This window comes from Dipodomys merriami, unplaced genomic scaffold, assembly GCF_024711535.1.
Source record: "Dipodomys merriami isolate MVZ:Mamm:240054 unplaced genomic scaffold, mDipMer1.0.p SCAF_106, whole genome shotgun sequence".
NCBI lineage: Eukaryota > Metazoa > Chordata > Mammalia > Rodentia > Heteromyidae > Dipodomys > Dipodomys merriami.
In genome coordinates, this window is record NW_027202338.1 from 4274339 (window position 1) to 4346154 (window position 71816).

General features: G+C 43.4%; 1 protein-coding gene, 1 long non-coding RNA gene and 4 pseudogenes across 2 annotated transcripts; 3 read left to right on the forward strand and 3 right to left on the reverse strand.

Moving 5' to 3' along the window:
* LOC138814547 (sulfotransferase 2A1-like) overlaps positions 1–1803 on the reverse strand; it is a 7417-nt pseudogene extending 5614 nt beyond the window's left edge.
* Positions 1804–5772: 3969 nt separating this feature from the next.
* On the forward strand, positions 5773–7072 carry LOC138812025 (GRAM domain-containing protein 2B pseudogene; annotated as a pseudogene).
* A 6057-nt stretch (positions 7073–13129) lies between these two features.
* On the reverse strand, positions 13130–19698 carry LOC138812034 (sulfotransferase 2A1-like). Its single transcript, XM_069999980.1, has 6 exons — positions 19566–19698; positions 17773–17987; positions 16376–16502; positions 14629–14723; positions 14046–14223; positions 13130–13188 (listed from the first exon to the last, which is right to left on the reverse strand). Exons 1-6 carry the CDS (start codon positions 19696–19698, stop codon positions 13130–13132), a joined length of 807 nt encoding a protein of 268 aa, XP_069856081.1.
* A 23400-nt stretch (positions 19699–43098) lies between these two features.
* LOC138812042 (obg-like ATPase 1 pseudogene) lies at positions 43099–43971 on the forward strand (annotated as a pseudogene).
* Positions 43972–60924: 16953 nt separating this feature from the next.
* On the reverse strand, positions 60925–64396 carry LOC138812047 (uncharacterized). Its single transcript, XR_011367546.1, has 3 exons — positions 64365–64396; positions 62476–62998; positions 60925–61176 (listed from the first exon to the last, which is right to left on the reverse strand). It is a non-coding gene; the product is annotated as an uncharacterized lncRNA (long non-coding RNA).
* Positions 64397–70806: 6410 nt separating this feature from the next.
* Positions 70807–71633, forward strand: LOC138812055 (obg-like ATPase 1 pseudogene; annotated as a pseudogene).
* The last annotated feature ends 183 nt before the right edge of the window (positions 71634–71816 follow it).

Here is a 71816-nt window from a genome sequence, read left to right on the forward strand (position 1 = left end):
ACATCTTGGAATCTGGTTTGGTCTGAGGACCTTCAATTCATGAAGGAGAGTCTGGGATCCTCCATGAAGTACAGAAGGAGAATGCCAGACCTGCTGGCTATGTGCATTTTTAAGAGGAAAAGGCCTTGATGGAACAGTTATTGGGCACTGATCACTGACCTTGGCCTTGGAAGTGAAGAAAGACTTGGGGAAGAGTTGGATGGGGAGGTGGGAGGTGATGAGGGGGGGACCCTCCTTCCTCTCCTCTTTGAATTCATATCCACTTGTAGTCTCGATCCATGGGGAACGAACATATGTGGGTACAGATCGAACCCAGTTGGGATCCCCCTTGGTGTGAATCAGAGAGAGAACCTCAATCAACCAATGGGTTGATACACACACACACACACACACACACACACACACACTTATACATACATGCACACCCACACATATATAATGGTAAAGCATATGTAACATAGACCTTACAGATATAAACTTTCTCAGGTATGCAATCTGATATGGATAAGTAGTGTTTAGTGTATTTTAATCATAGCTCACTCAGTGCCAGTATTTTGTCATCTAATAAGTCTACACTGTCCATGACACTGAATAGTGATTTACTTGCCACCTGCCCCATCATTCTCTTATCACACCAGGACTTTGGCAGTTTGGGCCTTGTATGTAAGTGCAATAGTACACAGTTTGTTTGGTTTTTTTTTGCACTATGGCCTTGAATCATGGGGTTTCAAATGGCAAAATGTCCTGATAATAGTAGAGCATGGGTCTAAGTAGGAAGCATTATGCTCACCTTGGTCCTCAGCTGCACCCATTTCTGAGCTGCTCCCTGTCCTGGAGATCTTGCCATAGAGCTGGCCCCTCCCTCTCTCCACCCAGACCCACCTGAGCTCCCACCTACCTCACTTCCTACTCCCAGCCCCTGCTGCTGCTAGATAGTGGAGGTGGTCATGAGCTCTCTCTCTGCGGGAGAAATGGCTCCTCTAATAAACCTTGTAACCATCTTTCTGCTGTGCCTGCCTGCCTCTGCATGGTCCCCTGGGAAGCATGTGATGGATCCTTTCCTGAGCTGTCTGCATTTTCAACAGTGTATAATATTCCACTTTGATCTCTCAACTTGCTTGGGATTGTGCAGCCATTTCTCTGTGGATATTTGGGTTTAATGCAGCTGTTAGCTGTTGCTGAAATCCTGCAGTGCCCCCACTGGCTGTGGTTTTCAGCACATTTCCCTTGCAGTGTGCCCTCAGAGCTCCCTCCCCACTCCCCGTGCCCCTTCACACAGGCTCCCTGGCCTGCCAGTGCCTTGTGTTTACCCCAAGTTTTCCAGGTCCTAACTATGGCCCATCATGATTCTTCTATTTGAGATCATGCTTTTTCTCCAGGTAACATCAAAATTATCCTTTTCATATAATGAACTATGGAGCACCTTAAAAACACCTATTTAAAAAAAATCTGCTGCCAACCCTGGAGCTTGAAGAGGGCCTAGGCGCTGTCCATGAGCTGTTGCGCTCAAGCCTGGCACAATACCACAGGGCCACAAGTCTTCAATAATCAGCTACTACACTATTCCTACCTGGGACACAGTTGGGAGTGAGGTCACAGCTCTGGCTTTTCCCACCCAGCCACAGCTCCCTCTGCTCACCTGATTTGGGTTAGGTCACCGTGATGATGTCTTCGTCCTTCAGCACCAGCTCCTCATGGACTGCTTTTGTGACTTCAGGGTTGAAATCCACAACAGGGAAAGGAATGCCCTGGTACCACACGTAGTCCTGAGCCATGGCAGAGTCCTCGGTGCCTGGCTCTTGGTCCCAGGCCACTGCCACTGCCACTGTGGAAGTGGTGACAGAGTCTGGATGGTGAAGACAATCATTAACTAAGATTAATTGATGATAAAAAACCCTGTGATTGTCCCCAGGGATTTTTATTGGGCAACTGTGAAATCATGCATAGGGTGAACTGTGCTCATCTGTTCCTCAGTTCAAGGCAGAAAACTAGAAATACAAGAGGAAATAGGCTAGGGTATAAGATTACCTAATATTTTTTAATGCACTAATTCATTATTTTGAGAAGAGGTGTAGATATCAGAAAAAATCGTGGAGAGGGAAGTGCCGGACTTCTGGATCAACACCCCAAGTTCAATCTACTAATATCACTCCAAGATCTTTGCCAAGATTCCTCAATGCATTGTCCTTCCAATTTCCTCTGTTTCCCCTAGGATCTCTCTCCACTCCAGGATGTCAGCCATGATCCCTCAGGTCATGGGTCTCCAAGATTCCTTAGGCCCCTGGATGCAGGGACAGTTTCTCAGACTTTTTTTCTTTATCCTGACCTTGCAGATTTGAGAAACAACAAATAATTCTGTAACTTTATGGGGATGGTGTGTGTGTGTGTTTGTACATACCACAGAAACTGATTTCTCTCCTTCCTTCCTTCCTTCCTTGTTTCCCTTTTTTTTGTAGTTGTTCAAGGGGGTTGAACTGACCCTGGGTCTCTCAGTTTTTTAGCTCAAGGCAAGCGCTCTACCACTTGATCCACAGCACCACTTCCTGCCCTTTCTGTTTATGTGGTGCTAAGGAAGCGAACCCAGGGTCTCATCAATGTGAGGCAAATGCTCTACCACTGCGCCACCTTCCCAACCCCCAGGAACCCATGTCTATGATGTTCAGGAGCGATGAAATCTAGGTAGCATTGCACTGGGAACTCTTTGGGGTTGGCCTGGTGTAGGCTGTACCTGGGAATTGGGTTGTTCTCTCTGGAGGATGAATCCATTTTTTTTTTCCTGTGGCTTGAACTCAGGTCCTGAGCACTGTCCCTGTGTTTTTGTGCTTAAGATTAGTGCTCTACCATTTTAGCCACAGCTCCACTTTTTGTCTTGTTGTAGATGAGTCTCTTGGGCTTTGCTGCCTGGGCTGGCTTCCAACTTTGATCCTTACTTCCGAATTAGCTGGGATTACAGGTGTGTGTCACTGGGGCCTGGCTTTTTTTTTTCTCTTCAAGTCCTGGGCTTGAACTCTGGGTCAAGGTGCTAATCCTGAGCTTCTTTTGCTAAAGGCTAGCACTCTACCACTTGAGTCATAGGACCACGGCCGGCTTTTTCTGTTTATGTGATGCCAAGGATTTGAATCCAGGGCCTCACTCATATGAGGCAAGCACTCTACCACTGAGCCAACTACCCAGTGCCAATTTATTTTAATTTAATTTTATTGTAAAGATACTGGACAGGGAGGTTACAGTTACATGAGTAAGGTAATGTTCAGGTTTTTGTTAATGCCAGTCTTGTGTTATGTGCTTGCCATGGGTCTGAATTGTCTGCATTTTCAACACTGAGTAATATTCTATTTTGATCTCTTAACCTGGTTTGGATGATGTAGCCATTTCTCTGTGGATATTTGGGTTTAATTTCTTGGTGCTCTACCGTGTTAAGCACAGGTCTTCAATAACGGAGCTACTTTTTGGTCCCTATTTTGTAGACAGCAGGAGGGAATGGGGGCTACAGGCCCGGAGGTTCCAAGGCAGAGGACTGGAAGTGGAGCTCTGGTCGGGTGGTAGAGTGTGAGCCTTGAGCGAAAAACTGAGGGACAGTGCCCAGGCCCTGAGTTCAAGTCTCAGGACCAGCAAACATTTGAATAACATAGGGTTTGATGCATTCCCATACTTAAATTTCTCTGACATTTTTGTGCCAGACCCAGTAGTCAGGAACCCACAGGACATGAATGAATCGCAGGGCATTACGGGGATGGTGTTCACTCACATATCCACCCAATGCCTGGGCTGTGACCTCGTGAGACCTAGGCTGTGATGTCATCGCACCCTCTCAGGTGTGATGGGGTCCCCTGAGAGGCAATCTCTCTTCCACTCCTGACTGGTCAAACGTCACCAAAGCCTGCCTAAAGCCCAGTCAATAGCTACAATTTGAAATGTAGTGAGTGAGGAAGCTCATCTCCAGGCTTTGAAAAATCAACACGTCCCCACGATTGACAAAAAGAACAACAAACACACAAACAAAAAAACCACCATAGACATTCTTGGGGCTGGGAAGGTGGCTTAGTGGTAGGGTGCTTGCCTTGTATGCATGAGGCCCTGGGTTCAATTCCTCAGGATCACATAAGCAGAAAAAGTCAGAAGCGGCGCTGTGGCTCAAGTGTTAGAGCGCTAGCCTTGAGTTGAAGATATAAGGGACAGTGCCTTGGCCCAGAGTTCAAGCCCCAGGACTGACCAAAAAAAAAAAAAAATCAACATGTCTACTCTACCATTGTAATTGAGGAGGACAAGCTTACCAGATGGGGAGTGGTCCTACAGGTACTGGGCCAAAATGAAGTGATTGATCAGGTATCAGAACAGGGAAGATGTAACCCAGCCAGGATAAATAGCTATCACCTCTGTACATAGCAGGCAAGGAGGCCTGGAACCTTTGGTTGATTTCAGAGCCCGGTTAAAGATAATCTTCATAAAACTGTAACTGCAAACTGAGTTAAGAGACTAACTTCTCCTAATATATACCATTGAAGGATGCTAACTTAGTGTCCAGAGGCTTTACACTCCATCAAGGCTGCAAACAGCGATGTTACAAATCATATTGAAGTCTGTAATGACATTGGCCTCTCAGCTGCAGCCATAATGGCACCCACCATGAAACATCTTAAAATGTTTTAGATGAGGGCTGGGAAGGTGGCTCAATGGTAGAGCGCTTGCCTTGCATGCCTGAGGCCCTGGGTTCGATTCCTCAGCACCATATAAGCAAAAAGAAAAAAAAAGCCGGAAGTGGTGCTGTGGCTCAAGTGATAGAGCGCTAGCCTTGAGCTGAAGAGCTGAGGACAGCACCCAGGCCCAGAGTTCAGGCCCCATGACCGGACCCAAAAAAAAAAAATGTTTTAGATGTGAAAAAAATGGGATACATAAAAAGAAATTGTTCAAAGATCCATTTGTATACTAATATGCCATGCTAACAAAGTTGTCTAAACATTTTCTGCTCTTTGTCATCTAGTTCTCAAATAGCTGTGAAAAATGTTGTTTGTTGTGTTTGTATTTTGCCTCATAGTTTGCTTTGTGCTGTTTGTCTAAGACTGACCACACAGTTTTATCATATTGGACAAAATAATGTCACTTTGCCATTGGAATTCCAAAAGAATTTTGGGACTGAGCATTGACCCTTAGCTCTTCAGCTCACGGCTAGCCACTGTGTCACTTCCAGTTTCCTGGTTTTTAATTGGAGATAAGCGGCTCATGGACTTTCCTGCCTGGGCTGGCTTTGAACCTGGATCTTCAGTGTCAGCCTCCTGAGTATATAGGATTACAGGTGTGAGCCCCAGGCACATGGCCAACTTTCTTTTTTTTTAATTTTAATTTTTATATTTTGTTAACATACTGTACAGCGCGGTTACAATTACATGGGCAGGATAATGCATTCATTTCTTATCAAGCATTGCAGCCTCCTCCTTTGTTTATCCTTCACATCCCTTCCCAGCCTACGCCCCACCCCCCCACCCAATCTTCCCCCCCAATCCTCCCCCCTCGCCCCCCACACCTAACGTTGTAAAGCTCGTTTTTGACGTGACAACTTGTACTTCTCATTGCCAACTTTCATTTTTATAATCTAATTGAGCATTAAAACTCCTGTACAGCGTGCGCGGGGGCGGCCGGCGATGGTGCGCGTGGAGGGCGCTGCGGGGGCGCGGCAAGGCCAGGCGAGGTGCGGGGCAGCCAGGTGCCTGAGCCCTGGAGGCTGGCAGCCCACCGACGAGGACTCTAGGTGTGCAGACGCGGCCCTGATCCCTGATGACTGAACTACAGCAAGAAGTGGACAACATGAAGCCTGCGAAGGTGCTCGGGAAGAGGGAGAGCAAAGCCTCACTCCGAGGCTGAGAATGGTATGGAGGACAGAAAGAAAGTGTGCAGGTCCCCACAGTCCAGTCGCCTGCCTCATCCACGGAAGCTGAATCTCCAGACCAGAAAAAGAGCATCTGCCTGCGGTCAAAATCCAGTTTTGAGGGTGCATCTGTGTCAGGTGACAAGAACGGATGCAAAACAGAAAGCAGAAATGTCCCGAAGACTGAAAGGAAAAAATCTTCATCTTCCAACCAGTACAAGGCAAACATGCAGTTTCACAAGTTGTTCCTTGAAGTCCCAACCGAGGAGCCTCTGAGACACAGTGTTACATGCGCTCTACAGAAAGAAATACTGTGCCAAGGAAAGCTCTTTGTATCAGAGAACTGGATTTGTTTTCATTCCAAGGTCTTTGGAAAAGACACTAAGGTCACTATTCCAGCTTTTTCAGTACCCTAATAAAGAAAACCAAAACTGCTCTTCTGGTGCCAAATGCTCTGATCATAACAACAGTCACAGACAGGTACATATTCATCTGTTACTCTCCAGAGATTCCACATACAAACTGCTCAGATCTGTGTGTGGACACTTAGACAATTCGAGTGTTGGTAACAGTCCCAATCCATCTTCTCCTGAAAACAGCTTCCGGGAAGACCGCCCTTCATCTTTGCCTCTGGACTTCAATGATGAATTCTCAGACCTCAATGGAGTGGTTGAACAAAGAAGGCAGGACACGGAAGGATACAGCAGTTCAGGTTCTCAGACTCTGTAATCAGAGAACTCCCGAGACTTCCACGTGACACAATCCCAGACAGTTCTGAATGCCACCAAAGTGGAGGCAAAACCACCTCGGGCCGACACCCATTTGAACAGAGTGCCTGATGGTAAAGCCAAGAACCTTCCCACACATGGTCAGTTAGAAACATTTGGAATCTCACCTAATGTCAAGTCTGAGAAATGTCCAGGTGTTCAGCATATTCTTATATTCTATGCAATTGTTGTGTGTGCATTTATCATCTCCACTTTCTACATGAGATACAGAATTAACACTCTGGAGGAGCAGCTGGGGTCCCTGACATCCACTGTGGACACCCACAGTACTGAACAGACGGTCTCATTGGGCCTGGGGTCTGAAGTACAGTTAAACGTGGAGGTCCTCTGCCAAGAGCTCACAGCCAACACAGTGAAACCAGAAAAGATTCAAAACAACTTTCAAAAGCTGCTAGAGAATGGTGACTGACCAACCAGACCCGCTGGGGCAACGTAATACCTCAGTTTCCCCTGAAGAAGGTGCTGGCGAGGGGTTCTTATTGAGCGCCCGTACTGGTCGGAGGCACAAGCGGATGAGAATCAGCTTGTTTGTGTTTGCCCTTGAAGAGCTCCAGCTCAGGAAAAGGGAGAAGGGGAATCGTTTGCTGTTCCTGTTGCTGCTGCTGTGTAAGAAAACAGACCCATCTCGGGAGGCCTCAGGAGGGGCCAGGAGGACACTGTGGAATGCCTGTAGTTCCAGATTATCTTGACTGTCAATGAACACTCCACTTCACACCTTTTTAACCCTTCCTCTCCTCCTCTCTCCCTCCATCTCTAAATCACCAGCCTTCAGACTAAGGGATATATGTTGACCCACAAGGCCCATGTGGAGACTATTGGGCAATATGCCAGCATACAGAACTCAGTGCTGCTTATACATTTTCACTTTCATCTCAGGAGACCCATTTCTGATACCCACCATTCTGGACTGAATGGCTAGAAGTTGGATAACCAAGTTCACCAGCAATAAAATCCTAGGCCGAGGCAGCCTCCAAGAACAAGTCTTCCCGGCCCCAGTGAGAATCAAGCCACAGTGACCATTTCAGATGCCCTCTAGCCAACAGTCAGTTTCCCTGAGTGAGTCCCTTGATCTCACATCTACATTGTCAACCAACCTAGCACTGCTATGAATGAGCCAGCTTTTTTTTTTTTTAAGGTAGCCTCAACCTTCCTATTCCCAAAAAGGCTTCCTGAATTTATGAATATGAAAGTCAAAAGAAATTTACAATATGTGCCAAATGTGACCTGTGTTACAGTCCCAGGGGAAGTGCTCAGGGGCCTTGTGTGACTCCTGAGGCCTGGACAAGAACACAATCATGGACAGAAGTGAGGCTCACCTCTCCATTCTCAACTGACAAACCAAGGATGTAACACTGAGTTATTTTTCTACACAGAATTTTAGCAAAACCTTTTTAAAAATCATTTCATACCTAATGAGCTGATTGTCTCTTTCCTCTTTGAAAAATAACAGTGCATAATGTATATGAATTTAAGCCCTAATTAAAATCGCATTTTCTCTCAGAAACAAAAACAAACAAACAAACAAACAAACAAAAAAGGCCCATGTGGTTCTTTACAAATTAGCCATGAGTCTCCAGAAATGCAATGAACTTCTAACTAGACATGCTTGCTTCAAACAGAACTGACATTTCTCTTTTTCTCTCTCTTTCTCAATCTTTTGCTGTTATTTATGTTCTGATGTAAATCATATCTGTATTATAATTTCTCAATGCAGTTTTAGTAAGAATGTTAAATAGAGTGGATTACACTATTAAAAAAAAAACTCCTGTACATAGGGGCTGGGAAGGTGGCTCTGTGGTAGAAGACTTGCCTTGCATGCCTGAGGCATATAAGTAAAAAGAAGAAACCGGAAGTGGCGGTGTTGCTCAAGTGGTAGAGCACTAAACTTGAGCTGAAGAGCTGAGGGACAGCGCCCAGGCCCAGAGTTCAGAATCCATGACCCAACCCAAAAAAACAAAGAAAAACAAAAAAAACAAAAAAAAAACAAAAAAATTCTTGTACATAAGTATGAGTGTAAGTGTATGTGAAACTGTTCAAAATAATCTAGTATTTTAATGCTTAAAATCTGTCATGATGGTGTAAAAAAAACAACAGGTCTGGGAAGGTGCTAGAGTGCTCGCCTTGCATGCATGAGATCCTGGGTTCAATTCCTCCGCACCATATAAGCAGAAAAAGCCAGAAGTGGTGCTGTGGCTCAAGTGGTAGAGTACTAACCTTGAGCTGAAGAGCTCAGGGACAGCACTTAGGCCCAGAGTTCAGGCCCCATGACCGACAAAAACAAACAAATACAAAACCAAAAACCAAAACAAGTTTCCTTGAGCTGAGAAAAGGATTTGGGAGGTAAGACTTGTCTTATATGTTCGTTTCAAAATATAGAAATGAATAAGACTAACCACTTAAGGTTCAAGTAAATGTCTGATGGTATGAGTATGTCTTAAATCTATAAGATAAAAAACTTATTAGTAAAGTTGATATGTAGCTACATTGGCTGTGATTTAAATAAGGTTAAAAGTAATGTAGTATGGAAGTGGCACTGTGGCTCAAGTGGTAGAGCGCTCGCCTTGAGCTGAAGAGCTGAGGGACAGTGCCCAGGCCCAGAGTTCAAGCCTCACGACCGACAAAAAAAAAAAAAGAAGTAATGTAGTATAATACCAATATTTCATACTTTATGCCAATTTCATATAGATGCTTCTGTCTTTCCCTTTCAGACAGACACTAAAAACTAATAGTAATATAGGCAATGTGATTAGTATTCCTAAAAACTACCTCTTGGTATGTATTAAAGATGAAAACCTTTAAAAGGAGAATTAAAAAGAAAAAAGGGTTAATCTGTATAATGTAATTTGGTTTCAATGCTATTCTGCAATTAGATACAAATTGGGAAGAACAAGCTTGTTCTGAGATCCTTAGTTTATTAAGTCTGGGTTCTTGGTACAGTGATTCCTATATGTAAAGAAAAACTATGCTATTTGAGTTTAAAGGTGTTCTAAGAGATAACTCAGACTAAAGAAAAAAAAAGTGTCAGCTTTAAATTCCAGATGCAAGGAGAGAATTGGGTGCTGCCCAGTGATTCTAGGTTCCAAAAGTGTGAACTTAAATGCAAATTAACAATGGGAGTGGCCTTAAAATGAGGACTTGGAAAGAAACGTTATGCAAAGTATTTGTTTCAAAGTGGAAAAGGGAAAATTAGGACTACTTAACATTCACTTCAAGTGAGGCGCTGGTGGTTCACACCTGTAATCCTAGCTACTCAAGAAGCTGAGATCTGAGGATAGCAGTTTAAAGCCAGCCTTGAACAGGAAAGTCCATGAGAGTCTTTTTTTTTTTTTTTTTTTTTTGGGTCCGGTCGTGGGGTCTGAACTCTGGGCCTGGGCACTGTCCCTCAGCTCTTCAGCTCAAGGCTAGTGCTCTACCACTTGAGCTACAGCGCCACTTCCGGCTTTTTTCTTTTTGCTTATGTGGTGCTAAGGAATCGAACCCAGGGCCTCGAGCATGCAAGGCATGCGTTCTACCACTGAGCCACCTTCCCAGCCCCTCCATGAGAGTCTTATCCTCAATAAACTACTCAGAAAAAGCTGAAAGTGGCGCTGTGTCTGAAGTGATAGAGTGCTAAATTTGAGCTGAAGAGCACAGGTCAGTGCCCAGGCCCTGAGTTTAGGCCCCAGGACTGAAAAAAAAGGGCAGGGGAGGAGATAGGTGTAGGTCACTAGAACCCCCAAGAACAGATAGCAATGGCATTCTATACCCTTAACTTTGAAAAATTAAAATTTTCCCATCCAAAACTTCAACAGCAGAAAAACTGGAAAGACCTGAAAAAATTGCTTCTTCACCTCAACCCATACGCCGAAAGCATGACATTGGTAATAACTAGAGACCCGGAACTGTCAAAGTATGGGGTGGTGGTTAGTCCTGTGGGTGCACAGGTTCAGCGGACATCTTTCTACCTACCCTGAAATGAAAACCCAGAAATAAAGAGAAAATGCATCCAACCTCCAGGAACCTCTAGAGAAAACCTTCAAGAAGATGAGGATAACTAAAGGCTCCGGGAGAAAGAGAAAGAGCGACCTTTCCCACCTGGGGTCCAGTGAAGAAGCTTTCTCTAGAAGCTGAGAGATGCCAAAAGGACAAGGGCCCGGAAATGAATGCATCATCGTTGTTTATAATGATGTTGATGCTTATTCAGAGTGCTGGTGCCTCCTGCTCAGTATAAGCCTCTGTTTGGGGGGTTCTTATGCTGGGTGAACTGTTGCACTTAATTTGTACTGTGATATGTAACAACTCAGAAATGGGACCTGTCCAGTGATATAAAGATGGAGTTAAAATATTTAGTCAGGTTGGGTGCCAGTGGTTCATGCCTGTCATCCTTGCTACTCAGGAGGCTGAGATCTGAGGATCGCAGTTCAAAGCCAGCCCAGGAGGAGAGTGGTGAAAACCGGAAGCGGTGCTGTGGCTCAAGTCATAGAGTGCTAGCTTTGAGCTAAATAGCTCAGGGACAGTGCCCAGCCCCAAATTTCAAGGCCTATGATAAACCAAAAAAAAAAAAAAGACCATGAATGAAACTTCCTTTTGTATCAAAGAAGGCTCTTCTGTGCAAAATGTTCTAACACAAAGTTTAGTAGGACATGCTGTCAGTTTAAAAGAGGTAAAAATATATCTCAGTATGAAATTGGTGGTCAAGAAGATGAGATTTTAGAGAATGAATTAACTTTGGACCTTGAATTTATAGTTCATTGTGAGTGTTCATGCTTCAGCTGTGGAAATGACCTTAGCAACTGCTCATCACTGACAAGACTCTGTTTGCCTCAAGGAAAAAGAGTGGGCATTGGCTGGTCTTTCTTTTTTGGAGGAAAGGCAGGTGGCGCTCTAAAGAAAAATTATCAGGGACTGTTATGTTAGGAGTATGGTGCCTGTCTGTCTTAGTAATTTGACCCATCAGAATAAGAGATGCATAAGATAAGATCTTACATGAAATTGTGATAACTTAATACTGTTAAGTACATAGGGCTGTAGCTGCAGCTTTATTCTGCCTGTCCCTAGACTTGAAGAAGGTGTCCAGAAAGAGTGAAGCAGCCAACCTTGTATTTTCAACCAAGTGACAGATAAATCAATCAAGAAATCAATCAACAAATCAATCAATCAATCAATCAATGAAAAAGGAAGAACAATAATTTGACACATTGGAACCACCACAGATTCTTTGCTGTTGAAAAACCATTTAGGATGTGAACTGTTTGAAGGACTGAGCTGCTTTAAGATAAATGGCAATTCTCAAAGGATTCAGAACCAGCTAGAGCAGCTCAAACAGGAGCTGAAAAGTTAAAACTCAGTGATAACTGGGGACTTCCAGAATAGATTTCCTGTTTTTTTTTTTTTTTTTGCCTTTTCTGGGTCCAAGATCCTCTATTTTATGGATTATCCGGCTAGCCTCCTGTCTATTTCAATATTTATCTTCTAGCATGCAGCATATGCTAGCTCAAACAAAAATGAGAATTATGCTTTCTGAAATCATAGGAAAAGGGGGGATTGTGAGAGCCTCCAAAAGCTGGGCTGTGAGAGCTGAAAGGATTGGGAAGATGGAAGGCCTCCTCTGAACATGAACTCTTAGAATCCTGAGAGCTTCCTGAAAAGGCCAATCCCTGCTGGATTGATAGGACTTCAGATTTCTTTCTTGGGTGTAGGCTAATTCCACATCAGACCTTCTGGGATCTTTGGGATAGACAAAAATCTATGTGAACTCTAAGTCATTTGCCACTTATACCTGCTGCTTAAGATGAAGGAGATATTTATCACTCGAGGGAGATGATACCACACAATGGGTGCTTGTGATTAAGATTGTATTGTAGTATTGGTGCTTGTGATGTCAGGGAAATGGTGATCTCACTTTGTACATGTACACCCCTGTGCCCTTCTCAATAAATACTTTGTCCAATGGACACAGGGCACCGGAAGCTGGCAAAAGGCTTTAGGCTCCTGGTGCCCCAAACCTCAATTCCAGGACCTGTTGTCTGTTCCGGCTCCATCCCAGGTTGTCCCAAGTTGGGACAGAGTTCCACTCAAGATCAATGGGGGGGGCGGGAAATCCCTTCACCAGAACATCCAGCAAACCATCAGGCAGCCTACTGCCATGGGGAGCCCACTGTCCCCGCCCAAAGGAACTTCAGCCTTTCACACACTAAGCCTTGTTTGTCAGCCCTCGATGCCTTGGCCCCATTTATTTCAGCAAGGACACACACGGGTCCCTTTGTGTTCCTCACCTGCATGTGGCTGCCACCCGTCCTAGTGAGTGCACCAAAGATGAGACAGGCAAAGTCAGACCTCCTGATTGGAGTGACAGACTAATGCTATGATCTCCGCCCAGTCCTGTCACCTCCATAAGATGGGTACTCAGGTCTGGATCCCAACAGACAAGGAGCTAAATCTGGGCTTAGTCCCAGGAGAACAGCTCCAGAGGAAGTCCCGACATCTTCTCCCGGAAAGTTTATTCGAAGGCTTGGGTCTGGGCTGGGGTGAAGTGGTTTTTCCAGTCCCCCGTGATACCTAGGCCGTGGAAAAACAATGACACCAGACTGGGTCAGGGCAGGAAGGCACTGTCCCCTTCTGTCCCTGCTGCCCTCTTCCTGCCCCGAGGGTGAGGCCATAGATCTCCCTGGGAGATGGACTCCACAGCAACCACGCTCCATGTCCAGTGCTCTCCTCTCAAGTTCTGCCCCCTGCCACCAGAGGAGCACATCCTCCCCAGATGTGTGGGAGTCAGGAAGCTCAGGATGTGGTCTCATAGTCACACAATAGCATTTTTATTTAATAGGAAGTTGAATAGAGATTTTATATAATAGAGTTAAATGTGTGTACATGTGTGCATGTGTGTGCAAGTGTGTGTCTATACAAGAGTTTGAACTAAGGGCCTAGGTGCTGTTTGGGAGTTATTTTCTGCTCAAGCCTCATGCTCTACTACTTGAGCCACAACTCCATTTTCTGTTTTTTGTTAGTTAACTGGAGAGAAGGAATCTCCTGGACTATGCTACTCCATCTGGATTTGAACTCTGATGCTCAGATCTCAGGTTCCTGGGCAGCTAGGATTACAGGCCTGAGCCATGGACACCCAGCTGGTACTTACACTTTGTTTTCTTTTCAGATCCACTTACTATCACATTACTTGTTTGTCTGTTGTAGGACTTATACTCTGGGCCTGCTCAGTGATCATGAGTTTCTTTTGCTGAAGGCTTGGTACTGTACCATGTGAGCCCCAGCTCCACTTCCAGTTTACTTTGTTTTAACACAAGCTGGATGTGAACAGCCAGCCTGTTTCTGGCTGATCCCTGGCCTGGAATGTGTGGTTGGAGACCAGACTTCTTTCCCTGGCTTCCAGCACCTCCTTCCCTGGGACATTTCCATACCTTTCCTGGTGATTTTGTAACCGGGGGTAACAAGCTCCTCTGGAACATTACTGAAGTTAGACATCTTGTTCTCCTTCATCGCCTGGAAGGAACTGTTCTCCAGGACCAAGTCCAGCTCTCCGGGTTCCAGCGCCTTCCCCAGGAACCCACAGATCCTCTCTACCATGCTCCTTGTGTCCTAAGGAGAGATAAACAGGGCTCGGGTATGAGAGGGGACAACACAGAGCAGAAGTGAGGAGGAGGGAGCAGGAGAAGAGAGAAACAGCAGAAGGCACTGGCAGGAGAGAGGATGGGTGGCCTGTGGAGTTGGGGGTGTGACTCAGTGGGTAGAGCACCAGCCAAAAAACAGAACATCAGGTACTGAGTTCAAGACTCCATCTTGAAACAAAAATAAAAAAGAAAGAAAAGGAGGATGAGAGGAATGCAGGAAGGAATAACACACAACAGGATGTAGAAAGATAACATAGAAGATGGTATGGAGACTGGGGGGAGGATACTGGAGAAGAAGATACTGGAGAAACATGGGAGATGGGAGAAGGGGTGGAGAGGGCCGTGGTGGGGTGCATGGAAAATCAGTTGTTACCTTTTTCATCTGCTCATAACTGAGGACCAGGACATTCTCCTTTTCCCTCATGGACATCCAGCCCCGGACGTGATCAAACCATGACCCGTAAGGAACTGCATGGATAACAGTGGGGCAGTGTGAAAAGTCTGCACATTCCCGATCTGCATGGTGGTCTCAGCACTGATTGCTCTGGTCGCTGTCACCTTCACCAGGGTGTAACCGACAAATAAGTCCTGTCCCTTTATAGCCTCAAAGAGAGAGCACTACTGAGTACTGGTAGCTCATGCCTGTCATCCTAGCTATTTAGGATTCTGAGATTTGAAGATCACTGTTCAAACCAGCCTGGGCAAGAAAGTCCATGAGACTCTTATTGCCAATGAACCACCAAAAAACCAGAAGTGGCGCTGTGGCTCAAGTGGTAGAGGGCTAGCCTTGAGCTGAAGATCTGAGGGATAGTCCCCAGGCCCAGTATTCAGGCCCCACGATCACAGCCCCACCCCAAAAAGAACTGGGGAGTAGCACCCAAGGCCCAGAGTTCAAGCCCCATGACTGAGAGAGAAATGGAGTGGAGGCAGAGAGAGAAAGGGGGAAGGAGAGAGAGAGGAAAAGACAGATGGAGAGGGAAAGAGAGCAAACACAAGCACTGTGGAGCCAGGACATGGATTTATAAGCAATTTTTACCTGTAGCACAACCTTTGCCCCATCTGAAGCAGGTCACCAAAGGCCACACGAAAACATCTGACCGGGACAAAGATCTCCGCAGGCCCTGACAGAACTCAGGCTGAGTGCTTTCCAATATAAGTTGGCCCAATCCATCACTTGCACAACTGAGCACAAGTTCGAGTGCAAGGTCTGAGCTGTGACACATGCACATGAGGCACCTCCCATGCCTGCCCATGGCTCCCAGCAGGTCAGTCTGCAGAGGCCTTGGTGTGCTTTATTCTACTTGAAACATCTTTGCTTGAAATCAGGGCCAGAGCACTGTCCCTCGGTTTCTACACTCCTCTCTACCACTTGAGCCACACCTTCAGTCCCTGCATCATGATGATTGAGTGGGTATGAGATCCTCAAGGGCTTTCTGCCTGGGTTGGCTTCCAACTCTGACTCTCAGCTCTCAGCTCCTGAGTAGCTGAGATTGTAGGCATGATCCACCATCCCTGACTATAGATCCAAGTGGTAAGAGATGTTGAATCAGGGGAGAAACAGCTCATCAAGCACTTCTACTGGTTGTGAAGCTAAACCCAGAGGGCCTGAGACACCAGATGATTAGGTACATAGAGCACAGATGTGGGGTCCCCCACCCTTCATACCCACCTCAGGCCATGGACCCCTGACAGAACCATGGAGAAGTAACAAAATTACAAGCATGAGGAATGACCCAGTACTTTTGCATGACTAGACACAGAGTGATCCTAACTTCAAGTGAGAAACTCTGACACGGACAGCAAAACAATTTTAAAACATAAATATATGTATGGAAGGTAGAGTTGGGTTGTGTGGGAAGCCAGTGAGAAGCTGTGAGCCAACATCTGGGAGAAGAGCACCCAGGAGGGGGCGGGTCCTCCATGGCTACGGAAGCTCCAGGGGCTCAAAACACCTTGGGGCCTTCCTTCATGGGAGAAGTCTGGTGCTGCCTTTAGCCAATGTGAGTTCTGGGATGAGGAAACATTGGACCCACAGATGGTGAGATTTAAAGCAGACCTTGGAGGGAGGGGACACTCAAAGAGGTTTAAATCCTTCTCCATTCTCTTCATTGTTTACTCACCATATCCTTGCAAGAACCATTCAAAAAATTGTTCCAGTGACTCTGGTTTCTTAGACAGATTTGTAAAACGCTGGAAATAATAACTAGATATAAGGACATCCTTAGGATTTCTGATGACATAGATCATCTTCAAGGGAGAAAGGAGAGAATTAAACAATATTCCCATCATTTTTTGTACTCTTGGCGTTTAGAGAAATTCTAGCCATTTTCGCTCCAACATTGAAGTATGTGTTGATCTTTTAGTTGTGCATTAATTTGTGAAATACTTTTCAGAGTTCCTACAATCCAATCACTTTGCCAGAAATAAAACAATGGTGGGACAATGCATTTCCTAAACGTATCTGGGATATTTAAGTAGAAAGCACAGGAGAACAGATGCTGGTTAGCCTTTGCTGGCTGCAGATTTATGAATTGTTCTGTAAACATCATTGAAACATCTGGGCATGGGTGGCTCTCACCTGTCACCACAGCTACTCAGGTAGCTCAGATCTGAGGATCATAGTTTGAAGCTAGCCCAGGCAGAACAGCTCATGAGACACCCATCTCCAATTAACTACCTGAAAACCTCAACGGGAGCTAATGCGCAAACCGATAGAATAACAGCTTTGAGTACAAAAGCTCAGGGACAGCTGTGAGTTCAAGTCCCATGAATGGCACAAAAACAAAACAACAAGAATCCATTGAAGGAGGGAGCTGAAATGATACAACAACAGAGATTTCACAGCACAGGCGCCCATTTCTATGGTGTTCAGGAACAAATCTAGGTAGCATTTCACCAGGGAAGATTGTGCATCGTGTCTGGTTTGGCCTAGGTTCGTGAAGCGGGACAAAGGCTCCTGGTGTGATCTATTCACTGCACAGCCTTCAGAGTCAGATGATTGATACCAGGTCACATGACATTGAAACAACACAACCTGAACTTTCTTTTTCTTTTCTTTTCTTTCCTTTTTGTCATGGCTGGTGGTTGTACTCAGGGCCTAGGTGCTGTCCCTGTGTTTTTGTGCTCAGGCTGGTGCTTTACCACTTGAGCTGCTGCTCTATTTCTGCCTTTGTTTTTGATAGCTCATCAGAGATAAGAATCACCTGGCCTTTACTACTTGGGCTGTTTTCCTTAGATCTCAGCCTCCATTTTAGCTGGGACAACTGCATGAGGCCTGGGTATCCACTTAAAACACAGTTTGGTTAGTCTTTCAGTTAGTCATCCAGTTCATCTGTCAGGGATTACACAGCCATGGTCCACATCTTGGATTCTGGTTTGGTCTGAGGACCCTGAATTCATGAAGGAGAGTCTGGGGTCCTCCATTAACTACAGAGGGAGAATGCCAGACCTGCTGGCTATGTGCATTTTTAAGAGGAAAAGGCCTTGATGGAACAGTTATTGGGCACTGAGCACTGACCTTGGCCTTGGAAGTGAAGAAAGACTTGGGGAAGAGTTGGATGGGGAGGTGGGAGGTGATGAGGGGGGGACCCTCCTTCCTCTCCACTGTGCATTTGTATCCACTTTCATTCTCAATCCATGGGGAACGAATGTGTATGGGCACAGATCGAACCCAGTTGGGATCCCCCTTGGTGTGAATCAGAGAGAGAATCTCAATCAACCAATGGGTTCCTGGGGCAGAAAGAAAAGCAGAGGTCACACAATTCTATGTGAATACACAATATTACACATACAAATATATATATACATACACATATATAAATACATGCACCACACACATATATAATGTTAAAGCATATGTAACATAGACCTTAGGGATATAAACTTTTTCAGGCATGCAATCTGATATGGATAAGTAGGGTTTAGAGTATTTTATTCATTTATTTATTTAGTTATTTGTTTGTTTGTTTATTTAAGTACTTATTTTTGCATCCTGTCCTGGGTCCTGAACTCTGGTCCTGGGTGCTCTCCCTCAGCTTGTAGCTCAAGGCTAGCACTGTACCACTTGAGCCATAACGCCACTTCTGGCTTTTTTCTTTTTACTTATGTGGTGCTGAGGAATGTAATCCAGGGCCTTAGGCATGCAAGGCAAGCACTCTAACAACTGAGCCACCTTCCTAGCCCCTGTTTAGTGTATTTTAATCATAGCTCACTCAATGCCAGTATTTTGTCCTCTAATAAGTCTACACTGTCCATGTCAACTGAATACTGATATTCTTGCCACCTGCCTTGACCCCCATCATTGTATTATTACACCAGGACTTTGGCAGTTCTGGCCCTTGTATCTGAGTGCAATAGTACACAGTTTTTTTTTTCCTATGGCCTTGACTCATGTGGTTTCAAATGGCAAAATATTCTGATAATAGTAGAGCATGGGTCTAAGTAGGAAGCATTATGCTCACCTTTGGTCCTCAGTTCCACCCATTTCTGAGCTGCTCCCTGCCCTGGAATTCCTGCCTTACAGCTGGCCCCTCCCTGTCTCTACCCAACCCACCTGAGCTCCCACCTACCTCACTTCCGACCCCCAGCCCCTGCTGCTGCTAGATAGTGGAGGTGGTCATGAGCTCTCTCTCTGGGGGAGAAATGGCTCCTCTAATAAACCTTGTAACCATCTTTCTGCTGTGCCTGCCTGCCTCTGCATGGTCCCCTGGGAAGGATGTGATGGATCCTTCCCTGAGCTGTCTGCATTTTCAACAGTGTATAATATTCCACTTTGATCTCTCAACTTGTTTGGGATTGTGCAGCCATTTCTCTGTGGATATTTGGGTTTAATGCAGCTGTCAGCTGTTGCTGAAATCCTGCAGTGCCCCCACTGGCTGTGGTTTTCAGCACATTTCCCTTGCAGTGTGCCCTCAGAGCTCCCTCCCCACTCCCCGTGCCCCTTCACACAGGCTCCCTGGCCTGCCAGTGCCTTGTGTTTACCCCAAGTTTTCCAGGTCCTAACTATGGCCCATCATGATTCTTCTATTTGAGATCATGCTTTTTCTCCAGGTAATCTCAAAATCATCCTTTTCATTTTATGAACTATGAAGCACCTCCAAAAAGACTATTTAAAAACTGTCCTGCCAACCCTGGAGATTGAACAGGGCCTGGGCGCTGTTTGCGAGCTGTTGCACTCAAGACTGTCACAATACCACAGGGCCACAGGTCTTCAATAATGAGCTACTACACCATTCCTATGTGGAACACAGTTGGGAGGATGGCCACAGCTCTGGCCTTTCCCACGCAATCACAGCCCCCTCTGCTCTCCTAATTTGGGGTAGGTCATTGTGATGATGTCTTCGTCCTTCTGCACCAGCTCCTCGTGGACTGCTTTTATGCGTTCAGGGTTGAAATCCACAACAGGGAAAGGAATGCCCTGGTACCACATGTAGTCCTGAGCCATGGCAGAGTCTTGGGTGTCTGGCTCTTGGTCCCAGGCCAGTGGCACTGCTACCCTGGAAGTTGTGGCTGAGTCTGGATGGTGAAGACTATCATCAACTAAGGTGAGTTGGTAATAAATAAACCCCTGTACTTGTCCCCAGGGCTTTTTATTGGGCAAATGTTAAATCATGCAAAGGGTGAACTGTGCTCACCTGATGTACAGTTCATGGCAGAAAACCAGAAATACAAGAGGAAATAGGCTAGGGTATACGATTAACAAATATTTTTTTAATACACCAATCCTTTATTTTGTGAAGAGGTGTAGGATATGAGAAAAAATCGCTGGGAGGGAAGGGCTGGACTTCTGGATCAACACCCTAAGTTCAATCTACTAATATCACTCCAAGATCTTTGCCAAGATTCCTCTTTCGTTTGTCCTTCCAATTTCCTCTGTTTCCCCTAGGACTCTCTCCACTCCAGGATGGCAGCCATGATCCCTCAAGTCATGGGTCTCCATGATTCCTCAAGCCCCTGGATGCAGGGACAGTTTCTCAGACTTCTTTCCCTTATCCTGAACTTGCAGATTTGACAAACAACAAATACTTCTGTAACTTTATGGGGATGGAGTGAGTGTGTGTGTGTGTGTGTGTGTGTGTGTGTGTGTGTGTGTGTGTGTTCACTCCACAGAGACTGATATCTCTCCTTCCTTCCTTCCTTTCTCTCTTTCCTTCCTTCCTTCCTTCCTTTCTTTCTTCCTTCCTTCCTTCCTTTTTTTCCTTCCTTCTTTCCTTCTTTCCTTCCTTCCTTCCTTCCTTTATTCCTTTCTTTCTTCCTTCCTTCCTTTTATCCTCTCTTTTGTAGTTGTTCAAGGGGGTTGAACTGGCCCTGGGTCTCTCAGTTCTTTAGCTCAAGTGTTGTTGATCCACAGCACCACTTCCGGACTTTTCTGTTTATGTGGTGCTGAGGAATCGAACCAAGGACCTCATAAATGTGAGGCAAATGCTCTACCACTCTGTCACCATCCCAACCCCCAGGAACCCATGTCTATGATGTTCAAGAGAGAGCAAATCTAGATAGCATTGCACTGGGAACTGTTTGGGGTTGTGCTTGGTGTAGGCTGTACCCCGGAAGTGGGATATTCTCTCTGGAGGATAAATCCATTTTTTTTGCCTTCCTGGAACTAGAACTCAGGGCCTGGGCACTGTCTCTGTGTTTTTGTGCTTAATATTAGTGCTCAACCTCTTTAGCCACAGCTCCACTTCTTGTTCCGTAGGAGATAAGAGTCTCTTGGCCTTTGCTTCTTAGGCTGGCTTCCAACTTTGATCCTCACTTCCTGATTGGCTGGGATTACAGGTGTGTGCCACTGGTGCTTGGCTTTTTTTTTTCTCTTCCAGTCCTGGGCTCGAACTCTGGGTCAAGGTGCTATTCCTGAGCTTCTTTTGCTCAAGGCTAGCATGCTACCACTTGAGACATAGTGCCACTTCTGGCTTTTTCTGTGTATGCGATGGTAAGGAATTGAATCCGGGGCCTCACTCATATGAGGCAAGCACTCTACCACTGAGCCAACTTCCCAGTGCTAATTTTCTTAAATTTAATTTTATTGTAAAGATACTGGACAGAGAGGTTACAGTTACATGAGAAAGGTAAGGGTCAGGTTTTTGTTAATGCCAGTCTTTTGTTATGTGCTTCCCATGGGTCTGAGTTGTCTGCATTTTCAACACTGAGCAATATTCCATTTTGATCTCTTAACCTGGTTTGGATGATGTAGCCATTTCTCTGTGGATACTTGGGTTTAATTGCCTGGCGCACTACTGTGTTAGCCACAGGTCTTCAATAACAGAGCTACTATATGGTCCCTATGTTGTAGACAGCAGGAGGGAATGGGGGTGCAGGCCTGGAGGTTCCAAGGCAGAGCACTGGAAGTGGAGCTCTGGCTCGGGTGGTAGAGTGTGAGCCTTGAGCGAAAAACTGAGGGATAGTGCCCAGGCCCTGAGTTCAAGTCTCAGGACTAGCAAACACTTTTATAACATGGTGCTTGATGCATTCCCATACTTACATTTCTTAATGACATTTTTGTGCCAGACCTAGCAGTCCGGATCCCACAGGATATGAATGTCTCACAGGGCATTATGTGGGTGTCCAACCACATATACACCCAGGGCCTGGGCTGTGACCCCATGAGTCCTAGGCTGTGATGTCATCGCACCCTCTCAGGTGTGATGGGGTCCTCTGAGAGGCGATCTCTCTTCCACTCTTGACTGGGAAATCTTGACCAAAGCCTGCCTAAAGCCGAGTCAATAGCTACAATTTGAAATGTGGTGAGTGAGGAAGCTCATCTACAGGCTTTGAAAAATCAACACATCCCCATGACCGACAAAAACTACAACAAACACACAAACAAAAAAAAACCACCATAGACATTCTTGGGGCTGGGAAAGTGGCTCAGTGGTAAGGTGCCTGCCTTGCATACATGAGGCCCTGCGTTTAATTCCTCAGGACCGTATAAGCAGAAAAAGCCAGAAGCACCGCTGTGGCTGAAGTGGTAGAGCACTAGCCTTGAGTTGAAGATCTAAGGGACAGTGCCAAGTCCCAGAGTTCAAGCCCCAGGACTGACCAAAAAAAAAAAAATCAACGTTTCTACCCTCCCACAGTAACTGAGGAGGACCAGCTTACCAGACTGGGAGTAGTCCTACAGGTACTTGTCAAAAATGAAGTGATTGATCAGGAATCAGAACAGGGAAGATGTAACCCAGCCAGGATAAACAGCTATAACCTGTGTACTTAGTAGGCAAGGAGGCCTGGAACCTTTGGTTGATTTCAGAGCCCAGTTAAAGATAATCTTCATAAAAGTGTAAGTGCAAACTGAGTTAAGAGACTAACTTCTCCAAATATATACCATTTAAGAATGCTAATTTGGTGTCCAAATATTTACACTCCATCAAGGCTGCAAACGGCAATATTACAAATCATGTTGAAGTCTGTAATGATATTGGCTCCTCTGCTGCAGCCATAATGGGGCCCACCATAATACGTCTTAAAATGTGTTAGATGTGCAAAAAATGGGATAAAAAGAAATTGTTGAAAAGGTAAGAACTTCTAACAAATTCAGAGCCTTGTACAAGTTAAATAACCGTCTTGTGTTAGGATGGGGGTTGCCAGACCCTTCTATAAACTTCTCTTACATGTATAAATTGATTTAGGAAGAGTTCCCTCTTTTTGCCCGATTTCTTTACAGACCCTGAAGACTAGAAGCCTCAGACATGGTCAAGGATCCATTTGTATACTAATATGCCTTGCTAACAAAATTGTCTAAACATTTTCTTTTCTTTGTCATCTTTTTCTAAAATAGCTGTGAAAAATGTTATTCATTGTGTTTGTATTTTGCCTCATAGTTGGCTTTGTGTTGTGTGTCTAATACTGACCCCACAGTTTTATCATATTGGATAAAATAATATCACTTTGCCATTGCAATTACAAAAGAATCTATGGCCCGTCCATTTGTTGCCTTCAGGAGACCCACCTCTCAGCCAAACATACAAACAAACTCAGAGTGAAGGGGTGGAAAAGGATCTACCAATCAAATGACCCCAGTAAGAAAGCAGGTGTAGCTATCCTGATATCTGACAAAATAAAGTTTTCTTTAAAATCAGTACAAAAAGACAAGGATGGACACTACATATTAATAAAGGGAACAATCCAAGAGGAGGATATTGTCATCATCAACTTATATGCCCCAAATATTGGTGCACCCAGATATGTTAAAAAAAACACTCTCAAACTTTCAGAATAAAATAGATCCCAATACGATAATACTAGGAGACTTTTTAACACACCACTCTCACCAAAGGACAGGTCTACCAACCAGAGGATTGGCAAAGAAGCTACCGAATTAAGTGAGGCCATACTTCAAGCGGAATTAACTGATTTCTACCGAGTATTTCACCCTAAAACAACACAGTACACATTCTTCTCAGTAGCTCATGGATCTTTCTCCAAAATAGACCATATCATAGTTCATGCAAGGAACTTACGCAAATACAAAGGGATCGACATAATCCCCTGTATCCTATCTGACCACAGTGGAATCAAGCTAGCTCTCAATAACAAAGCATACTGTAGAAATTTCTCTAATACATGGAAATTGAACAGCACACTCCTTACCAATGCCTGGGTAACAGAAGAGATCAGAGAAGAAATAAAGCATTTTCTACAACTCAATGAAAATGAAAACACCTCACAAAGAAACTTGTGGGACACAGCAAAAGCAGTCCTGAGGGGCAAATTTATTGCCCTCAGTGCCCACATCAAGAGAATGGAGACAGACCAAGTAAATAATCTCCTGTTGCAATTAAAACAGCTAGAAAAACAAGAAAAAATTGGACCTAAATCTACTAGACGAAGCCAGATAACCAAATTAAGAGCAGAGATTAACCAATTAGAAAATCAGAAAACCATAACCAAAATAAACCAAACAAAAAGCTGGTTCTTTGAAAAATTAAACAAAATTGATGGCCCGTTGGCTAGATTAATTAAAAAAAGAAGAGAGGAAACCCATATTAACAGGATTAGGGATGCCATGGGAAATATCACAACATGTACCCAAAATATCCAAACAATTCTACCAGACTACTTTCAAAATTTATACTCTCTAAAGGAAGAAAATCTGGCAGAAATGGATGCAGTTTTAGAGAAATACAAGTTGCCCAAACTGAGCAAAGAAGAAGTAAACCAATTAAATTAGCCAATATCCTATAACGAGATACAGGAAGGTATTAAAAGTCTTCCAACAACAACAACAAAAAAATCCAGGACCGGATGGATTCACAGCAGAATTCTATAAGACCTTTAAACAAGAACTAATACCCATACTCCTCAAGCTCTTCAGAGAAACAGAGAAGGAGGGAGCTATACCAAACTCATTCTACGAAGCCAATATCACACTCATCCCCAAACCATGCAAAGACCCAACCAAAAAGAGAATTACAGGCCAATTTCCTTGATGAGCACAGATGCAAAGATCCTTAACCAAATTCTAGCTAACAGAATCCAGAAACACATTAAAATATTATATACTATGACCAGGTATGCTTCATCCCAGAGATGCAGGGATGGTTTAACATATGTAAGTCAATAAATGTAATCCAACACATCAACAGAGCCAAGGTCAACAATCACATGATTATCGCCACAGATGCAGAAAAAGCCTTTGATAAAATTCAACATTCATTCATGCTAAAAGCTCTGGAGAAAATAGGAATAGAAGGAACATTTCTAAAAACAATAAAAGCCATTTATGACAGACCAATAGCCTATATTATACTTAATGGGGAAAAGCTACAACCAATTCTCCTAAAATCAGGAACCAGGCAAGGTTGCCCACTGTCTCCACTCTGAAAGACCCTAGCCCCCTAGGATACTTTCGTCAACGGGAGGGCGCCCCAGAAAACTCAGACTCCAGGCCGGGAGATGCAATAAGCAAGAGGAGTTTATTTGACGTTTGCGCAAACGGACTCTCTGTGTTGGTCAGTCAGAGAGCCCTGAGCAACGGTTACAAGACTTTTTAAAGGCAAAACCCACAAGATTAACGCATAACACAAAGCATCTCGTGATTGGTCCATTTAAAGGTCACCATATACACCAACAATCACTTTGCCATGCGGGAAATTTTGTAACCCTCTTTGTAAAATGACTGGCCCATGGTTGGTTTAAGGGGGGTTTACATGGTTACAGGCCTATGCTTGGTTGACATTTGGCTTAGCTTGTGGTCTTGCCAGGTGGTCGTTCTCTCAAGGTCCTGTCTGGGGAATTTCTAAATGGGAACTGAGGAACAGGTACTGCCTGTTTTTTTTTTTTTTGTCGGTTGTGGGGCTTGAACTCTGGGCCCGGGCGCTGTCCCTCAGCTCTTCAGCTCAAGGCGACCGCTCTACCATTTGAGCTACAGAGCCACTTCCGGTTTTCTGGTGGTTTATGGGAGATAGGAGTCTCACAGTATTTCCTGCCCGGGCTGGCTTTGAACCGCGATCCTCAGATCTCACCCTCCTGAGTAGCTATGATTACAGGCGTGAGCCACCAGCGCCCGGCCTGTCTGTTTTTTATCTACGACCACTGACCTTGTCCTGGGGCCAGCATCTGGTCCCTCAAACTTCTTAACTCATTTCTGGGAAGGGAAGGGTCAGTGCTAGCATAAGCAAGTTTACAGAAGCACAATCAGAAGTTAGCAAATTAGCCAATTGTAAAATGGACGCAGCCCTAATTTTTCTAATTCTTCACACTCCTCTTCAATATAGTCCTAGAACCCTTCGCCAGGGCAATAAGGCAAGAAAAAGACATTAAAGGGATCCGCATAGGGAAAGAAGAAGTTAAACTATCCCTTTTTGCAGACGATATGATACTACACCTTCACGATCCCCAAAACTCCATCCCCTGCCATGCCTACTCCGGTGGAGTCTGCTTAGCATGGGAAACCTGCTTTCAGACCTGAGAATGGGGCTTCACCGAGACCTATCTCTGAGAATGGGACTTTGCCGAAGTCTACCTCAGAGAATGGGGCTTCAAAGAGGCCTACCTCCTGGAAAGGCTGGCAAGCCCCTGGGAAAGATGTGTTTCTGTTCCTGTTTTTCTTTTCTTCACTGTATAGGAGTGCCTATTAATCTTTTACTGTTCTTGCTGCTCATTGTACTTACTCATGCTCAACGTTCCCTTATTCAAGGCTCTTTCTTAAGAGTGTTGATGACTCTAACATCTGATGAGTGTCTTAAAAATATGACTAACTCACCAGAGTTAAGTGATACCCTGAAAGCCCCTCTTATAGAGGCTAGTAGACAAGTCATAAGTAAATATAAAAGTATTGGGGGTTTCATGACGTCCCTTCAGCAGAAGGAATTGTTTGTAAGAGATTTACAAGAAGCTGTAGGCGCAGCTAGAGCAGAAAGAGGGTATGGCTACTGGGGACTTTCCTTTAATCCTAAAAACATATACAATAGATTCACATAGATATCCTGTAGATAAGAAAGATGTAGAGGGATATTTAGACCAAAAGCTAAATACGATTCCTAAAAGGTTGGTAGATAAAAGATGACAATGGCTTATCAGAGGAAAATGGTGGGATCCTCCCTTATCTAGAGGACCCCAGAGACTTCCCCTAAATCGATAGCCTTTTACAGGTGTGTATGATAAGGCAGGCAATTGCTGGGAAAACTACTTAGGAGAAAGAATTTCCTGTTACTCTCTTTCATTTACTGAGAGACTTGCTAGATCTAGGCCTCCTTGGTGCTTACTATTAAAGAAGGAACAAGAAAGATCTTATGGGACAGTTAAGGCCTCTATAGAAAAAAGTAAACAACAGGGAAATGGATGGAGCTAGAAGGAATCATGTTGAGCGAGGTAAGCCAAGAACGAAGAGACAAATGGTACATGGTCTCCCTGATAAGTGCATGCTAAATCCAAAATGTTAGGTGATATGACAAAACTAACAGTACTTAAGAAACAAAGAACTCCCACTCATCTGGTTGAACCACTACTAAATATCCCCATGCTGCTGATCACATATATGGTATATAACATGTGAGCACCGTTATATATTACACACTGTGATAGACAATTTGCTCCAGGAAAGTTAGAATGAACTTGTGACTTTAAATGAGCATCATTATTCCACAATACTGTGAATTTCCGGAAATTGTGTAATCACTTAATCACAATCAAAAAAAAAAAAAAAGAACCTCGGGGAAGGGAGGGAGGGAGGTGATGGTAGGGGGAAAACAATGGAAGGGGTAACAATGTGCAAGAGGAAGTGTACTCATTACCTCACTCATTTGACTGTAACCCTCTGTATTGTATCTTTACAATAAAAAAATTTAAAAAAAAAGAAAAAAGAAAAAAGTAAACGATTATGTGAAAAGGTTACAGAAAAGACACTATGAGCTTAAATTTGATATATGGCCAGATTTAACTAAGTATACTGAATATCATGATTTTTGGCCACAAATTGCGAACCCTCTAAGCACAATTGCTTAGAAAAGATTTAAAATGTATAAAGTACAAAACTAAACAAAAGTAACTATGAAGTACTAGAGTTCATGCCTTTCTGTTCAGCACCTTGCCCATATGCTCTGGTTAATGGTTAATTGTTGATAAACATCGAAACCCATTGTATTTCTTAAAAATAGAGGTAAAGCTGAAAACAAGTGCCTATCGTCATAGCTCGTCATCCAAAAAACAAGATCAGGCGACCAGCTGGTTACCACCCAAAAATGAAGCCCTGCAGCAAGATTGTGTTACCTTTTGCCCTTTCTCATGGAGACTTTTTCTATAAAAGCTTGTTATCCTCTGCATTAAATCGCACTCATCATCTACTCCTCTTGTGTGTGAGTTGTCTGTTTGCCATCTCCCCACCTATTCCAGTTCCTCCACTAGGTGTCCTCCGTTGTCCCAACAGAGCTGGTCTGCGGCAATCCCCAAACTCTTAGAAATCATAAATCACTTCGGCAAAATAGCAGGATACAAAATAAACCCACAAAAATCAGTTGCCTTCCTGTACACTGACAACGTACAAGAAGAGAGGGAAATAAAGGGAGCAACCCCAATCACAATAACCTCCCCCCAAGTAAAATATTTAGGAATTAACCTAACCAAAGATGTAAAAGAACTATTTAATGAAAACTATAAGAAGTTAAAGAAACAAATTGCAGAAGACACTAGGAAATGGAAAGACCTCCCATGCTCTTGGTAATACTTCCAAAACTAATATACAAATTCAATGCAATTCAATGCAGTCCAAAAATTCATATGCAACAACAAAAGACCTAGAATAGCCAAAACAATTCTAGGGGATAAAGACAATATGTGAGGGCTATCCATGCCGAACTTCAAATTCTACTACAGAGCTATAATAACAAAGACAGCATGGTACTGGCACAAAAACAGACCCGAAGACCAATGGAACAGAATAGAAGATCCAGAAATAAATCCACAGGCCTACAGCCAGCTGATATTCGACAAAGGAGCCAAAGACATACAATGGAAGAAACACAGCCTCTTCAACCGCTGGTGCTGGGAAAACTGGGTGGCCACATGCAGAAAACTAAAAGTGGACCCCAGCCTATCACCTTGCACCAACATCAACTCAAAATGGATTAAAGACCTTAACATTAAACCTGAATCTCTGAAACTACTGCAGGACAGAGTAGGAGAAACACTTGAACTAATAGGCACAGGAAGGAGCTTCCTGAACAGAGTCCCAGGGTCACAACAAGTTGGAGAGAGACTCGACAAATGGGACTACCTTAAAATAAAAAGCTTCTGCACAGCTAAATCTATCGCAACGAAGCTAGAAAGACAACCAACTAATTGTGAAAAAATATTTACCAGCAATATATCAGACAAGGGGTTATTATCCTGTATATATAAGGAACTCAAGAAACTAATCCCTCCCAAACCTAACAAACCAATTACTAAATGGGCAAGGGAACTAAAGAGGTACTTCTCAAATGAAGAAATAAAAATGGCAAAGAAACACATGAGGAAATGTTCATCATCCCTGGTGGTGAAGGAAATGCAAATAAAGACAACCCTGAGATACCACCTTACCCCAGTCAGAATGTCCCACATCCACAAATCAGCCAACGACAAATGCTGGAGGGAATGTGGAGAAAGAGGAACCCTATTACACTGCTGGTGGGAATGTACACTTATACAACCACTTTGGAAAGCAGTCTGGAGGGTCCTTAGAAAGCTAAAGATTGACCTCCCTTACGACCCAGTCATACCACTTCTAGGCATCTACCCTGAACAACAGGAACCAATATACAAGGACATGTGCACCTTATTGTTTATTGCAGCACTGTTCACAATAGCTAGGATATGGAAACAACTCAGATGCCCCACCACAGATGAATGGATCCAAAAATGGTGGTATCTATACACAATGGAATATTATGCAGCCATTAGAAATGACAAAATAATGGCATTTGCAGGGAAATGGATGGAGCTAGAAGGAATCATGTTGAGCAAGGGAAGCCAAGAGCGAAGACACAACAGTACATGGTCTCCCTGATAAGTGGATGCTAAATCCAAAATGTTAGGTGATACGACAAAACTAACAGGACTTAAGAAACAAAGAACTCCCACTCATCTGGTCGAACCACTACTAAATATCCCCATGCTGCTGATCACATGTATGGTGTATAACATGTGAACACTGTTATATGTTGAAGACTGTGATAGACAAGTTGCTCCAGGAAAGTTAGAATGAACTTGTGACTTTAAATGAGCATCGTTATTCCACAATACTGTGAAATTCCGGAAATTATGTAATCACTTAATCACAATAAAAAAAAAAAAGAGTCTGTTGGGTCCAAAGTGTCCATGCTCAGACGGCTTCTGCGCTGGTGATCTGTAGGCAGCCCCCTGTGCCTCTGGGACCCAGGCGGCTCCCCGCCGCCAGGTCGTTGCAATTGTGATCGGGCGGGTCTGGTGCCTCAGGCGGCTTCCGTTTGGGTGGTCTGCAGACAGGTCCCATTGTCACACCGAGGGTGCCAGACCTCTTTGGCTGGATAGAGCCTCTCTGCTCGGGAGGAGAGTGAGGGGTGGGGGTGGGATCCTCGTGGAGACTCCTGGCTGGTAGGTTTCTCTGTTCATGGCGATCAGTTGTTCTGCAAACCAGTATCTCAGGCTGCTTCTACGTGAGTGATCTGCAGGTGGCCCCCTGTGTCTCTGGGGCTCCGGCAGCCCCTGTCGGGCCGGCTGGCCGGTGGCTTGGTGCACTGCCGCGCGGCCAGTAAAGGTTGGGGGAGGGGTCTTCGCTCTTCTCTGTTCTGAAATTCTTCTTCCTCTCTTTCTTTTTTGTTATTTTCCACCTCCTGTTTTTCTCTGAGTGTTCATCTTTTTGTTGTTGTCGGTCTCTTGGGGAGATTAAGCATTGGAACTCGAACTCTCTTTTTGGTTGGAGAGAGCTGTGGTGTTTCCGTACTGCCCCGTCGCCATCTTGGTCCCCCCTATTGCCCAATTTTCTTTACAGACCCTGAAATCTAGAAGCCTCGGACATGTTCAACAATCCATTTGTATACTAATATGCCTTGCTAACAAAGTTGTCTAAACATTTTCTGTTCTTTGTCATCTAATTCTCAAATAGCTGTGAAAAATGTTGTTTGTTGTGTTTGTATTTTGCCTGATAGTTGGCTTTGTGTTGTCTGTCCAATACTGACCACACAGATTTATCATATTGGACAAAATAATGGTACTTTGCCATTGGAATTCCAAAAGAATCTATGGCCATAGATTCTTATATATAATATTATATATATATATATTATATATATATATAAAATTTTATTTTATATTTTTTGTCAGTCACAGGGCTTGAACTTTGGGCCTGAGCATTGTCCCTGTTCTCTTCAGCTCACGGCTAGCCACCGTGCCACTTCTAGTTTCCTGGTTGTTAATTGGAGATGAGTCTCATGGGCTTTCCTGCCTGGGCTGGCTTTGAACCTGGATCTTCAGTCTCAGCCTCCTGAGTAGCTAGGATTACAGGTGTGAGCCTCAGGCACGTGGCCAACTTTCATTTTTATAATCTAATTGAGCATTAAAACTCACCCAACCCTCCCCCGCCAGCCTCCTGCCCCAACACCAACCCTCCCCCCCTCCTCCCCTCCCCCCTCCCCCCGGCACCAAGGTTTTTGACATGACAACTTGTACTTCTCATTGCCAACTTTCATTTTTATAATCTAATTGTGGATTAAAACTCCTGTACATAGGGGCTGGGAAGGTGGCTCAGTGGTAGAGCACTTGCCTTGCATGCCTGAGGCCCTGGGTTCGATTACTCAGCACCATATAAGCAAAAAGAAAAAACCAGAAGTTGGGGCTGTTGCTCAAGTGGTAGATCACTAAACTTGAGCTGAAGAGCTGAAGGACAGGGCCCAGGCCCAGAGTTCAGGACCCATGACCCGTCCCAAATAAACAACAACAACAACCCCCCCCCCAAAACTCTTGTACATAAGTATGAGTGTAAGTGTATTTGAAACTGTTCAAAATAATCTAGTATTTTAATGCTTAAAATCTGTCATGACGGTGTAAAAAAAAAAAACAGGTCTGTGAAGGTTGTTCAGTGCTAGAGTGCTCGCCTTGCATGCATGAGATCCTGGGTTCAATTCCTCTGCACCATATAAGGAGAAAAAGCCAGAAGTGGGGCTGTGGCTCAAGTGGTAGAGCACTAGCCTTGAGCTGAAGAGCTCAGGGACAGCACTTAGGTTCATAGTTCAGGCCCCATGACCGACAAAAACAAACAAATACAAAACCAAAAACCAAAACAAGTTTCCTTGAGCTGAGAAAAGGATTTGGGAGGTAAGACTTGTCTTAAATGTTCATTTCAAAATATAGAAATGAGTAAGACTAACCACTTAAGGTTCAAGTAAATGTCTGATGGTATGACTATGTCTTCATTCCTTCCTTTCTTTTGTAGTTGGTCATGGGGCTTGAACTGGCCCTGGGTCTCTCAGTTGTTTTGCTCAAGGCAAGCGCTCTACAACTTGAGCCACAGTGCCCCTCTGGTCTTTTCTGTTTATGTGGTGCTGAGGAATCGAACCAAGGGCCTCATTAATGTGAGGCAGACACTCTACCACTGAGTCACCTTCCTAGCCGCCAGGAACCCATGTGTATGATATTCAGGAGTGAACAAATCTAGGTAGCATTGCACAGGGAACTGTTTGGGGTTGTGCCTGGTGTAGGCTGTACCCGGGAAGTGGGATGTTCTCTATGGAGGAAAAAGCCATTTTATATTTTCCTCCTGGGGCTTGAATTCAGGGCCTGGGCACTGTCCCTATGTTTTTGTGCTTAAGACTAATGCTCAACCACTTTAGTCACAGCTCCATTTCTTGTCTTGTTGGTGGCTCATTGGATATAAGAGTCTCTTGGCCTTTGCTGCCTGGGCTGGCTTCCAACTTTGATCCTTACTTCCTGATTAGCAGGGATTACAAGTGTGAGCCACTGAGGCCATTTTTTCCCATTCCTGGGCTTGAACTCTGGGTCAAGGTGCTATTCCTGAGCTTCTTTTGTTTAAGACTAGCACTCTACTACTTGAGCTATAGCGCCACTTCTGGCTTTTTCTGTTTATGCGATGGTAAGGAATTGAATCCGGGGCCTCACTCATATGAGGCAAGCACTCTACCACTGAGCCAACTTCCCAGTGCTAATTTTTTAAAATTTAATTTTATTGTAAAGGTACTGGACAGAGAGGTTACAGTTACATGAGTCAGGTAAGGGTCAGGTTTTTGTTAATGCCAGTCTTGTGTTATGTGCTTCCCATGGGTCTGAGTTGTATGCATTTTCAACACTGAGTAAAATTCCAATTTGATCTCTTAACCTGGTTTGGATAATACAGACATTACTCTGTGGATATTTGGGTTTAATTGCCTGGCACTCTATCGTGTTAGCCACAGGTCGTCAATAACGGAGCTACTATATGGTCCCTATGTTGTAGGCAGCAGGAGGGAATGGGGGCTGCAGGCCTGGAGGTTCCAAGGCAGAGCACTGGAAGTGGAGCTCTGGCTCGGGTGGTAGAGTGTGAGCCTTGAGGGAAAAACTTAGGGACAGTGCCCAGGTCCTGAGTTCAAGTCTCTGGACTAGCAAACACTTGAATAACATAGGGCTTGATGCATTCCCATACTTAACATTTCTTACTGACATTTTTGTGCCAGACCCAGTAGTCAGGAACCCACAGGACATGAATGAATCGCAGGGCATTACGGGGATGGTGTTCACTCACATATCCACCCAATGCCTGGGCTGTGACCTCGTGAGACCTGGGCTGTGATGTTATTACACCCTCTCTGGTGTGATGGGGTCCCCTGAGAGGCGATCTCTCTTCCACTCCTGATTGGGAAAACTTGACCAAAGCCTGCCTAATGCCCAGTCAATAGCTACAATTTGAAATGTGGTGAATGAGGAAGCTCAGCTCCAGGCTTTGAAAAATCAACCTGTCCCCATGACTGACAAAAAAGGACAACAAACATACAAACAAAAAACCACCCAAACATTCTTGGGGCTGGGAAGGTGGCTCAGTGGTAAGGTGCTTGCCTTGCATACATTAGGCCCTGGGTTCAATTCCTCAGGACCACATAAGCAGAAAAAGCCAGAAACGGCAATGTGGCTCAAGTGGTAGAGCGCTAGCCTTGAGTTGAAGATCTAAGGGACAGTGCCACGGCCCAGAGTTCAAGTCCCAGGACTGACCAAAAAAAAAAAAAAATCAACGTCTCTACCCTCCCACAGTACCTGAGGAGGATCAGCTTACCAGACTGGGAGTAGTCTTACAGGTACTGGGCAAAAATGAAGTGATTGATCAGGTTTCAGAACAGGGAAGATGTAACCCAGCCAGGATAAACAGCTATCACCTCTGTACATAGCAGGCAAGGAAGCCTGGAACTTTTGTTTGATTTCAGAGCCCGGTTAAAGATAATCTTCATAAAAGTGTAAGTGCAAACTGAGTTAAGAGACTAACTTCTCCAAATATATACCATTTAAGAATGCTAATTTAGTGTCCAAGTGTTTACACTCCATCAAGGCTGCAAACAGCGATGTTACAAATTATATTGAAGTCTGTAATGACATTGGCTCCTCTGCTGCAGCCATAATGGGACCCACCATAATACGTCTTAAAATGTTTTAGATGTGCAAAAAATGGGATACATAAAAAGAAATTGTTCAAAAGGTAAGAATTCCTAGCAAATTCAGATCCTTGTGCAAGTTAAATAACCCTCTTGTGGTAGGATGGGGGTTGCCAGACCCTTCTATAAACTTCTCTTACATCTATAAATTGATTTAGGGAGAGTTCCCTCTTTTTGCCCGATTTCTTTACAGACCCTGAAGACTAGAAGCCTCAGATATGTTCTAAGATCCATTTGTATACGAATATGCCTTGATAACAAAATTGTCTAAACATTTTCTGTTTTTTGTCATCTATTTCTCAAATAGCTGTGAAAAATGTTATTTATTGTGTTTGTATTTTGCCTCATAGTTTGCTTTGTGTTGTCTAATACTGACCCCACAGTTTTATCATATTGGACAAAATAATATGACTTTGACATTGGAATTCCAAAAGAATCTATTGCCTATATATATATATAATATATATATACACATATATATATGTGTGTATATATATATATATATATATATATATATATATATATATATTTTTTTTTTTTTTTTGTCAGTTATAGGGCTTGAACTTTGGGCCTGAGCATTGTCCCTTAGCTCTTCGGCTCAAGCCTAGCCACTGTGCCACTTCCAGTTTCCTGGTTGTTAATTGGAGATAAGATTGTCATGGACTTTCCTGCCTGGGCTGGCTTTGAACCTGGATCTTCAGTCTCAGCCTCCTGATTACCTAGGATTATAGGTGTGAACCACAGGCATTTGGCCATCTTTCATTTTTTAAATCTAATTGAGCATTAAAAGTCTTGTACATAGGGGCAGGAAAGGTGGCTCAGTAGTAGAGCACTTGCCTTTCATGCCTGAGGCCCTGGGTTTGATTCCTCAGCACCACAGGAGCAAAAAGAAAAAACCCGGAAGTGGCGCTGTGGCTCAAGTGGTAGAGCACTAAACTTGAGCTGAAGAGCTGAGGGACAGCGCCCAGGACCAGAGTTCAGGACCCCCGACTGGACCCAAAAAAACAATAAAACAAAAAAAACTCTTGTACATAAGTATGAGCGTAAGTGTATGTGAAACTGTTCAAAATAGTCTAGTATTTTAATGCTTAAAATCTGTCATGATGGTGTGAAAAAAAAACAGGTCTGGGAAGGTGTTTCAGTGCTAGAGTGCTCGCCTTGCATGCATGAGATCCTGGGTTCAATTCCTCCTCACCATATAAGCAGAAAAAGTTAGAAGTGGTGCTATGGCTCAAGTGGTAGATCACTTGCCTTGAGTTGAAGAGTTCAGGGACAGCACTCAGGCCTAGAGTTCAGGCCCCATGACAGATAAAAACAAAGAAATACAAAACCCAAAACCAAAACAAGTTTCCTTGAGCTGAGAAATGCATTTGCGAGGTAAGACTTGTCTTAAATGTTTGTTTCAAAATATAGAAATGAGTAAGACTAACCACTTAAGGTACAAGTAAATGTCTGATGGTATGAGTATGTTTTAAATCTGTAAGATAAAGAACTGATTAGTAAAGTTGATATGTAGCTAAATTGGCTGTGATTTTAATAAGGTTAAAAGTAATGTATTGTAATACTAATATTTCATACTTTATACCAGTGAAAGATTAAAAATTAAAGTTACATTTTCCAATTGCTAACTGCTGATTTTGCTTCAGTAAACTTGCTTGCGCTAGCTGTGACCCTTCCCCTCCCTGAAAATAAGGAAAAAGTTTCAGAGTCCAGATGCCGGCCCTGGGATAAGGTCTGTAGTTGTAGATAAAGAACAAACGAGTATGTTCTTCTAAGTTCCTGTTTGGAAGTTCCCCAAATGGGACCCAAGATAAGGACCATCTGGCGAGTCCAGCAAACTAGGTCAAATGTCAACCAATCACAAGCCTGTAACTATGTGAACTCCCCTCCAGGGTGACCGCTCCCCCTAGATTTGCCCTCAGCCAACCAGTATACGAGGAGTATTACAAAATTTCCCGCATAGCAAAATGATTGCTGGAGTACATGGTGATTTTTAAATTGGGCCAATCCCGGAGCACCTGGTGTCTTATGCTAATCCTGTGGTTTTTGCCTTTAAAAATGCTTGTAACTGCTGCCCGGGGCTCTTTGACTGACTGGGGCAGAGAGTGTGTTTGCGCAAACGCTGAATAAATTCCTCTTGCTTGTTGCATTTGCTGGTTTGGAGTCTTGGTTTCTGGGGCGCCTTCCTGCAGACGAAAGTATCCCAGAAGTCTGAGTTCTTTCAGTTGGGGGCTCGTCCGGGATCGGTCGGGGGTGGGGGGGGCAGACCCAAATTCCAAGACCAGTTGAAGGTAAGATAGAGCTCTTGAGTTTCTCTTCTTCCGTGTTTGTTATCTCTGTTCTGCTTTCTTCATTCTGGGATCCGAAGGAAAGTGCCTGTACAGGACCTGTATTGAAGTCAGTAGGGGAGGCAGACGTGCCCTGAAACCTGTGGCCCAGCTCGGGCAGACGTGCCCTGAGTGTTGGAGGAAGGAGGGAACGTGGACTCTCTCTCCTTCCTGTGACCTGGAGGAAGGGGAGAACGTGGAATCTCTCTCCTCCCTGGGAACTGGAGGAAGGGGGGAAAGTGAAACTTCTCTCCTTCCTGGGTAGTTTAGCCATGGTCGGCCACTCCCATCTGAAGTTGCTTTTTCTGTTTGCAGTTGTTTGACTGCCGCGCAGCGCCTGTCTGGTTTCGTCTGCTTCTGTTTAGGGTTAATTGTCTCTGTTGCTTGTTTTGTTGTCCTTAAAGGGATGGGGCAACAACTAACAATGCCCTTAAGTCTGACTTTAGATCACTGGAAGTTACAGCCCGAGCCCAGATTGTCAGGTTTTAGGAACTTGCTTGTTTGTCAATTATGAAATTGCCACTGACCACCTGCGAGTAGCCCCAGGCCTTGGTTCAGGGGGGTCTGAGCATGGGGGAGAACCTGTCAGTCTGAGGGGATGGCCGCTAGGGAATTTTGTCCCTTGCCCCAAGATGACTGGGAATTCTCCTCTGCCTTGGAAGGCCCTGGGTCAACGTTTGCAGAAATCTAAAAGAAAAATCCTCCGGAGGTGAGTAGGGAGGTTGAGTCCCCTGGTAAGTGAATGGTGGTGAGATGTCGCCCCATTCACTGAGACTTGATTTTGTCTTTGTGGCCACTTGTTTGTCTTGTTAACTTTAGTGTGTGTGTTTGTTTTATGTTTTCTGGGGTAGGGAAGCTCTGGGTGAGTGTGGCAGGCTCATTCAGCAGACTCTGGATTCAGCTTGCTGAGTTGGAGCAGCACTAAGTTCCGGTAGGGATAAACTGAGGCCCATTAGTCTCCAACTCAGCCTTCAGTTCTTGTCTAGTTCTGTTTTAGAATTGGTACCAGTTTTAAATGTGGATCCTTGGTTTTTGTGTTTATCTGTGTTTTTGTTATTTATTTATTTAAACATCTCTGGGGGAATAAAAGCTCCAGCTGGGCTCGGTCACAGACCTGCTATGCCCACCCTCCCTGTGAGACATGAAAGGTTACTGGGCTAGTTTGGTTCCCTTCAAGCCTCAGGCTGCATTTTCTCCTTGTAGATGCTGCCAGTAGGGAGGGTGTAGAAGGCTGTGTGCCTAGTTTGGACTTTTTCAGCTAGTTCTGACAATGTAACAATTTGTAAAGTGCTCTTGTCTAAAATTGGATTAAAAAAATCTGGCCAATTTAGTTTTAGGTGACCCCCCTCCCCCAGCCCTCCTCCAACAAAAGGGAGTCCAAAGACAAATTAGTAAATTGCCTTGCTAGATAAGCAAGCTCTGGGAAAATAAAGCCCAACAAAGGTACCTAGTTAAAAAAAAATACTGTCTTAAATTTTTGTTTAAAAACTTTAAAAGGTGTACGTATGACTGATTTTGAGTTTTGCGTGTTTTAAGATCTGTGTGAGTGTTTTATGTGTGTCTGTAAACGTGTTCAAAGATAAGAATTGTCAGCATGCTGTAACAATTGGGTGAGTTTAAATCTAACGTTCAAAAGGTTATGAGGTTTGAACATTACCAAAAATTTTAAAAAATCTTCACATTTTTTAAATGGCTTTTTAAAGATTCTTTAACTTGCTAATTAAAAATCTAGTATTTAAAAAAAACTAATATTTTAAAATGCATAAGACTGTTTATACTGTAATCAAGTTATCTGGCTTAACAAAAATGCATTGGCTGTTTGTCATCTAGTTCCCTTGGCTAAAATTTGGGAATACATATTAGAAATTTAAATGTAAAGGTTAGTTTAACACTGTCAAAGACAGTACCTGTTTTGTTTACAACTGTGTATTTCATTCAAGAACTAAGAGAAGAGACAGGGGAAAAAACTTAAAAACCAACAGAAGACCTGTCTTTAGGGGTAAGGGGTAAACAGGCAGAAGTACACTTCAGCTGGTCATGCATGATGGGACAGACCCTGGGAGGAGTCCACGCAGGGTAAAAGGGGGCAAGCTGGCACAAATGCAGTTCATCTAACCCTAGAGTCAGATTGGGTGTGTGCCCATTCCATAAAAGGGGCTGAGTGGCCCATCTTTGTTCTCTTTTCCCTGCAGATAGACACTAAAAACATGATGGTTAAAATGAGTGATGTGATGATCTGATTAGTATTGCTAAAATTTCCCCTTGGATGTGTTAACATTAAAATTAAAAAGGCCTTAAAAAGAGGGTTAAAAAGTTATTTGTATAATGTGGCTTGCTTTTAATGTTTTACAATTAGGATGTTTTTAAAAGTCATAAAGACACTAAGTCTAACTTTTTGGTTCAGTTATAATGATTGTTATTTTTGCATTAAGAAAAAAAATTGTCATTTGAGTTTAAAAATCTTAATGTGTGTCTGTTTTAAAACAAGCAGCCAAGAGCCAAGAGTGACACTTGGCCTCAAGATTTCAAGGGATCTTTTCAAAATGCAAATAAAAACTAAGGTATACAATATTAAAAAAAAGATTAATAGGAGACTTAAAAAGAATAAAAAATGGATTTTTGGATATAAAGTTTAAAGGTAAAGTTGTTTTTAACATTGGCTTCAATGTGCATAGAAAAAAATTAGGATTACCAAAATAATTGCTATTCCAGTTTGCTCTTATAGGTTGTTTTTTTTTTTTTTTAAGTTTCCAGCAAAGTCCAGAGCAGAGCACAGAGAATTCTTACAAGTTTGTCAGATGTAACTTTGACTCTTAATAAGTTTCAGGTAAGAGCATGCTTAAAAGCTACTTCTATGTTGACCACCTTGTTGCTTTTAATTGGAGTAAGGTGGCCTTTTATAAGACTCATTGATCTGCAAACTGGTTCAAAGACAGCGCGGGCAGAAAAAGGTGCCTTTGAGACTGTCACCTCTACTCAGCCAGCAGAGTGCTGAAAGAGCAAGCAGAGATGCTTTGGGACTCAAAGTGGCAGAGTGCTAGCCTTGAGCTGTAGAGCTAAGGGACAGTGCTCAGGTCCCGAGTTCAAGTCCAGTGACCAGCTAAAGGGAAATGCCAATGAGGCATTTATCCCAATGTGGAGAAGACACTCCTGGGACAAAAGCAATGGAGGAGCATCCAGAGGCAGTAAGCCACTGCTTGGATGGCAAAAATGTCAGATCCTAGAGTCATTTGTGCATGGCCCTTCAAAACTGGTCAGAGCCGGGAGGTCATGGGAAGAGTTTAAAAGCATGCCTAATGTCCATGACTATCTACCTTGTAAGGGACAGGAACTTTCCAGTCCTCTATGATAGTAAAAAGCCAATGTTATAAAATGTGGGGGATAGTTTAAATCTCAACCCCTTTATGTGGCAAAAGCTCAAATTGGCAGCTCTAATTGAGCTAACACTAGTTACATAAAGTTCATCTGCTCAGGAAAAAGTTTGTAAACCTGAAAGTGTGTTTCTATTGATATCTGTCTAAAGGCCTGCAAAGGTAACTTAGGCATTGTTGGGTCACTAGAGATCACATTCCTAAGTCATCTAGGAAGATGCTTTTACAAACCAGAGTGCTAAACAAGCTACACTGCTGTAGACGGAAAAAAGGTCTGTGCAGTTGTCAAAAGTTAAATATTGTTCTTAATGACATCTAACCCTGATGGCCTCTTTGTAAAATGGACTAAGGTTATAGGTTCCTGGCTAGGTAAGATCAACGCCCCTAAAGTCAACCTAAAAAAGTTACAGAAGATGGACCTTCACCCTTCTACCCCTTTTTTAAGATCAAGGGTCCAGAGTCAGTTTTGGAAAAATGAGACAAAATAGATAAAATAATTTCAAAAAAAGGCATAAAAAATAGTGTTAACTGTTGTAGGTGTTCAAGGTGTGGAGACTGCATCTGTCAGAGATGGCTACAAAACTAAGCCTTCTGAGCCTTCTGTGTCTATTTACAAAAATATCTGATTAGTAAAAAGGTTGTAATTTTGGTAAACTGTCCTGGGCTATTGTTTAAAGATCTTAAAAACCAGCAGGATCAAAGCCTGTCAAGCCTATGCAATGTATCCTTGACCAGTCTGTGTAGGAATTTACAGCCCAGCATGAGGTGTGACAGTCCCTTGGAGCCACTGAGAGACCCTGCTGCTGCTGCTGCTGCTGCAGCATACCCTAATGGGTAAAGTTCAACGAAGGACTGACAGCCACCTGGAGGAACTCCTGCCTGATTCCATCACCTGAGTCTGCTTCCTGGTTGAATGTTGCTAAATCTAAGATCTTGTGGGACATTCTTTTGGATGATATCCAGAAACCCTCTCTTCCCACAGTGGATATTGGGGACAAGGATATCACTGGATTGCTTGTCTTAGGCATTTCAGTGCATAGTGACTGGAAATCCACTCTATGGTCACAGCCTAGTTTGGCTCTGGTATGGTAATAACCTGAGTGTGTTATCAATGGAGGTAATACTCTTAGCCTTAAAATCTAACAAGCTTCTGCATCACAGTGGTGCCTTAAGGCTGTTCTAAGATAAAGGTTCTGCAAGCCAAAAAAAAATTGGGCATTTTTAAACTCCAGCCACAAAGATGCTCAAGAAATCGTAAAAAAAAAAAAAAAAAAAAAAAAAAAGGTAGTAAAAAAAAGCCTTGGAAAAAAAATTGAAAAATTTAAAAAGTAAGAAATGTCTTTAAGACAAATCTCAAAAAGTTTTAGTATGTAACAAATGGAATGAGTATGTCTTAAAATTGGAGCTTACAAGTACAGCTGGTATAAAATTAAGTTAACTGTGATACACGGAGTCAGGACTGGTAAAAAAAAAATGTAAGGGGCTCTGGTACTGTTCATTTTGTTACAATCGGACCTTGTATACTCAACAGACTGGTGTCTTTTGTAAAAAAAAAAAAATCAGTGCAGTCCATCTATTAGTTCTGAGATCCCAATACCAAGCATTGAAAACAACTGACACCCCACAAAATAATATAGAGACACCCTAAATTTTAAGATTAAAATTAGTCCAAAGAAAAAGGAGGGAATGAAAGATTAAAAATTAGAGTTACATTTTACAATTGCTAACTGCTGATTTTGCTTCAGTAAACTTGCTTGCGCTAGCACTCACCCTTCCCCTCCGTTAAAATAAGTAAAAAGTTTCAGAGTCCAGATGCCGGCCATGGGACAAGGTCTGTAGTTGTAGATAAAGAACAAACGAGTATGTTCTTCTAAGTTCCTGTTTAGAAATTCCCCAAATGGGACCCAAGATAAGGACCATCTGGCGAGTCCAGCAAACTAGGTCAAATGTCAACCAATCACAAGCCTGTAACTATGTGAACTCCCCTCCAGGGTGACCGCTCCCCCTAGATTTGCCCTCAGCCAACCAGTTTACGAGGAGTGTTACAAAATTTCCTGCAAAGCAAAATGATTGCTGGAGTACATGGTGATTTTTAAATTGGGCCAATCCCGGAGCACCTGGTGTCTTATGCTAATCCTGTGGTTTTTGCCTTTAAAAATGCTTGTAACTGCTGCCCGGGGCTCTCTGACTGGCCGGGACAGAGAGTCCGTTTGTGCAAACGCTGAATAAATTCCTCTTGCTTGTTGCATCTGCTGGTTTGGAGTCTTGGATTCTGGGGCACCTTCCCGCAGACGAAAGTATCCCAGAAGTCTGGGGTCTTTCACCAGTTTCATATAGATGCTTCTCTCTTTCCCTTTCAGACAGACACTAAAAACTAACAGTAACATAGGCAATGTGATTAGTATTCCTAAAAACTGCTCCTTGGGATGTATTAAAAATTAAAATCTTACCTGTCTTGCACGTTCTGTCTCCTCCGCCGTACTTGCGTGCCTCTGGGTGAAGGGGCCGGGCCTGAACTTTCTCTGCCTTCTTCCCCGCCTCCGGTTGCCAGCAAGTCTCCTGCAATCTCACACCCAGTGTCACCCTCCTGGCTGAGCACGATGCCCCCCAAAAGGCAGGTGATGGAATTAAACCACCCCCAAGCATTGTAAGATTTGGAACCTCACTGAAAATTGGCATTGCTGGATTACCAAATGTTGGGAAATCTACATTCATCAATGTATTAACTGATAGGCCTCTGCAGAAAACTTCCCATTTTGTACTATTTATCCTAATGAGAGCAGAGTACCTGTGCCAGATGAAAGATTTGACTTTCTTTGTCAATTCACAAACCAGTAAGCAAAATTCCCGCCTTTCTAAATGTAGTGGATATTGCTGGTCTTGTGAAAGGAGCTCACAACGGGCAGGGCCTGGGAAATGCCTTTTATCTCATATTAGTGCCTGTGATGGAATCTTTCATCTAACATGTGCTTTTGAAGATGATGATATCACACATGTGGAAGGAAGTGTAGATCCCATCTGAGACATAGAAATAATACATGAAGAACTTCAGCTTAAAGATGAGAAAATGATTGGTCCTATTATAGATAAACTAGAAAAAGTGGCTGTCCGAGGCGGAGATAAAAAACTAAAACCTGAATATGACATAATGTGCAAGGTCAAATCCTGGGATATAGATCAAAAGGAATCTGTTCGTTTCTATCATGATTGGAATGACAAAGAGATTGAAGTGTTGAATAAACACTTATTTTTGACTTCAAAACCAGTGGTCTACTTGGTTAATCTTTCTAAAAAAGACTACATTAGGCAGAAAAACAAATGGCTGATAAAAATTAAAGAGTGGGTGGTCAAGTATGACCCAGGTGCCTTGGCCATTCTTTTTAGTGGGGCCTTGAAGCTCAAGTTGCAAGAATTGAGTGGTGAGGAGAGACAGAAGTATCTGGAAGCAAACATGACACAAAGTGCATTGCCGAAGATCATTAAGGCTGGGTTTGCAGCATTCCAACTGGAATACTTTTTCACTGCAGGCCCAGAAGAAGTGCGTGCATGGACCATCAGGAAATGGACGGAGGCACTGCAGGCTGCAGGAAAGATTCACCAGATTTGGAAAAGGGATTCATTATGGCAGAAGTAATGAAAAACGATGATTTTAAGGAGGAAGGTTCTGAAAATGCAGTCAAGGCTGCTGGAAAGTACAGACAACAAGGCAGAAATTATATTGTTGAAGATGGAGATATTATCTTCTTCAAGTTTAATACACCTCAGCAACCAAAAAAGAAATAATAGTTTTTGCTCAGATAAACATAAAACTTCCAGAAGTCATATGAGTTTTTAAAATTAAAATTTCAGAAGGGGTGAATAAAGTTGGGGAAATGGGCATCTTCTACAAACCAATTATTTTTTATTTGTTTTAAAATTATAAAGTTCAGTGTACCTCCAATGAAATATATGATACTTAATGCGAATAGCTTTGTTTTTCACATGATTAAGACCCTACTCCAAATTATAGAAGCTTTTCAGAAACCATATTATTCTCATGATACTTCATTAATCTCCATCATGTACGCCAAGCCTGACACATTTGACAGTGAGGACAATGTGGCTTGCTCCTTTTTTGAATCTACAGATAATGCATGTTTTACAGTACTCCAGATATCTACACTCAATAAAACATTTGACAAAACAAAAAAAATTAAAAACTTTAAAAGAAGAATTTAAAAGAAAATAGGGTTAATCTGTATAATGTAATTTGGTTTAAATGCTATTCTGCAATTAGATACAAATTGGGAATAACAAGCTTGTTGTGAGATCCTTAGTTTATTAAGTCTGGGTTCTTGGTACAGTGATTCCTACATGTAAAGAAAAATTATGCTATTTGAATCTAAAGGGTTTCTACAAGTTAACTCAGACTACAGAAAAAAAAAGTGTCAAGATTTAATTCCAGATGGCCAGGAGAGAAATGGTTGTTTCCCAGTGGCTCTAGGTTTTAAAAGAGTTAACTTAAATGCAAATTAACAATTTGATTGGCCTTAAAATGAGGACTTGGAAAGAAAAGTTATCCAAAGTATTTGTTTCAAAGCGGAAAAGGGAATATTAGGACTACTTCACATTCACTTGAAGTCGGGCGCTGGTGGTTCACACCTGTAATCCTAGCTGAGATCTGAGGAGCACAGTTCAAAGCCATCCTTGGGCAGGAAATTCCATGAGAGTCTTATTTTCTATAAACTACTCAGAAAAAGCTGGATGTGGCTCTGTGGCTCAAGTGATAAAGCACTAGCTTTGAGCACAGGATCAGTGCCCAGGCCCTGAATTCTGGCTTCACGACTGACAAATAAAAGGGTGGGGGGAGGAGATAGGTGTAGATCACTACAGCCCCAAAGAACAGGTAGCAATGGCATTCTATACCCTTAATTTTGAAAATTTGCTTTTTCCATCCAATACTTCAGCAGCAGATAAACTTTGGAAAGACCTGAAAAAATTGCTTCTTCACCTCAACCAATACACTGAAAGGATGACATTGGTAATAACTAGAGACTCGGAACTGTCAAAGTATGGGGTGGTGGTTATTCCTGTGGGTGCACAGGGTCAGCGGACAACTCTCTATCTACCCTGAAATGAAAACCCAGAAATAAAGAGAAAATGCATCCAATCTCCAGGAACCTCTGGAGAAAACCTTCAAGAGGATGAGGATAACTAAAGGCTCCGGGAGAAAGAGAAAGAACGACCTTTCCCACCTGGGGTCCAGTGAAGAAGCTTTCTCTAGAAGCTTAGAGATGCCAAAAGGACAAGGGAACGGAAGTGAATGCATCATCGTTGTTTATAATGATGATGGTGCTTATTCAGACTGCTGGTGCCTCCTGCTCAGTATAAGCCTCTGTTTGGGGTTTCCTATGCTGGGTAAACTGTTGCACTTAAATTGTACTGTGATATGTAACAACTCAGAAATGGGACCTGTCCAGTGATATAAAGACTGACTTAAAATATTTGGTCAGGTTGGGTGCCAGTGGTTCATGCCTGTCATCCTAGCTACTCAGGATGCTGAGATCTGAGGATAGCAGTTCAAAGCCACCTGGCGGGAAGTGGTGAAAACTTGAAGTGGTGCTGTGGCTCAATTCATAGAGCTCTAGCTTTGAGCTAAAGAGCTCAGGGATAGTGCCCAGACCCAAATTTTAAGACCTATGACAACCCCCCCCAAAAAAAAAAAAGACAATGAATGAAACTTCCTTTTGTATCAAAGAAGGCTCTTCTTTGCAAAATGTTCTAACACAAAGTTTAGTAGGACATGCTGTCAGTTTAAAAGAGGTAAAACTATAACTCAGGATGAAATTGGTCGTCAAGAAGATGAGATTTTAGAGAATGAATTAACTTTGGACCTTGAATTTATAGTTCATTGTGAGTATTCATGTTTCAGCTGTGGAAATGACCTTAGCAACTGCTCATCACTGACAAGACTCTGTTTGCCTCAAGGAAAAAGTGTGGGCATTGGCTGTTCTTTCTTTTGTGGATGAAAGGCAGGTGGTGCTCTAAAGAAAAATTATCTGTGACTGTTATGTTAGGAGAATGGTGCCTGTCTGTCTTAGTAAATTGACCCATCAGAATAAGAGATGCATAAGACAAGATCTCACTCGAAATTGTGATAACTTAATGCTGTTGAATTCATAGGGCTGTAGCTGCAGCTTTATTCTTCCTGTCCCTAGACTTGGGGAATAAAAGTCCCAGCCTCTGGCTGGGCTCAGTCATGGTCACATACCTGCTGTGCCCCCCCAACCCTGTGAGGCATGGAAAGTTGCTTAAAGCCTCAAGCTGCATTTTCTCCTTGTGGAGGCTGCTGGCAGGGAGGGTGTAGAAGTCTGTTTGCCTGGTTTGGACTTTTTCAGCTAGTCCTGACAATGTAACAATTTGTAAAGTGGTTTTGTCTAAATGGGGAAAAGCTAGTTTAGTTTCAGGTGACCCCTTCCCCCAGTCCTCCTTCAACAGAAGGGATTCAAAAGACCCGTTGGTGAAATGCCTTGCTAAACAAGCAAGCATTAGGAAAATGAAGCCCAAATTAGTTTAAAAAAATGGTGTCTTAAATTTTTGTTTAAAACTTCAGAAAATGTATATACAACTGATTTTGATTTTTGCGCGCTTTAAGATCTGTGTGTGTTTTGTATGTGTTTGTGAACATGTTCAAGGGAAGAATCGTCAGCATGCTGTAACAATTGGGTGAGTTTAAATTTAAAATTCAAAAGGTTATGAGGTTTGGACATTAACAAAATTTTTAAAGAATCTTCATAGTGTTTTAAATGACTTTTTAAGGATTCTTTAACTTGAAAAATGAAAATCTGGTATTTGAGAATGCATAAGACTGTTTATACTGTAATCAAGTTATCTGGCTTAACAAAAATGCATTGGCTGTTTGGGATTTAGTTCCCTTGGCTAACGTTTGGGAATAAATATTAGAAATTTAAATGTAAAGGTTAGTTTAACACTGTCAAAAATGTTACTTGTTCTGTCTGTCTCAAACTGTGCATTTCATTTGAGAACCAAGAGATAAGAAAAGGAAAAACTAGAAGCCAACAGAAGACCTATCTTTAGGGGTAATGGGTGAGCAGGCAGAAGTGCAGTTCAGCTGGTCATGCATGGTGGGACAGACTCTTGGGGGGAGACCACAGATGGTGGGACACGCGCTAGGAGGAGTCCACGCATAGTAAAAGAGGGCAAGCTGGCACAAACGCAGTTCATCTAACCCTAAAGAGTCAGATTGGGTGGGTGCCCATTCCATAGGCAGAGCCAAGTGGCCCATCGTTGTTCTGTCCCTTTTCCCTGTAGATAGACCCTGAAAATATGATGGTTAAAATTAGTGATGTGATGATCTGTAGTATTGCTAAAACTGCCCCTTGGACTTAAAAAGAGAGTTAAAAGGTTATTTATATAAGGTGACTTGCTTCCAATGATGTTCTACAAGTAGTATATGTTTTTAAAATCCTTAAAAGTGTTAAGTCTAGCTTCGTGGCATAGTGATGGTGACTGTAATTCTTGCATTAAAGAAAAATTGTCATTTGAGTTTAAAAGTTTTAATGTGTAAAAACAAGCAGTCAAGAGACAATGAGTGACACTTGGCCTCAAGATTTTAAGAGATTTTTAAAAAATGCAAATGAAAACTAAAGTATGAAATATTAAAGGTGATTAATAAGAGGCTTTAAAACATTAGGAATGGAGAGAGGGGACCAAGATGGCGACGGGTCAGTAGGGAAACGCCACAGCTCTCCCCAACCAAAAAGAGAGTTCGAGTTCCAATGCTTAATCTCCCCAAGAGACCGACAACAACAAAAAGACGAACACTCAGAGAAAAGCAGGAGGTGGAAAATAACAAAAAAAGAAAGAGAGGAAAAGGAGAGAATTTCAGAGCAGATAAGAGCGAAGACCCCTCCCCCAACCTTTACTGGCCGCACAGCAGTGTGCCAAGCCGCCGGCCAGCTGGCCTGGCAGGGGCTGCCAGAGCCCTAGAGACACAGGGGGCTGCTTGCAGATCACCCGCGTACAAGCCACCTGAGGTACCGGTTTGCAGAACAGTGGATCTCCAGGAACAGAGAAACCTACCAGCCAAGAGTCTCCACGAGGATCGCATCCCACCCCTCACTGTCCACCCGAGCAGAGAGGCTCCATCCTGCCAAAGCCGACCGGCACCGGCAGCGCGAGAAAGGGACCTGTCAGCAGACCACCTGCACAGAAGCCGCCTGAGGCACTAGACCCACCTGATCAGGATCACAAGGACCCAGCAGGGGCTCGCCCAGGTCCCAGAGGCACAGGGGACTGCCTGCATATCACCCACGCAGAAGCTGCATGAGGCACCGGCGTCAGACCCACCGGATCTCTACAACCCTCGAAGAAGCTGCCTGAGTGTGGACACTGTGGACCTGACAGCTTCGATAGAGGCAGAGACAGAAAAGAATCACACAGAGCCACCACTGCCCAACCCAGCCTGCAACCACCCCAACTGAACTGGGATTGCAACAACTGACGACTTACACCACAAAACCAGCTCCAGGGTGAGTACCCCACAGAGGACAGTGTATCCCTCAAGGGAGACCATAGCTGGAGGGAATGCCCAAATCCTGACCTAGACTCCCTACCCCAACACCCAGATCACAGGACCCACTAAAACTGGGAACTGTCCGAGAGCTCCACCAACCCGTGGAGCACACAGCGCTGGCCAGGCCAGAGCAAGAGGGCCCCTGGAAGGGAGCTTAAATGCCCAATCCAGGAACAGCGCCCCTGGGTCAAGACTACCTACAGTAGAAGAAATTTGAACTGTGTCCTCCAGGCTGCATAACCTAGGTGGTATACACATCAGCACAGGCCTAACGAGTGCGCTCCAGGCTGGGGCCGGAACCAGGCCTGGGGATCCGGCACCTGAACAACACAACCAACTCCTCCCAACTGAAGTACAAAGCTGAGCATACGCCACAACAGAGGGGAGAAAATCAGGAAACAGCACTCCCCGGGAAGCACGCCTGTGACAACAAAAGATCTGGAGGCTCAGGACAAGAGAAGCCCAAACCCCACCAAAACTCCACCCATATACCCTAGGCTGAGAAATGGGGCAACACAGGCTACCAGCACCTAATAGAAAGCAGGAGCTCAGGCTGATAAGGCGGCTCAGCAGTAGAGTGATAGTCTTGGATGTATGAGGCCCTGGATCTGATTCCTCAGCATCACAAAAGCAAAAAGGGTCAGAAGTGGTGCTGTGGCTCAAATGGTAGGGTGCCAGCCTTGAGCTGAAGAGCTGAGGGACAGCACCCAAACCTAGAGTTCAATCCCACAACCAGCCCAAAACAAACAAACAAACAAAAACACATCAGGAGCCCATAGCAGATGCCTGTATTTGGGAGAGTGCATCCAGAGCATCTGATCTTCACAAGAGCACCCCTAGGAGCAAACACAAGCAGTCTAGGCTGCTCAACCCTTCCAAAGGTGGGAATTGCCAGCAATCTACAGCAGAGAGCTAAGAATCCTAAGTAGGTCAGAATAGCAGCTGAAAATAGGCTCCCAACAGAACCCACATCAGGCACAGACTCTCTCTACCAATACAGAATCAGCAACCAAGCAAAGACAGACACACCAAAACAAAATTGCAGAGCAGTCTCCTGAACCCCCATGCGAAAATCACAGAGAAAAATCACAAGGTTTACCACCACCCAGGACAGCAAGCTCACCTCAAAAGCCAGCAGCCACGCAGGGGAGAGCCCCAGTGGGAGCAAAGCAGGAATGGAAGACAAAAGCTACATCCAAGGGTTGCTGGAGGCAATGCCTCAAGAAATAAAGTGAGAAATTGATCAGAAATTGAAAGAGCACAAGGATGAACTATCAAAAGAGATACAGGATATCAAACAAGAGTTGGATGCAAAAATAGAAGCTGCACAAACCTCAATAAGAAGTGAGATAAAGGCCAAATTAGAGGTAATACATACTGAGATCAGTACTCTGAGAACCAACATTGAATCCATAAAGGGATCCATTTCCTCCATGCAAACCACAATAGAAGCCACAGTCAACAGAGTGAATGAAATGGAAAGTAGAGTGTCAGATACAGAAGACAGAATACACCAACTGGACCAAAAAGTGACAGACATGGAAAAATCACTCAAATTAAAGCAAAGGGAAATTCAAGAGCAAGCAGATAATGCCAAGAAACTTAACCTTCGTATAATTGGAGTGGACGTAGGTGAAGAATTCCAGAGCAAGGGAATGCAACACCTATTTAACAAGATAATCAATGAAAATTTTCCCCACCTCAAAAAAGAACATCTTACCTACATCACAGAAGCGTATAGAACACCCAACAAGCAAGATCCAGGAGAAACACTTCTAGACACATTATAGTAAAAATGATAGATCTGAATAATAAGGAAACAATCCTGCAAGCAGCAAAAATGAAGAAGAAGCTATACTACAACGGGAAAAAAATTAGAATCACTGCAGATCTCTCCACACAGACAATGAATGCAAGAAAAGCCTGGAAAGCACCATATGAGCCCTGAAAGTCAATAACGGCCAACCCAGACTGATATATCCGGCAAAGCTAGTATTCACATTCAATGGAGAACTGAAAACTTTTAAGAGCAAAGAAAACTAAATGAATACATAAACAAGCGAGCATTACAAAGAATTTTAAGAGGGGGGCACAACCTGAAGAAAGCAACCAGGAACTGGGACCTGCCCCAGACAGGCATTACTCAAAGTCTAACTGAGCAAGCACAGGAGGAAAGGAAAGAAGAAAAACTTAGGAAAACGGAATGGCAGGGACAACAATGCATCTTTCTATACTTTCTCTTAATATAAATGGGCTGAATTCGCCAATTAAAAGAAAACGAACTGAGGACTGGATCAGAAAACAAGACCCATCCATCTGTTGCCTTCAGGAGACCCACCTCTCAGCCAAACATACAAACAAACTCAGAGTGAAGGGTTGGAAAAGGATCTACGAGTCAAATGCCCCCAGTAAGAAAGCAGGTGTAACAGAACTTAAAAAATGGCAAAGCCTCCCATGCTCCTGGATTGGAAAAATTAACATCTTGAAAATGGCAATACTTCCCAAGGCTATCTACAAATTCCATGCAATACCTATCATAATTCCAACCTCATTCTTCAAGGAAATAGAAGAGGCAATCCAAAAATTCATATGGAACAATAAAAGACCCCGAATAGCAAAAACGCTGCTCAATGTAAAGAACACTGCTGGAGGAATATCAATACCAAATTTTAAACTCTAGTATAAAGCCATAGAAATCAAAGCATCTTGGTATTGGCATAAGAACAGACTTCAGGACCAATGGAATAGAATTGAAAACCCAGAAATGAACCTACAGACCTATAGCCATCTAATCTTCGATAAGGGAGCTAAAACAATAGAATGGAAGAAAGACAGTCTCTTCAGTAAATGGTGCTGGCAAAATTGGTTAACTACATGTAGAAAACTAAAGCTAGATCCTTATATATCACCCTGCACCAGAATCAACTCCAAATGGATCAAAGACCTCGAAGTCAAAGCAGACACTCTGAAAACATTACAGGATGGAATAGGAGAAACCCTAGGTGTCCTTGGCTCAGGCCGAAAATTTTTGAATAGAGACACAGAAACACAACAAATCAAAGAAAGATTGGACAAATGGGATTGCATAAAGTTGCAGAGCTTCTGCATGGCAAATGACATAGCTAGCAAGATCAATACAAAGCCCACAGAATGGGAGAAGATCTTTACTAGCCATACAACGGACAAGGGTCTCATATCGAAAATATACTTGGAACTCAAAAAATTAAACCCCCCAACAACAAATCCTCAAAGAAACAACTGCCCAGTAAATCAGTGGGCGAAAGACTTAAAGAGAAACTTCTCTGAAGAAGAAAGAAGGATGGCCAATAGACACATGAAGAAATGTTCAACATCCCTAGCCATAAAAGAAATGCAAATCAAAACAACATTGAGATATCACCTCACCCCAGTTAGAACGGCAAAAATCAAGAACTCTAACAACAACAGATGCTGGAGGGGATGTGGACAGAAAGGAACCTTACTTCATTGTTGGTGGGAATGTGAACTTGTTGAACCACTTTGGAAAGCAGTATGGAGGTTCTTCAAAAGACTTCACATAGAACTCCCCTATGACCCAGCAATCCCACTTTTGGGCATTTACCCATATGTTTACAAACAAGACCACACTAAAGCTACCAGCACAACTATGTTTATTGCAGCATTATTTACCATAGCTAAGATATGGAACCAATCCAGATGCCCCTCAGTAGATGAATGGATCAAGAAAATGTGGTATATATACACAATGGAATTCTATGCCTCCATCAGAAAGAATGACATTGCCCCATTTGTTAGGAAATGGAAAAACTTGGAAAAAATTATATTAAGTGAAGTAAGCCAGGCCCAAAGAAACATAGGTCCCATGGTTTACACAATGGAATTCTATGCCTCATTCAGAAAGAATGACATTGCCCCATTTGTTAGGAAATTGAAAAACTTGGAAATATTTATATTAAATGAAGTAAGCCAGGCCCAAAGAAACATAGGTCCCATGGTTTCCCTTATTTGCAATATCTAGTATATGTATGAGTCAAGCGGAAAAGGTCAGATAATGTGATGTCAGGAAAATGAACCCTTAGATATGTATTTTAACGTTTTTTTCTTTCATGCATGTGTTTCTAATGCATTTATAAGATTATCTCTTTGTTGCTTTGTATGTCCCTCCCCCACAGTATAAACCCTGCTTTCACTATATTTGATGTCAGTATAACTTGTGGAGGAGATGGGGAAAAACCAGTTGTTTAAGGATACAGGTGGGCCTGTTGCAACAATGAGAAGTACAAGTTGTCATGTCCTAAACGAGCTTTACATTGTCGGTGTGGCGGGGGAAGTGGGGGGGAAGGAGAAGGATTGGGATTGGGGGGGAGGGGGAGGCTGGGAAGGGATGTGAAGGGTAAACAAAGGAGGAGGCTGCAATGCTTTATAAGAAATGTACGCATTATCCTGCCCATGTAATTGTAACCCCTCTGTACAGTATGTTCACAAATACAATAAAATTAAATTAAAAAAAAAAAGAAAGCAGGTGTAGCTATCCTGATATCTGACAAAATAAACTTTTCATTAAAATCAGTATGGAAAGACAAGGACGGACACTACATTTTAATACAGGGAACAATCCAAGAGGAGGATATTGCCATCATCAACTTATATGCCCCAAATATTGGTGCACCCAGATATGTTAAACAAATGCTCTCAAACTTACAGAATTAAATAGATCCCAATACGATAATACTAGGAGACTTTAACACACCACTCTCACCAAAGGAAAGGACTACCAACCAGAGGAGTGGCAAAGAAGCTACCGAATTAAGTGAGGCCATACTTCAAGCGGAATTAACTGATTTCTACCAAGTATTTCACCCTAAAACAACACAGTACACATTCTTCTCAGCAGCCCACGGAACTTTCTCCAAAATAGACCATATCATAGTTCATGCAAGGAACTTAAGCAAATACAAAGGGATCGACATAATCCCCTGTATCCTATCTGACCACAGTAGAATCAAGCTAGCTCTCAATAACAAAGCATACCACAGAAATTTCTCTAATACAAGGAAATTGAACAGCACACTCCTCAGAGAAGAAATAAAGCATTTCCTACAACTCAATGAAAATGAAAACACCTCACAAAGATACTTGTGGGACACAGCAAAAGCAGTCCTGAGGGGCAAATTTATTGCCCTCAGTGCCCACATCAAGAGAATGGCGACAGACCAAGTAAATAATCTCCTGTTGCAATTAAAACAGCTAGAAAAACAAGAAAAAATGTAACGTAAAGTTACTAGATGAAGTCAGATAACCAAATTAAGAGCAGAGATTAACCAATTAGAGAATCAGAAAATCATAACCAAAATAAATTAAACATAAACTGGTTCTTTGAAAAAATAAACAAAATTGATGGCCCATTGGCAAGATTAATTAAACAAAGAAGACAGGAAACCCATATTAACAGGATTAGGGATGTCACGGGAAACATCACAACAAGTACTCAAGATATCCTAACAATTCTAACAGACTACTTTCAAAAGTTATACTCTCTAAAGCAATAAAATCTGGCAGAAATGGATGCATTTTTAGAGAAATACAATTTGCCCAAACAGCATAGAAGAAGTAAACCAATTAAATAAGCCAATATCCTATAACGAGATACAGGAAGGTATCAAAAGTCTTCCAACAAAAAAAACGCCCAGGTCTGGATGGATTCACAGCAGAATTCTATAAGACCTTTAAATAAGAACTAATACCCATACTCCTCAAGCTCTTCAGAGAAACAGAGAAGGAGGGAGCTATACCAAACTCATTCTACGAAGCCAATATCACACTCATCCCCAAACCATGCAAAGACCCAACTAAAAAGGAGAATTACAGGCCAATTTCCTTGATGAACACAGATGCAAAGATCCTTAAGAAGATTCTAGCTAACAGAATCCAGAAACACATAAAAAATTATATACTATGACCAGGTATGCTTCATCCCAGAGACGCAGGGATGGTTTAACATATGTAAGTCAATAAATGTAATCCAACACATCAACAGAGCCAAGATCAACAATCACATGATTATCGCCACAGATGCAGAAAAGGCCTTTGATAAAATTCAACATTCATTCATGCTAAAAGCTCTGGAGAAAATAGGAATAGAAGGAACATTTCTAAAAACAATAAAAGCCATTTATGACAGACCAATAGCCAATATTATACTTAATGGGGAAAAGCTACAACCAATTCTCCTAAAATCAGGAACCAGGCAAGGATGCCCACTGTCTCCACTCTGAAAGACCATAGCCCCCTCGGATACTTTCGTCAACGGGAGGGCTCCCCAGAAAACTCAGACTCCAGGCCGGGAGATGCAATAAACATGAGGATTTTATTTGACGTTTGCGCAAACGGACTCTCTGCGTTGGTCAGTCAGAGAGCCCTGAGCAGCGGTTACAAGACTTTTTAAAGGCAAAACCCACAAGATTAAAGCATAACACAAAGCATCTCGTGATTGGTCCATTTAAAGGTCACCATATACACCAACAATCACTTTGCCATGTGGGAAATTTTGTAACCCTCTTTGTAAAATGACTGGCCCATGGTTGGTTTAAGGGGGGTTTACATGGTTACAGGCCTATGCTTGGTTGACATTTGGCTTAGCTTGTGGTCTTGCCAGGTGGTTGTTCTCTCAAGGTCCTGTCTGGGGAATTTCTAAATGGGAACTGAGGAACACGTACTGTCTGTTCTTTATCTATGACCACTGACCTTGTCCTGGGGCTAGCATCTGGTCCCTCAAACTTCTTAATTCATTTCTGGGAAGGGAAGGGTCAGTGCTAGCATAAGCAAGTTTACAGAAGCACAATCAGAAGTTAGCAAATTAGCCAATTGTAAAATGGATGCAGCCCTAATTTTTCTAATTCTTCACACTCCTCTTCAATATAGTCCTGGAACCCTTAGCCAGGGCAATAAGGCAAGAAAAAGACATTAAAGGGATCCGCATAAGGAAAGAAGAAGTTATACTATCCCTTTTTGCAGACGACATCATACTACACCTTCACGATCCCCAAAACTCCATCCCCTGCCATGCCTACTCCGGTGGAGTCTGCTTAGCATGGGAAGCCTGCTTTCAGGCCTGAGAATGGGGCTTCACCGAGACCTATCTCTGAGAGTGGGACTTCACCAAAGTCTACCTCAGAGAATGGGGCTTCAAAGAGACCTATCTCTGAGAATGGGACTTCGCCGAAGTCTACCTCAGAGAATGGGGCTTCAAAGAGGCTTACCTCCTGGAAAGGCTGGCAAGCCCCTGGGAAAGATGTGTTTCTGTTCCTGTTTTTCTTTTCTTCACTGTATAGGAGTGCCTATTAATCTTTTACTGTTCCTACTGCTCATTGTACTTACTCATGCTCAACGTTCCCTTATTCATGGCTCTTTCTTAAGGGTGTTGACGACTCCAACATCTGATGAGTGTCTTAAAAATATGACTAACTCACCAGAGTTATGTGCTACCCTGAAAGCCCCTCTTATAGAGGCTAGTAGACAAGTCATAAGTAAATACAAAAGTATTGGGGGCTTCATGATGTCACTTCAGCAGAAGGAATTGTTTGTAAGACATTGACAAGAAGCTGTAGGAGTGGCTAGAGCAGAAAGAGGGTATGGCTACTGGGGACTTTCCTTTAATCCTAAAAACATATACAATAGATTCACATAGATATCCTGTAGATAAGAAAGATGTAGAGGGATATTTAGACCAAAAGCTAAATACGATTCCTAAAAGGTTGGTAGATAAAAGATGACAATGGCTTATCAGAGGAAAATGGTGGGATCCTCCCTTATCTAGAGGACCCCAGAGACTTCCCCTAAATCGATAGCCTTTTACAGGTGTGTATGATAAGGAAGGCAATTGCTGGGAAAACTACTTAGGAGAAAGAATTTCCTGTTACTCTCTTTCATTTACTGAGAGACTTGCTAGATCTAGGCCTCCTTGGTGCTTACTATTAAAGAAGGAACAAGAAAGATCTTATGGGACAGTGAAGGCCTCTATAGAAAAAAGTAAACGATTATGTGAAAGGATAACAGAAAAGACACTATGAGCTTAAATTTGATATATGGCCAGATTTAACTAAGTATACTGAATATCATGATTTTTGGCCACACATTGCGAACCCTCTAAGCACAATTGCTTAGAAAATATTTAAAATATATAAAGTACAAAACTAAACAAAAGGAAGAGATGCATAAGACAGGATCTTACTCCAAATTGTGATAAGTTAATGCTGTTAAATAATGTGGATAGGGCTATAGCTGCAGCTTTTATTCTGCCTGTCCCTGGATTTGAAGAAGGGGTCCAGAAAGAGTGCAGCAGACAACCTTGTATTTTCAACCAAATGACAGATAAATAAATCAAGAATGCAATCAACAAATCAATCAATCAATCAATCAATCAATAAATGAAAAGGGGAAGAACAATAAAATTACACATTGGAACCACCACAGATTGTTTGCTGTTGAAAAACCATTTAGGCTGTGAACTGTTTGAAGAACTGAGCTGCTTTAAGATAACTGGCAATTCTCAAAGGATTCAGAACCAGCTAAAGTAGCTCATACAGGAGCTGAAAAAGTTAAAATTCGGTGATAACTGGGGACTTCCAGAATAGTTTTCCTGGTTTTTTTTTGCCTTTCCTGAGCCCAAGACCCTCTATTTTATGGATTATCCTGCTAGCCTCCTGTCTATTTCAATATTTATCTTCTAGCATGCAGCTTACCCTAGCTCAAACAAAAATGAGAATTATGCTTTCTGAAATCATAGGAAAAGGGGGGAGCTCTGAGAGGATAAAGAATTGGGAGGATGGAAAGCCTCCTCTGAACATGAACTCTTAGAATCCTGAGAGCTTCCTGGAAAGGTCAATCGCTTCTGGATTGATAGGACTTCAGATTTCTTTCTTGGGTGTAGGCTAATTCCACATCAGACCTTCTGGGATCTTTGGGATAGACAAAAATCTATGTGAACTCTAAGTCATTTGCTGCTCACTCCTGCTGCTTAAGGTGAAGGAGATATTTATTACTTGAGGGAGATGATACCACACAATGGGTGCTTGTGATTAAGATTGTATTGTAGTATTGGTGCTTGTGATGTCAGGGAAATGGTGATCTCACTTTGTACACGTACACCCCTGTGCTCTACTCAATAAATACTTTGTCCAATGGACACAGGGCACCGGGAGCTGGCAAAAGGCTCCAGGCTACTGGTGTCCCAAACCTGAATTCCACAATCTGTAGTCTGTTCTGGCCTCATCCCAGGTTGTCCCAAGTTGGGACAGAGCTTCCACTCAAGATCAGTGTGGAGGAGAAGACAACCCCTTCCCCAGGACATCCAGGAAACCTCAGGCAGCCTCCTGCCATGGGCAGCCCACTGTCCCCACACGAGGGATCCCCGCAGCCTTTCACGCAGGTCGTCTTTGCTAAACAGAACAGTAAGGCATGTTTGTCAGCCCTCCGTGTCGTGGCCCCATTGGTTTCAGCAAGAACACACAAGGGTCCCTTTGTGCTCCTCCCCTGTGTGTGGCTGCCACCCATCCTGGTGATTGCACCAAAGATGTGACAGGCAAGGTCAGACTTCCTGATTGGAATGACAGACTAATGCTATGATCTCAACCCAGTCCGGTCACCTCCATAAGTTGGGGACACAAGTCTTCATCCCAACACACAAGGAGCTAAATCTGGACTTAGTCCCATGAGAACAGCTCCGGAAGAAGTCCCACCATCTTTTCCTGGAATGTTTCTTCGAAGGCTTGGGTCTGGGCTGGGGTGAAGTGCTTCTTCCAGTCCCCCGTGATACCTAGGCCGTGGAAAAACAATGACACCAGACTGGGTCAGGGCAAGAAGGCGCTGTCCCTTGGTGTCCCTTCTGCCCTCTGCCTGCTCCGAGGGTGAGGCCACAGATCTCCCTGGGAGATGGACTCCACAGCCACCACGCTCCATGTCCAGTGCTCTCCTCTCAAGTTCTTCTCCCTGCCAACAGAGGGGCACATCCTCCCCAGATGTGTGGGAGTCAGGAAGCTCAGGATGTGGTCTCATAGTCACACAATAGCATTTTCATTTATTCGGAATTTGAATATAGTTTTTATATAATTGTTAAGTGTGTGTATGTGTGTGCAAGTGTGTGTCTATACAGGAGTTTGAACTCAGGGCCTAGGTGCTGCTTGGTGTTATTTTCTGCTCAAGCTTCATGCTCTACTACTTGAGCCACAACTCCATTCTTTGTTTTTTTGGTAGTTTACTGGAGAGAAGGAATCTCCTGGACTATGCTACGCCATCAGTATTTGAACTGTGATGTTCAGATCTCAGGTTCCTGGGCAGCTAGGATTACAGGCCTGAGCCATGGATACCCAGCTGGTACTTACACTTTGTTTTCTTTTCAGATCCACTTACTATCACAAGATTTGTTTTTCTGTTGTAGGACTTAAACTCTGGGCCTGGGCACTGATCTTGAGCTTCTTTTGCTGAAGGCTTGGCACTCTACCATGTGAACCCCAGCTCCACTTCCGGTTTCCTTTATTTTAACACAAGCTGGAAGTGAACATCCAGCCTGTTCCTGGGTGATCCCTGGTCAGGAGTGTGTGGTTGGAGACCAGATTTCTTTCCCTGGCTTCTAGCACCTCCTTCCCTGGGACATTTCCATACCTTTCCTGGTGATTTTGAAACCAGCAGGAAGAAGGTCATCTGGGACATCAGGGAGGTTGGACATCTTGTTCTTTTTCATTGACTGGAAGGAACTGTTCTCCAGGACCAAGTCCAGCTCTCCCGGTTCCAGCGCCTTCCCCAGGAACCCACAGATCCTCTCTACCATGCTCCTCAGGTCCTAAGGAGAGAAAAACATGGCTGGAGTATAAGAGGGGACAACACAGAGCATGACTGAACAGGATTGAGCAGGAGAAGACAGAAACAGCAGAAGGCCCTGGTAGAAGCAAGGATGGGTGGCCTGTGGAGTTGATGGCATGATTCAGTGGGTAGAGCACCAGCCAAAAGCAAAACATCAGGTACTGAGTTCAAGACTCCATCATGAAACAAAAAAAGGAAGAAAATGAGCATGAGAAGCATGCAGGAAGGAATAACACACAACAGGATGTACAATGTTGACATAGAAGGTGGGATGGAGACTGGGGGGAGGATACTGGGGTAAAAACATAGTGGAGAAACAGGGAGATGGTAGAATGGGTGGAGAGGGCAGTGGTGGGGTGCATGTAAAATCAATCGTTACCTTTTTCATCTGCTGATAACTAAGGACCAGCACGTTCTCCTTTTCCCTCATGGACATCCAGCCTGGGACTTGATCAAACCATGACCGGTAAGGTACTACAGGGGGAACAGTGGGCAAGCGTGAAAATTCTCCACCATTCCCGATTTGAATGTTGGTCTCAGCACTGATTGCTCTGGTCCCTGGCACCTTCACCAGGGTGTAACTGAGAACTCAGAACTCAGGCTGAGTGCCTTCCACGCCAGCTTGTCCCAAATCCATCACTTGCACAACTGAGCACAAGTCTGAGTGCAAGGTCTGAGCTGTGACACACGCACACGAGGCAGCTTCCTTCCCTGCCCATGGCTTCCAGCAGGTCAGTCTGCAGAGGCCTTGGCGTGGTTTATTCTACTGGAAAAATCTTTGCTTGAAATCAGGGCCAGAGCTCTGTCCCTCGGTTTCTACACTCCTCTGTACCACGTGAGCCACATCTTCAGTCCCTGCATCATGATGATTGAGTGGGAATGAAAGCCTCAAGGACGTTCTGCCTGGGTGGGCTTCCAACTCTGTCCCTCAGCTCTCAGCTCCTGAGTAGCTGAGATTATAGTCGTGATCCACCAGCCCTGACTATAGATCCAAGTGGTAAGAGAAGTTGAATCAGGGGAGAAAAAGATCATCAGGCACTCCTACTGGTTGTGAAGCTAAACCCAGAGGGCCTGAGACACCAGATGATGAGGTACATAGAGCACAGATGTGGGGTCCCCCACCCTTCATACCCACCTCAGGCCATGGACCCCTGACAGAACCATGGAGAAGTGACAAAATTACAAGCATGAGGAATGACCCAGAACTTTTGTATGACTAGAAATAGAGTGATCCCAACTTCAAGTGAGAAACTCTGACACGGACAGCAAAACAAATTTAAAATTTAAAAATACGTAAGGAAGGTAGAGTTGGGTTGTGTGGGAAGCCAGTGAGAAGCTGTGAGCCAACATCTGGGAGTAGAGCACACAGGAGGGGGCGGGTCCTCCATGGCTACGGAAGCTCCAGGGGCTCAAAACACTTTGGGACCTTCCATCATGGGAGAAGTCTGGTGCTGCCTTTAGCCAATGTGAGTTCTGGGATGAGGAAACATTGGACCCACAGATGGTGAGATTTAAAGGAGACCTTGCAGGGAGGGGACACTCAAAGAGGTTTAAATTCTTCTCCATTCACTTCACAGTCTACTCCCCATGTCCTTGCAAGAACCATTCAAAATATTGTTCCAGTGACTCTGGTTTCTTAGATAGATTTGTAAGACGCCGGAAATAATAACCAGATATAAGGACATCCTTAGGATTTCTGATGACATAGATCATCTTCAAGGAAGAAAGGAGAGAATTAAAAAATATTCTCATCATTTCTTTCACTCTTGGTGTTCAGAGAAATTCTAGCCATTTTTTGCTCCAACAATGAAATATCTGTTGATCTTTTGGTTGTGCATTAGTTTGTGAAATACTTTTCAGAGTTCCTACAATCCAATCACTTAGCCTGGCATAAAACAATGGTGGGACAATGCATTTCCTTAACATATCGTGGATCTTTACCTACTAAACACAGGAGAGCAGACGCTGGTTAGCCTTTCTTGGCTACAGATTTACGAGTTGTTCTGCAAACATCATTGAAACATCTGGGTATGGGTGGCTCTCACCTGTAACCACAGCTACTCAGGCAGCTCAGATCTGAGGATCATAGTTTGAAGCTAACCCAGGCAGAACAGCTCATGAGACACCCATCTCCAATTAACTACCTGAAAACCTCAAGGGGAGCTATGGCGCAAACTGGCAGAATAACAGCTTTGAGTACAAAAGCTCAGGGACAGCTGTGAGTTCAAGTCCCAGGAGTGGCACAAAAACAAAACAAAAATCCATTGAAGGAGGGAGCTGAAATGATACAACAGAGATTTCACAGCACAGACACCCATTTCTATGTTATTCAGGAACAAATCTAGGTAGCCTTGTGCCAGGGAAGAGTGTGCATCGTGTGTGGTGTGGGCTGGGCTGGGGAAGAGGGACAAAGGCTCCTGGTCTGATCTGGCCATGAGCACCACGTGTTTATTCACTGCACAGCCTTCAGAGTCAGACCACTGACACCAGGTCACATGACATTGAAACTACACAAGCTCAATTTTCTTTTTCTTTTTTCTTTTCTTCTTCTTCTTCTTCTTCTTCTTCTTCTTCTTCTTCTTCTTCTTCTTCTTCTTCTTCTTCTTCTTTTATTTTTTTTTAAATCAGGACCTAGGTGCTGTCCCTGTGTTTTGATGCTCAGGCTGGAACTTTACCACTTGAAGTGCTGCTCCACTTCTGGCTTTATTTTGGATAGCTCATCAGAGATAAGAATCACTTGGCCAGCAGGGCACTGGTGGCTCACGCCTGTAATCCTAGCTACTCAGGAGGCTGAGATCTGAGGATCGCGGTTCAAAGCCACCCCAGGCAGGAGAGAGCGTGAGACTCCTATCTCCAATAAACCACTAGAAAACCGGAAGTGGTGCTGTAGCTCAAGTGGTAGAGCGCTCGCCTTGAGCTGAAGAGCTGAGGGACAGTGCCCAGGCCCAGAGTTCAAGTCCCACGACTGACCAAAAAAAAAAAAAAAAAAAAGAATCACCTGGCCTTTACTACCTGGGCTGACTTCTGATCTTGATCCTCAGATCTCAGCCTCCTGTTTAGCTGGGCTGACCACACAAGGCCTGGGTATCCACTTAAAGCACAGTTTGGTTAGTCTTTCAATTAGTCATCCAGTTCATCTGTCAGGGATTACACAGCCATGGTCCACATATTGGAATCTGGTTTGGTCTGAGGACCCTCAATTCATGAAGGAGAGTCTGGGGTCCTCCATGAAGTACAGAAGGAGACTGCCAGACCTGCTGGGTATGTGGATTTTTAAGAGGAAAAGGCCTTGATGGAACAGTTATTGGGCACTGATCACTGACCTTGGCCTTGGAAGTGAAGAAAGACTTGGGGAAGAGTTGGATGGGGAGGTTGGAGGAGATGAGGGGGGGACCCTCCTTCCTCTCCTCTTTGAATTCATATCCACTTGTAGTCTCGATCCATGGGGAACAAACATATGTGGGTACAGATCGATCCCAGTTGGGATCCCCCTTGGTGTGAATCAGAGAGAGAACCTCAATCAACCAATGGGTTCCTGGAGCAGAAAGCAAAGCAGAGGTCACTCATTTCTGTCTGAATTCACAATATTATATATATATATATATATATATATATATATATATATATATATATATATATATATAAACACACACACACACACACATACTTATACATACATGCACACCCACACATATATAATGGTACAGCCTATGTAACATAGACCTTACAGATATAAACTTCCTCAGGTATGCAATCTGATATGGATAACTAGTGTTTAGTGTATTTTAATCATAGCTCACTCAGTGCCAGTATTTTGTTATCTATTAAGTCTACACTGTCCATGACAACTGAATAATGATTTGCTTGCCACCTGCATTTACCCACACCATTTTCTTATCACCTGCATGACTTTGGCAATTCTGGGCCTTGTATGTGAGTGCAATAGTACAGTTTGTTTGGTTATTTTTTGCACTATGGCCTTGACTCATGGGGTTTCAAATGGCAAAATGCCCTGATAATAGTAGAGCATCGGTCTAAGTAGGAAGCATTATGCTCACCTTTGGTCCTCAGCTCCACCCATTTCTGAGCTGCTCCCTACCCTGGTGATCTTGCCATAGAGCTGGCCCCTCCCTCTCTCCACCAGACCCACCTGAGCTCCCACCTACCTTACCTCCTACCCCCAACCCCTGCTGCTGCTAGATAGTGGAGGTGGTCATGAGCTCTCTCTCTGGGGGAGAAATGGCTCCTGTAATAAACCTTGTAACCATCTTTCTCCTGTGCCTGCCTCTGCATGGTCCCCTGGGAAGCATGTGATGGATCCTTCCCTGAGCTGTCTGCATTTTCAACAGTGTATAATATTCCACTTTGATCTCTCAACTTGTTTGGGATTGTGCAGCCATTTCTCTGTGGATATTTGGGTTTAATGCAGCTGTCAGCTGTTGCTGAAATCCTGCAGTGCCCCCACTGGCTGTGGTTTTCAGCACATTCCCTTGCAGTGTGCCCTCAGTGCTCCCTCCCCACTCCCCGTGCCCCTTCACACAGGCTCCCTGGCCTGCCAGTGCCTTGTGTTTACCCCAGGTTTTCCAGGTTCTAACTATGGCCCATCATGATTCTTCTATTTGAGATCATGCTTTTTCTCCAGGTAACCTCAAAATCATCCTTTTCATTTTATGAGCTATGGAGCACCTTAAAAACACCTATTTAAAAAACTGTGCTGCCAACCCTGGAGCTTGAACAGGGCCTGGGCGCTGTCCATGAGCTGTTGTGCTCAAGACTGGCACAAAACTACACGGCCACGGGTCTTCAATAATCAGCTACTATACCATTCCTGCGTGGGACACAGTTGGGAGTGAGGCCACAGCTCTGGCCTTTCCCATGCAGCCACAGTCCCCTCTGCTCACCTGATTTGGGGTAGGTCATTGTGATGATGTCTTCGTCCTTCAGCACCAGCTCCTCATGGATTGCTTTTAGATGTTCAGGGCAGAAATCCACAACAGAGAAAGGAATGCCCTGGTACCACACGTAGCCCTGAGCCATGGCAGAGTCCTCGGTGCCTGGGTCTTGGTCCCAGGCCACTGCCACTGCCACTGAAGAAGTGGTGACAGAGTCTGGATGGTGAAGACAATCATTAACTAAGATGAATTGGTTATAAAAAAAAACCCTGTGATTGTCCCCAGTGATTTTTATTGGGCAACTCTTAAATCATGCAAAGGGTGAACTGTGCTATCTGATCCTCAGTTCATGGCAGAAAAATAGAAATACAAGAGGAAATAGGATAGGGCATAAGATTAACTGATATTTCTGAATGCACTAATCCTTTATTTTGAGAAGAGGTGTAGATATCAGAAAAAAATCCTAGAGAGGGAAGTGCTCTAATTCTGGATCAACACCCCAAGTTCAATCTACTAATATCACTCCAAGATCTTTGCCAAGATTCCTCAATGCATTGTCCTTCCAATTTCCTCTGTTTCCCCTAGGATCTCTCTCCACTCCAGGATGTCAGCCATGATCCCCCAGGTCATGGGTCTTCATGATTCTTTAGGCCCCTGGACACAGGGACATTTTCTCAGACTTTTTTTCTTTATCCTGACCTTGCAGATTTGAGAAACAACAAATAATTCTGTAACTTTATGGGGATGGTGTGTGTGTGTGTGCGTGTTTGTGTGTGTGTGTGTGTGTGTGTGTGTACACACCACAGAAACTGATTTCTCTCCTTCCTTCCTTCCTTGTTTCCTTTTTTTTGTAGTTGTTCAAGGGGATTGAACTGGCCCTGGGTCTCTAAGTTTTTTAGCTCAAGGCTAGCGCTCTACCACTTGATCCACAGCACCACTTCCTGCCTTTTCTGTTTATGTGGTGCTAAGGAAGCGAACCCAGGGCCTCATGAATGTGAGGCAAATGCTCTACCTCTGTGCCACCTTCCCAACCCCCAGGAATCCATTTCTATGATGTTCAGGAGTGATGAAATCTAGGTAGCACTGCACTGAGAACTCTTTGGGGTTGGCCTGGTGTAGGCTGAACCTGGGAAGTGGAATGTTCTCTCTGGAAGATAAAGCCATTTTTTTTTGCCTTCCTGGGGCTTGAACTCAGGGCCTGGGCACTGTCCCTGTGATTTTATGCTTAAGATTAGTGCTCTGCCACTTTAGCAACAGCTCCACTTCTTGTGTTGTTGGAGATAAGAGTCTCTTGGCCTTTCCTGCCTGGGCTGGTTTACAACTTTGATCCTTACTTCCTGATTAGCTGGGATTACAGGCCTGTGTCACTGGTGCTTGTTTTTTTTTTTTTTTTTTCTCTTCCAGTCCTGGGCTTGAACTCTGGGTCCAGGTGATATTCCTGAGCTTCTTTTTCTCAAGGTTAGCACTATACCACTTGAGTCATAGAACCATGGCCGGCTTTTTCTGTTAATGTGATGCAAATAATTGAATCCAGGGCCTCATGCAAATGAGGCAAGCACTCTACCACTGAGCCAACTTAACAGTGCTATTTTTTTTTTTGTGTGTGTCTGGTTGTGGGGCCTGAACTCTGGGCCTGGGCGCTGTCCCTCAGCTCTTCAGCTCAAGGATACCGCTCTACTGTTGTACCCCCTGTCACAGGACCCCCACCAAGAAGACCACCGAGAGTCAGAAGTTCTGAAATGCAAGAGCAAGGCTTTATTCAGGTGGGCTGCAGCTCAGGCCTTGTCCTACACACCGACTCAGTGGAGCTTAGGAGGAGAGCCCCAAGCTGAAATATCACAGGGTTTATGAAGACAAAAACTGCAAAGTTACAAAAGGAGGAGAGAAAAAAAATCACAGACTGACAAATTTACAGCAACTAGAGGTGTCATCAGGGCATTCCAAGGTTATAAGAGGTAGTAGGGAGTTATCAAATTGGCTGGGTCTCAATGGGCTATCTGGACATTCCAGAGCAGTTAAAACTTAGCAGGGAGTAATTGGTGGTCTGTTTATCTTGGGCCAGCTTGACTTCTCCTGAAGTTTGTGGGGACCCAAGGCCAGCTATAGTACAAAGTGTGGCCTGACTTGAGAGTAGCTTTGTTCAAGTAATCTACGGTTTAGCAGTTTCAGCACAAACAAGATGGTTTCTGAAATTCAGGTGGGCCCAAGGTTAATATGAACAACAGAAGGGTTACTGCTTTGAAATGAAGCCACTTTTAACTCTTCACTACCACTTGAGCCACAGTGCCACTTCCGGCTTTTTTCTTTTTGCTTATGTGGTGCTGAGGAATCGAACCCAGGGTCTTAGGCATGCAAGGCAAGGGCTCTAGCACTGAGCCACCTTCCCAGCCCTTAGTGGTATTTTTTGTAACTTTCATTCTGTTGTAAAGATACTGGACAGAGAGGTTACAGTTACATGAGTAAGGTAATGCTGAGGATTTTGTTAATGCCAGTCTTGTGTTATGTGCTTCCTATGGTCTGAGTTGTCTGCATTTTAAAAACTGAGTAACATTCCATTTTGATCTCTTAAACTGGTTTGGATGATGCAGCCATTTCTCTGTGGATATTTGGGTTTAATTTCCTGGCCCTCTACCGTGTTAGCCACAGGTCTTGAATAAAGGAGCTACTATATGGTCCCTATGTTGTAGACAGCAGGAGGGAATGGGGGCTGCAGGCCTGGAGATTCCAAGGCAGAGCACTGGATGTGGAGCTATGGCTTGGGTGGTAGAGTCTGAGCTTTGAGCGAAAAACTGAAAGACAGTGCCCAGGCCCTGAGTTCAAGTCTCAGGACCAGTAAACACTTGAATAACATAGCGCTTGATACATTCCCATCCTTACATTTCTTACTGACATTTTTGTGCCAGACCCAGCAGTATGGAACCCAAGGACATGAATGTCTCGCAGGGTATGATGGGGTGGTGTCCACTCACATATCCACCCAGGGCCTGGGCTGTGACCCCGTGAGACCTAGGCTGTGATGTCATCGCGCCCTCTCAGGTGTGATGGTATCCCCTGAGAGGCGATCTCTCTTCCACTCCTGATTAGGAAAACTTGACCAAAGCCTGCCTAAAGCCCAGTCAATAGCTACAATTTAAAATGTGGTGAGTGAGGAAGCTCATCTCCAGGCTTTGAAAAATCAACACGTCCCCATGATCGACAAAAAGAACAACAAACACACACACAAAAAAGCACCATAAACATTCTTGGGGCTGGGAAGGTGGCTCAGTGGTAGAGCGCTTGTCTTGCATGCATGTGGCCCTGGGTTCAATTCCTCAGGATCACATAAGCAGAAAAAACAAGAAGCGGCGCTGTGGCTCAAGTGCTAGAGCACTAGCGTTGAGTTGAAGATCTAAGGGACAGTTCCACGGCCCAGAGTTCAAGCCCCAGGACTGACCAAAAAAAAAAAATCAACGTGTCTACCCTCCCATAGTAACTGAGGAGGACCAGCTTAGCAGACTGGGAGTTGTCTTACAGGTACTGAGCAAAAATGAAGTGATTGATCAGGGAAGAGGTAACCCAGCCAGGATAAAGAGCTATCACTTCTGTACATAGCAGGCAAGGAGGCCTGGAACCTTTGGTTGATTTCAGAGCCTGGTTAAAGATAATCTTCATAAAACTGTAACTGCAAACTGAGTTAAGAGACTAACTTCTAAGGTGAGAAGTTGGCTCAGTGGTAGAGCGCTTGCCTTGCATGCCTGAGGCCCTGGATTTGATTCCTCAGCACCACATAAGCAAAAAGAAAAAAGCCAGAAGTGTTGCTGTGGCTCAAGTGGTAGAGAGCTAGCCTTGAGTTGAATAGCTGAGGGACAGTGCTCAGGCCCAGAGTTCAGACCCCAGGACCGGACCCCCCCCCCCAAAAAAAAAGAGAGACTAACTTCTCCAAATATATACCATTTAAGATTGGTAATTTAGTGTCCAAAGGCTTTACACTCCATCAAGGCTGCAAATGGCGATGTTACAAATCATATTAAAGTCTGTAATGACATTGGCTCCTCTGCTGCATTCATAATGGGACCAACCATGAAACATCTTAAAATGTTTTAGATGTGCAAAAAATGGGATAGTTATAAAGATATTGTTCCAAAGGTAAGAACTCCTAGCAATATTCAGAGGCTCTTGAAGTAGGATGGGGGTTGCCAGACCCTTCTATAAACTTCTCTTACATCTATGAATTGATTTAGGAAGAGTTCCCTCATTTTGCCCACTTTTCTTTACAGACCCTGAAGACTAGAAGCCTCGGACATGTTCAAAGATCCATTTGTATACTAATATGCCTTGCTAACAAGTTGTCTAAACATTTTCTGTTCTTTGTCATCTAGTTCTCAAATAGCTGTGAAAAATGTTGTTTGTTATGTTTGTATTTTGTCTCATAGTTGGCTTTGTGTTGTCTGTCTAATACTGACCACACAGTTTTATCATATTGGACAAAATAATGGTACTTTGCCATTGGAATTCCAAAGAACCAATGGCCCATATATATATATATATATATGTATATATATATATACATATATATGCATATATATACATATCCATATATATACATACATATATATACATATACATATATATATATATATATATATAGATAGATAGATAGATAGATAGATAGATAGATAGATAGATAGATAGATTTTTTTTTTGTCAGTCATAGGGCTTGAACTTTGGGCCTGAGCATTGTCCCTTAGCTCTTCAGCTCAAGGCTAGCCACTGTGCCACTTCCAGTTTCCTGGTAGTTAATTGGAGATAAGAGTCTCATGGGCTTTCCTGCCTGGGCTGGCTTTGAACATGGATCTTCAGTCTCAGCCTCCTGAGTAGCTAGGATTACAGGTGTAAGCCACAGGCACATGGCCAACTTTCATTTTTATAATCTAATTGAGCATTAAAACTCTTGTACATAGGGGCTGAAAAGGTGGCTCAGTGGTAGAGTGCTTGCCTTGCATGCCTGAGGCCCTGGGTTTGATTCCTCAGCACCACATAAGCAAAAAGAAAAAAAGCTGGAAGTGGCGCCGTGGCTCAAGTGGTAGAGCAGTAAACTTGAGCTGAGGAGCTGAGGGACAGCGCCCATGCCCAGAGTTCAGGCCCCACGACCGGACTCAAAAAAACAAAAAAACAAAAAAAAAAAACACCCCCAAAACAACAACAAAAAAAACTCTTGTACATAAGTATGAGTGTAAGTATATGTTAAACTGTTCAAAATAATCTAGTATTTTAATGCTTAAAATGTGTCATGACGGTGTGAAAAAAAAACAGGTCTGGGAAGGTGGTTCAGTGCTAGAGTGCTTGCATGCATGAGATCCTGGGTTCAATTCCTCCGCAACATATAAGCAGAAAAAGCCAGAAGTGGTGCTGTGGCTCAAGTGGTAGAGTACTTGCCTTGAGCTGAAGAGCTCAGGGACAGTGCTCAGGCTCAGAGTTCAGGCCTCATGACCGACAAAAACAAACCAATACAAATCCAAAAACCAAAACAAGTTTCCTTGAGCTGAGAAATGCATTTGGGAGGTAAGACTTGTCTTAAATGTTCGTTTCCAAATATAGAAATGAGTAAGACGAACCACTTAAGGTTTAAGTAAATGTCTGATGGCATGAGTGTGTCTTAAATCTATAAGATAAAGAACTTATTGGTAAAGTTAATATGTAGCTACATTGGCTGTGATTTAAATAAGGTTAAAAGTAATGTACTGTAATACTAATATTTCCTACTTTATGCCAATTTCATATAGATGTTTCTCTCTTTCCCTTTCAGACATACACTAAAAACTAACAGTAATATAGGAAATGTGATTAGTATTCCTAAAAACTGCTCCTTGGGATGTATTAAAAATTAAACTCTTGCCCGTCTTGTGCGTTCTGTCTCCTCCGTGGTCTGTGCTTGCCTCTGGGTGAAGGGGCCGGCGTGAACTCTCTCTGCCTTCCTCCGCGCCTCTGGCAGCCGGCAAGTCTCCTGCAATCTCACACCCCGTGTCACCCTCCTCGCCGAACATGATGCCCCCCAAAAGGCAGGTGATGGAATTAAACCACCCCCAATCATTGGAAGATTTGGAACCTCACTGAAAATTGGCATTGCTGGATTACCAAATGTTGGGAAATCTACATTCGTCAATGTATTAACTAATAGTCAGGCCTCTGCAGAAAACTTCCCATTTTGTACTATTGATCCTAATGAGAGCAGAGTACCTGTGCCAGATGAAAGATTTGACTTTCTTTGTCAGCATCACAAACCAGCAAGCAAAATCCCCGCCTTTCTAAATGTAGTGGATATTGCTGGTCTTGTGAAAGGAGCTCACAAATGGGCAGGGCTTGGGAAATGCCTTTTTATCTCATATTAGTGCCTGTGATGGAATCTTTCATCTAACATGTGTTTTTGAAGATGATGATATCACACACATGGAAGGAAGAGACATAGAAATAATACATGAAGAACTTCAGCTTAAAGATGAGGAAATGATTGGTCCCATTATAGATAAACTAGAAAAGGTGGCTGTCCAAGGCGGAGATAAAAAACTAAAACCTGAATATGACATAATGTGCAAGGTCAAATCCCGGGGTATAGATCAAAAGAAACCTGTTCGTTTCTATCATGATTGGAATGACAAAGATTGAAGTGTTGAATAAACACTTATTTTTGACTTCAAAACCAATGGTCTACTTGGTTAATCTTTCTGAAAAAGACTACATTAGGCAGAAAAACAAATGGGTGATAAAAATTAAAGAGTGAGTGGTCAAGTATGACCCAGGTGCCTTGGTCATTCCTTTTAGTGGGGCCTTGAAACTCAAGTTGCAAGAATTGAGTGGTGAGGAGAGACAGAAGTATCTGGAAGCGAACATGACACAAAGTGCTTTGCCAAAGATCATTAAGGCTGGGTTTGCAGCACTCCAACTGGAATACTTTTTCACTGCAGGCCCAGAAGAAGTGCTTGCATGGACCATCAGGAAAGGGACGAAGGCACCTCAGGCTGCAGAAAAGATTCACACAGATTTGGAAAAGGGATTCATTATGGCAGAAGTAATGAAATATGATGATTTTAAGGAGGAAGGTTCTGAAAATGCAGTCAAGGCTGCTGGAAAGTACAGACAACAAGGCAGAAATTATATTGTTGAAGATGGAGATATTATCTTCTTCAAGTTTAATACATCTCAGCAACCAAAAAAGAAATAATAGTTTTTGCTCAGATAAACATAAAACTTCCAGAAGTCATATGATTTTTTACAATTAAGATTTCTGAAGGGGTGAATACAGTTGGGAAATGGGCATCTTCTACAAACCAATTATTTTTTATTTGTTTAAAAATTATAAAGTTCAGAAGGGGGACCAAGGTGGCGACGGGGCAGTAGGGAAACGCCACAGCTCTCTCCAACCAAAAAGAGAGTTTGAATTCCAATGCTTAATCTCCCCAAGAGACCGACAACAACAAAAAGACG

Bases quoted from the DNA above. Each gene is read 5' to 3' on its own strand.
- LOC138812034 (XM_069999980.1), bottom strand. From the start codon at position 19,698: ATGGCTCAGGACTACATGTGGTACCAGGGCATTCCTTTCCCTGTTGTG. The intron at 17,988-19,565 runs TAGGAGAGCAGA...TTCTTTCTGCCC, and splicing joins CACAATGACCTACCCCAAAT to CAGGAACCCATTGGTTGATT. The intron at 14,224-14,628 runs GTAACAACTGAT...ATCTCTCCTTAG, and splicing joins GTTATGAGCAGATGAAAAAG to GACACAAGGAGCATGGTAGA.